Below are 53,242 nucleotides of genomic sequence, written 5' to 3'. Positions count from 1 at the left end.
AAAGGCTGTACTAGTGGTTACAAACCACCGCATGGCAAACCCCGTCGCATCTCATCCCCGGCGGGAGCGAGCAGCAGAACAGCTCAAGTGCGTTAGTTATCTAAAGGGGTGCGTTTGTTTTGGCAGCAAAAAGACACGGGTGAACGTCACACGGCTGCCTGCTCTTGCCATGCATTCTGGCATGCTTCCCAAGCCCCAGCTCCTCAAGTCACGTAAGGCAGCATCTTAATCTGCACGTTTAAAAGATGACTTTGTGGCCTTTAACAGCCTGAGAGAACCTCCCCAGCCTGACATGCAAAAGGCTGAAAAGCCAGCAGCCAGCAAACCCTGCACAGGGCCCATCTCCCCCTTCTCCTCCAAAATCTCAGTGTTTCAGAGCCTGTCGCCGGATGCTCAGAGCTTGCAGCAGTGACGTGACAGCGTGTTCTCCACCTGCAGCTTAAAATTGTGTTTTTAGTGCAGGCAGAGGCGCATTTGGTATTGTGAGAGACCCCTCAGCACAGGTACCTCAGTGCAGGGACACTCCCAGCACAGACAAAAGCATAAGGAGTTTCTCTCTTGACAAACAGAGTGACGATCAATGTAATCAGCCTCCGAAGCAGGCTGTAGTCTCTGTTATCTACACAAGGTAGGCTGCTCTTCCCTTAGTTATCTCAAGTTTAGCCATCTTAATTTCAAAAAGCGAGCCACTTCTGGACTTATGTCATAGCTTCTGCCTCTCGAGGGAAGAGGTAGAATCCCCCGTTTGCGGGGACAGGACACAAATAAAAGCAAGTACGCAGAACGGGAAAGGACAAAAAAGTCTGAATGTCTTCTTAAATGCTTCCAGCCCTTACCTAGGTATAGCACCATGCAGTTGCTGACACCCACAAGGCATTGGAAACCTCCTCGTCAGACTTACAAGGGGCACAGCAGGATGCAAAACCTCTTCAGGGAAAGGAAACTCTGCTGCATCCAGACACCGTGGGTTTCTTCTTGCTGCAGGAGGCACGCTGCAGTACCTCACAGGCATCGCTTTTAGCACATGGGTGGGATGACAGTCTGTGGGAGCTGCAGAGAGGTGTGCCAACGTAGGGAGGGGAGAGAACTGGCAGAAGAAAGCAAAGAGCTGTCTTTCATGCCCTCCTGCTTGCCTGGGAGGAGGCAAAAGCCTCCCACTCTGATCTCCAGCAAACTTTACAATTAGAGCACTGTCCCCTGGCCTTTCTTCAATCTTAGATCCCTTCCAAACCAAGCCAATACAGAAGGGTGGCCAGGAGGATCCCACAGAGGAAATTAGTGTGTAATGCTTTGAGCAACGGGAAAGGGAAAATACGATTCTTGGGCTCTGGTCTTGCCCCAGAATTGCTCCGCTTTTGTGTCCAGCACATAATGCTGGTACGCAGAAGAGGACTCATCACTAAGCTGTATCAAGATGCTGGTGTGAGCCAGCCAGCCCAGAAAAGGAAACGGAGGCAGAGAGGGTGGAAGCACACGGAGGTCGGCACCAAAGGCGCGCAGCCAGGGAGGGCAGGCTGCCTACAGCTGCCTCAGCCACGCGCGGGTAAACTGCCGGAACGCCTGCTAGAAAATCGCCGGCAGACAGGTGATTCTGTGACCGAGCGCGAACCCCATTCCCTGGAGCCCGTGGGTGCAATCTGGGCTGCATGAAAGGCACCGGCCGTTTTGCCCACGTGATTCAGTCGCAGCAGCAGAGGTGCACCTGGCCTGTTCTACAGAGCCGCAAAACACAGGCTTCCCATTCCGTACCGCAGAACTGGCGGTCAAAATGCACTCCTATACAACACCTATTACAACAAAGTTTATGTAGAAGTTTGTGGTTTTTCCTTCCGCTGTAACAAAGTGGACTTTTCTTTTTTTACGGTCTATAAATGTTATATCTGTGTCTCTTAATGAAAGTTTTCAGGCCTAGACAATGCCTCCATTCATCTCCTCACCAGGGGAAGCATGCCAGCAGCTGCTACAGGAGAGCTACTGGAACACCTCTGGTACCTTAAACTGCAAGGGAACCGAGAAGACTTCTGGCCCGAAGGATGTCACAGCAGCCAGAGATCAAAGAGTCAGCCCATTTCCAGATTTAGCAGTTGGGAATAGGTCTGTTAGCTCCCAGTACTCGCTCTTTCCTGAGTATGTATTCAATATACACTGATAAAGTAGTCGTCTTAATGGGAAGTCTGCCACTGAAAACCACCATGCTCCCGGGGAAGCCTGTCTCAGTTTTGTCCTCTTCTAGCTCAGCACCAGATGCAGGTGTTGGCAGCCCTGGAAGCACCCACAGATGGGATCCCCTCGTTTCCCACCTGGCAGTGCCCTCACTTGTACAGCCATCCCCAGGGCTGCTGGTGACCCACGGGTGGGGAATCCCAGAGCTGGATTTAAAAAAACCCCACAACTGCTGTTCCTGTACAGTTAATTTAACTTGGATTAGTTCCCTGATCATGCTGTGTGGACACACATACAGCTTAGCAACCCACCCAGCTAAAGGGAAAGCAGTGGGATGGGGGTGAACAGTGGGGGGGCTGCGGTGCCAGCAGCTACTTGAGCCTGGGCTGCTGCTGCTGAAAGAAACACACATGTACGTGTGTGAAAAAAAAAACACCACATTTCCCTGAAAAAGCTGCTCTCTGTCTGGCGTACATAATCCACCCTGGTCAAATCATAGTAACTAAAGTCAATATCCCTATAAGGGCATAATTCAAAGCAGGATTAAATCCTTCAGAAACCTAAAGGATGTCACATCTCTATTCTGCATTACACAGGAAAGAAACCTCTGCCTGTGTTTGTCAGCAAATGTTATTTGATATAAAATAGACTAAAATATTCATCATGTAAATGTAATATGGAGTGATTCCCTTTTGATGCCACCTGTGGCGTCTTCTAAATCTGCACAGAATCTGCAGAGTAATTCAACCCTCCCCAAGTCTTTTATTAAAAACCTAAAATAATGCTGTCCATGCTTTCTGGATCACCACTCACCTGTGCCCTTTCTCCACCACCATGCCCTCTCGTTACACTGCTAATCGAGAATGCTGTACAAGGCTCATCTTTCTGACAGCTGTCTGCAGAGTACAGGCCATGATTTCGGGAACAAACGACCTAGAAGCTTTATTAATGAAAGCACCCTGATTGCTGCATGTGTAAAAGCACAAAGGTACAAATGCTTTAGGACTAAAACTTTCAAAAATGGCTGCTGACAATCAAAGCACTATTCTTTCATACAAAGTCACTTTTCATAGGAGACAGTCCTGTAAAGCAAAAAGAGGACAAAACCCTTTTAAAGCTCCTTGGTGACAGTCAGGTACGGCCTGTTGTAGCGTCCAGGCACGGGTTTGGTGCGAGACCTCTCCAGCTGGGAAACTGTTCTGGCTCCGCACGGGAGCACAGAGCCATTAGCAAGTGGGTGGGAAAGGTGGTGACACCAGCGTCCGAAGGTGGTGACACCAGCGTCCGTCTCTGCCCTGGCTGAGCTGCAGGGGCTCTCCAGGTACGTTTAACTGCCATCTGAAAAAGAAAGATGTTTTCGCAGCAGCGGCAGCAGGCACAGCAGGAGGTCGCAGCAAAGCACTGCCACCAGAGCAGTGGTGGCCAAGGGAAGAGATAAGTTTTGTTTACTTTGAGTCTCACACCATGCCAGATCCCCCGTTCACCAAAGCGGACAGCTGCTGGAGAACACCCACCTCCGCACCAGTAACTGGAGGGAGCAAACTCCATCACCGCATCAGCCCAGATGTTGTATCAGAAATAACCCAGATGTGGGACTCTGCCCCATGCAGGGCGACAACTTCCCAAAGCCAAGTCATTTTGCCCACGTAAGGGGGATGCAAACCCCGCTCCGCTCTCCCCTTTGCTGCCCATGTTTTGAGCTCGACGGCCACCAGCCATCGCCCCCCGGGCCGGGCACGGCGGGGCTGTGGTGTCCCGGCCGCCGCCGAGGCCTCTGGGCTGGGCCAGGCAGGGGACAACCCCGGCGGACACCCCACCAGCAAGCCGGGGGTGCGGGGCCCGGCGGGGTGCCCGGACCTCCGCGCCCACCTTCCCCGCGGGGCCGTGCCACCCCCCTCCCAACCCCCGCCCCCGCCGAGCCCCCTCCACGGCTATAAAGGGCGGCGGGGCGGCCCGGGCCCCCTCCTGGCCCGCTGCCATGGCCGCGCTGCGCTTCGGGGAGCCTCCGGCGGAGCCGTCCGCTTTCCCCGCAGGACGGTGGGCGGGGGGCGGCGGGCCCGGCGCGGCCTCCCCCGGCCTCAGGGCGCTTCCCGCGGCGGGACGGGCGGCGGAGCCGTCGGAGGGGGCGCCGGCGGCGGCCTCACAGCGTCGGAAGCGGACCAGCTTCACGGCGGCGCAGCTGGAGACGCTGGAACTGGTCTTCCAGGACACCATGTACCCCGACATCTACCTGCGGGAGAAGCTGGCCGACGCCACACAGATCCCCGAGTCCCGCATCCAGGTGAGGGGCGCCGGCCGCGCCGCGCCGCCCGGGGCCGCCCCCGCCCGCCCTCACCGCCGCCCTCTCTCCCCAGGTCTGGTTCCAGAACCGCCGCGCCAAGTCCCGCCGCCAGCGGGGACCGCTCCGCACCGGCCCCGCCGTCCCGCCGCCGCCCCCGGGCTACCCGCCGCCGCCCCGCTTCGCCGCCCTGCGCCCTCCGGAGCGGCCGCGCTGCGCCCTCTCCGGCCCGGCCCCTACCGTCCCCATCAAGGAGGAGGGCTCGGCCCCCGGCGAGTGGCCGCCGGCCGCCGCCTTCCCCCCTGGCCCCGGCTTCGAGGGCTTCCCGGCCGGCCGGCCCGGCGGGACCGAAGCTGCCTCCCTGTCGGGGCCGCCCCCCTTCCCGCCGGCCCGCGCCTTCTGCGGGCGGTACTCGCCCGTCTCGGACGCCGAGGACACCAGCGGCTACTCGGAGTCGGGCTCGGAGTGGGAGGAGAACGCCCTGGGCGCCTTCCGAGCCCTCTGAGCGCCGGCAGGACCCGCCCCGGCCCCGGGGGGCTCCCCCGGCAAACCCCCGCCCGTCCCGGGGCTCCGCGGCTCAGGGGAGCCGTCCCGTACCGCTCTACCTCACCCGGCTCCGCCGCTGTTGCACTTTATCCGGTAGTAACTGATTTTACCTATTTATTTACGAAAGATACGGGTCAGCGCCACCAGCTGAGGGCATCTTTTCACACTGTATTTAAAGATTTCCGTTAGCATGTTTTGTATTTCTATTTAACCTTCTTTAGCCAAAAAGCTAACCAAATCCACTGTGTGTCTTGGGAACGGGGGCTGGTCGTAAAAAAGTAGAAGAGTGGGACTGGTCTGTCAGGATTTTTTGACAGAGGGGAAAAAAATAATAAATAAAAGTTTACATTCTTGCTGTACTTTGTGTGTGTGCCTGGGGCAGGGACAGGGTTTCTTACCTTGGCAGAGGTGGGGTAGAGAACAGCGGTGGTAGATAGCCCAGCTGCAGGTTCCTCTTCCCAGGGCCTGGAGAGCCACGGCCAAGGCTCAGGTGTGAGTAAGAGACATACGGGGCCTGAAGGACGGGTTAAAAAAACTGCCTTAAACTATCGCCGTCAGTATTTGCTTTAGATCTGCTCTAAACAACCACCCCCATCCCTGAATGAAAATGCCAATTTATGGCCGAAGTAATAAAAACCCAAACCCTCAAATCATCATCTTGCTCAAAAGCCTCAACCTTGCCACTTAAGCCAAGGTTAATGTTAAACTACAGAAAAGCAGTAGTATTTTGTGAACACTGTAAAGACACATAAGCTTTGAATTTGAATACCGTAGACTATACATAAGCTGTTTATGTGATTGGGAGTGGGCTGAATGGCTCTGCACCGAGAACCCTTCTGAGAACACCAAAATTAATAGTAACAGAAGCCTCTTCTGTAATTCCATTTATTAAGGAAGGATATATTACTATATATGCATTTTGAGGATAAGGCCAGTTCTTCCTGCCTACAAAGCTGCACTTCAGAGCCTTACAGAGCAAGTTCTAAGACTCAGTTATGGAAGAGCACCTGAATGCCGTGAGGCTCTGACAGTTTGGCAGCACAGAAAAGGTGACCCATGTACTGATGGCAGAAATACCCTATATGGGGAATCACGCCCAACAGAATACGGCTACCAATGCACAAAATCTCTCAGTGTCACCCCATAACGCACCTGTCCTTGCAAGGTCTGGAACAGATGAACTGTGGTTGAACTGCAAGCTTGGAAGGCAAAGTGGCATTGCAGGATTGTTGATTGATATCCTCCCTCTAAAAAAATAGAGCTGTTCTTGGAGACAACAAAAAAACAAAAACAAACAAACAAAAAAGAGGCATGAAGCAAAAACCAACCAACATCAGATGCGTGCACCTAAGTGGACTTCGGTGCCTAAGGAGCTGTTACCTTAGGGGTCAGGAAGGCCCCAGAAGAGAAGTACTCCAGAAGAGAAGTACTTCTAGCAGGAAACAGAAAATGAGACAATAATTTCTTGGTGGTGCAGTGTGAATTCAAGTTTACCTCCTCTAAGAGACCAAACTAACTTGTTCTGCTCCTGCAGACTCAAGTTACAGTAGTTGTATGAGCTCTGCATTAACTCTGACCCAACATACCACTAATCAAGGGGAAATGCAGCCTCCCGAAGAGGGGCAGCATGTATGTTCCCATTACCTATGTGTGTTGGCCAAATGACACGTGAAAGTACATGGATACTTTTATCACAAATTCTGTATCTTCCTATTATTTTACATTACCCTGCAATGATTTAAAAACCTACCTCAAACAAAGCATGTTGGAAAGACACGTTTAAGAATCCACACGTAAAAAACATCATACCTACAGCACCAGAGTTAAGATTGGAGCGTGGTGGTTATTACAACGTATTCTGGTATCCAGTAAGAAATGAGTTTGTCATGAAATGCAGGTTCCCAAATCCTCTTTGCTGAACACCATTCTTGGTAGTGGTATCTACCAGTATCTACAACTTCTCTCTCCCTGAGTTTGGGGTGCTTTTATCAACAGCAAGCTGCTGCTGGAAAAGGTTGTCCTTGCTGTTTACTGGCAGCAAACTTGACACAAAAAGTGAACTTCAGCAGCAGAGCTCCCCAAAACGGCACACCAGCGTGTTTTATGAGCAGCAGATGACAAGGACGGGCGTGAAAGTAAACAGCAAGGGGATGGTTCCTTTTTCATGAGTTACCCGTAGATCGTGTTAGTTACTGTCAGACTAAACCTCTGTGCCTTAAGTCAGGCTTTGGCACCTTCCCCTGATTAAATAAAAAGGGTGGTGGGAGAGGACCTTTCTATCTTCTTTACCGAACAGATGGTAACACCACAAAATAATGAGTAACGTAATTACAAAAGCAATTGCAGGGACCGCTAAAATGTTCTATTGTGTTATGAGATGTAAATTTCCATGGATCACTCAGCAAAGTTAGTGTTTAGCATTATTTTGTAATATCCCAGGTAAAGTTTCTAAATACATTTTAAAACAGCTACTCACCTTGTCCTCGTAACATTTCACTTTCAGCAATTAAATAAAATTCTCTTAAAAAAAAAAAATGACCTGAGACCATATGCAAAAAAGTTTGCGTTTTTGTGAAATATATCAACTCTCATAGGTCAATTTATTCAGAGTTACAAATTTTGTTGAGAATAAAAGATTTATGCATTTCTCTTAATTAACAGAACAAGTTTAGCTAAATATAAACTCTGCACTAAAGTTTTGCAGTGGCACAATACCAACACAGAATACAGAAGCATCTTTAAACTATACAAAATTTTAAAATTGAAAATAATCCTGTTTACATATTCTTTATACATTAACATATAAAAGACCTCATTTAATGAGGCATCTAAAAGAATCAAAAACATCTCTACAGCTATCTCTGAAAATTCATATCTGGAAACAATTCATTACACAGAAGCTTTACAAGACTATTTAAACAAACCAATACACACTTTTTACAAGATCAACATTCCCAAAGGTACTCATAGGCAGGTTGTCACTTTTCATTTTTGCTCTTTACCTCACTGGTTATCTTTAATTATAAAAATCTTCATATTTATATACGTTGGGTATTGTTGGATAACCAGTAATCTAATTTAAAAGTTGTGCAAAACAAACAAAAATTTGGAAAAACAATATGTTTAACCAGTTATTTATATAAAATACCAAGTAAAGCACTTCTTTTGCCCCGTGTGAAGGGAAAAAGCCATAACCAATCTCTTTCTGGAAAGTCACCAGTTACGTTTTTATATTCCTTCATTAGACTCCTTCTATAAGTTATGATAAATTAAAAGTTCCAACAAGACATCGACCGATCGATAGACCTGCCCAACATCCTCAAGTTTACAGCTTCTGTTTGCTGCCCGTGTCCTGCTGCTTCTTTAGATGAGGAACACTCAGCCTGCGTTGTCACCACCACCACCACCACCACGCTGCCTGAAGGCTGAAATGGCATCTCTCCATACCTACCCAGTAGCGCAGCTTAACATTACAAAGACCTGCCATGGGGCTACTGGTTTGAGCCATTTCCTCTTCATCACTTCTAACATACCCAGAGCCAACAGCAAGAGGTGCGCAGAATTCATCTGAACTTTTAAAAACTAAGTTCGAATTATATGAAACTATGTTTTCAAGTTAATTATAATAAATGCAATTACTAAGAGATTACCAGTTAGCAAAACTACTGTATGTGAATAACAAATGGAGAAATCTAATGTAACGCTGGCCAGTAATGCTGGTTTTCTTAAGAAGCAGATATAATATATTTAAAAGGGTCCTTTCTGAGAGGTTTTCTTTTCCCTTATCTTCTGGCAGTTAGGATATTTGGTGAAGCCTATATAAAGGAAGAGGATTTTCCAGAACTACTTGCTGTACACTTGAAAGAAAATTTTCAGTCTCTGTTGGTGTTATTAGCTGCAAAAGCATGTAAATTCCCCATCTGGCTCAGACCACTCTGAATATGTGCAACATGGATCTCGACGTTATTCTGAAAACAACTGCAGGAAGAAAAGAACAAAAAGAAAAAAAAAGTGTTAAACCCCATATTTAAGAGTTGTGTCTGAATATTTCTACAGTGAAAGTCAAGGTACGAACACAGCCAATACCAAAATTCAGATGAATCAGAGAGTAGTATACACTAACGCAACTTGATAGAGACATATGTGAAAACAGCATTTGCATAAACAGCTGCATGAAATCAAGAGTTATGGACTCTGGTACTTTAAAGAAGACTTTAACACGACCAGAGTTAATGAAATAAAAATATTGCAAAGACATGTTAAAAAGCCCAAAATAAGTACAGTGAAATTGAAACATCATCACCTTCTTTGCAGTGTACGTCAACCTTTAGTTGAATCCATTCCAACATGCCGTTTGCAGTGTTGATTACAGAGAAGTTTCACTAATGTTTGGGGTTTATTTTTGTTTCTACTAATGAAAAATAATTACTTTAAAATAAAATTTTTTAATAATTACTTTTAAATCAAAAGGCCATCCTATTATCTTTACCAAAAAAAAAAAACCCATGTGCAGCCTCCCATTATTATGTACCAATACAAGTATGGAGGGTATAAGGAAATACTAAGCATTTTGGTATATTTTCTAAATTATGTAATTTAGCAGCATTATGATTATAAAAAAAGTCATGGTCACAAATTGCTGGAGGCTGCGGGGTATTCCAGACAAGTATCACTGCATTCTTGCTATTTTTATAATGCTTCCTCGGGCACCTGCTTGTGACAACTGTTGAAAAACGGCCCATCTAGACTAGATGGGCCTTTGATCTGGTACAATATGGCTGTTCTTCTGTTTCTGGGTTTAAAATACTGCTAATGGAAGCTGGTCAGAAGCTATAATTGTTTCATATGCCAACTTTTTATATTTACAGACCAGAGCTTGAGTAACTATGCAAAAAAAAAATACTGGAATTGTACCGGTTTAAAGAACTTATAATACATTTACTGGTGGGATTTCAAAGTCTGAAAATATTCTAAAATAACTTATTAGTTGTTGTAAATAACTGAAGAGCAAGAAAGTCTAGTTGTTGCTGCCTCAATTTAACACTTTTTTCTTTCTTTAAAAAAATAAATCAGGTGACTTCACTGAGAGGTTCAAACAGAAAACTGCTAATTTCACACTCCCTTTAAGAAGCCCCCTTGTTAAATGGGACCATTCCTATTAGTAAAAGTTACCAGATTAAAACCCTTAATTATAATCAATGTTCACCTCTAAAATACCATAAGAATTGCCTGCTGGCACAAAATGTGTAATTAAGAATTAAATATTCAAGAAGTAATACCTGATATTTGAGGAGTCTATTGAATTCTTAATGTCATTTAATGAATCTGTTAGTGATTTAAATTCAAAGGAATTCAGGTCACCTCCTTCTGCTAGACACTGTAGGAGAAGAAAACAAAAAATGTTCTCACAGTTTGGCACAAAGAAACTGACAGAGCCTTAACACTATGTATTTTAAGAGAGAAGCTTTATTTTTGCGAACATTTTACCTTAATCTGCAGTAATATTGCTGTAAGTCTAGCGATAAGATCAGTTAAATTTTCACTTTCAACACAAAGCTGTCCTGTTGTTGAGGAATTTGCTTGCCTGACGATCTCCTGAGCCTCCTCTTCACACCTCCGCCTCAGATCTGTCGGCTGGTCTGCAGGCTGGAGGCCTTGGTCAGGAGCAAGCTGCATAGATATAACGAAGAGAAATGAAGAACAAAGATCTCCTTTGCATTTGGTGTATGTGTGAAATGACAAATGATTTCAAAGAGAGTATATTTTTTTCTTCCTTTATGTACATGCATGTCTATTTCAAAACTGGACACTGGCATCACCAGAAGTGTCTGCAGTCTGGGAAAAGAAACACAGACAGACAGAGGCAGGGACAGAGAGAAGGAATCTTACCTCATAACAATACTGTTGAACTTTATGCAAAACTTTATTTAAGTCTTTGTTTAGCTGTTCTAGATCTAGAACAATAGTTGCGTATCTCCTCTGGAACTCAATGCCTATTGGCATAGAATAGGATTTCTGTGGAAAAGACAAAGCCTGTTAAAGTTAATGCAATACTGGACTTATATATCTTTTGAACTCATCAAAAGGAATTTTCACTTGAAAATAATACTGAGATATTTGAAATCCCAGTGTTTAATAGAAAAAGTCAACATACAAAATATCAAAACCTAGTATTGCTATTTAAAGCTGACAGCTGTGTAGTAACTACCATGCTTTTATTCCCTTCATAAAGTGCCATGATAATCAGTGTTGGTAAATGCTATCGAAGACAACTGTGGTCCGACCTCCTTATTTCTCCAGTAGTTGGGTATGGCTCCTCCCTACTGTATGAACAGAAAACTATCCTGTCAGTTGGAGAACAGTATAGGACAATACAGCCACGACGACCTCTGCTGCAAGATGGGAGGCACAGTCATCTAGTAAGTTAGTGGTCACCTGAGGATGACTCAGTGCTACGTACCTTCTGTTACACCTAACAGTTCTGCCAAAAACTAAAGGTGCTAAAGCTTATATTTGGTAATATAAATATTTAGGGTAAGCACAGTTTTCCATAAAAAATAAATACCAGAGTACAGTATGTTTTTCTGTTTTCAGAATGTGTCTTGGCACTGTTTGGGTGGTATTTATGAAATTGAAACAAAACATACAATATATTGTAAAATATAAAAAATTGTAAATATAAAAAAAGGGGGCTCAGGGGAGACCTTACTGCTCTCTACAACTACCTGAAAGGAGGTTGTAGCGAGGTGAGGGTTGGTCTCTTTCCCTAAGTAATAGGCAATAGGACAAGAGGAAATGGCTTCAAGTTGTGCCAGGGGAGCTTTAGATTGAATATTAGGAACAATTTCTTCACAGAAAGTGTTGTCAAGCATTGGAACAGGCTGCCCAGGGAACTGGATGAGTTGCCATCCCTGGAGGTATTTAAAAGACTGGTAGACATAGTGCCGAGGGACATGGTTTAGTGGTGACTTGGCAATGCCAGGTTAACGGTTGGGCTTGATGATCTTAAGGGTCTCTTCTAACCAAAATAATTCTATGATTCTAAGTGGGCTCTTGCAAGATAAGCAAGATATATTTCCACTGCTTCTCAGCCACAAGTTTGAGATACAGGTACCTCATACAATCAAACCTGTAGCCATAGATGTCACACCAGAAGATGAAGCAAATTGCAGAGTCAAGAGCCTTCATCAGGAGGATCCAGGTCAAAATCTCAAAACTGAGGTTTCAGTTATCAGTTCAGTTGTAAGTTCCCCATTAAACTTAATCACTGAAATGATTTCTAGGGATTTGCAAGCCTGAATACCAAATTAATAGGGCTTTTAACTAACACCATAACTTCAGCATTCACTTAAAAGCAAACTAGAAACCAGCATATATTTGACATACTTCCTGCGGCTCTGGAACATAAGGAAAAAGTTGTAACTTTCAGACCTTCTGCAGTGCCCAGCCCACCTAGGGCAGACTGGACTACTCCAGTTGTGAAAGCCGCAGACAATTATGAATTCCCCATCAGATAGGAAAGGCTAAGGGCGTTCTATGTTAGTGACGATGAAATAAATATTTCTCAGCACCAGCACTATTTCTGATCCAGGAGCTACCCGAGATCTGGAGGCACTGCACAAACAGCTGAACTGTCAGACAAAAGATGGATGTTTTTAGTAGACGGAAGCAGATAACATCTCTGTCACTGAACATCTACATGCTTCCCTGGAACAACCAGCATCACCTTTACCTTGTCTTTATCACAGGTCAACTGGAAAAAATGAACTAGCCACCCTTTTTATTTAGATGTGTTTATCCAAATGGGTATCAGAAAAGTGTTTACTGTTTTATGTACATGATAACTTGTTTATAGCCTGTAACCAAGATTAGCAGTGATGTCAAGATGCTTAACTATTAATAAGCTGTCCTTTCAGAAAAATGAAATAGAAAATGTACAGTTGTATGTATTAATAGCTCCTCTGAAGGAATCCCCTGCCTCATATAAATTTATTATTATTGCCAGAAAATAATGGACTATATTCAGTACCAGTTCTGATTTTGGTCAGTTCCATTTATTTCTACATTGGATCAGCCACTACAAGAAAGTCTCCGTAAAAGGATTGCTTTAAACCAAACAGCGGTGTTACTCTAACTATTATCAAATCACAATTGTATGAATTATCATCAAAGTCTGACAACTAAGCTATACCTGAATGAACTCAAAAGATTCTATTTTATTCGTGTTCAGATATGTTACTGATATTCAAGTGGACTGGTGCTGGAAAAAGATTCTTGTTCGAAGAAAAGACATTTTAAAGGAGAAACAATATATACTCAGCAGCACAAACATAGACGGGATTGCCAAGGGACAAAGAGGATTAGCAGACAGGCTAAGAATATGGCCCAATAGAAAGGTATCGCTTCCTCTATTTTTATCAGGCCAGCCTTGAATAGTAACAGAGGTTGCTTTATGATTGCTGGTTTGCAAAGGAAACCACGCAAGGGAAGAATTTCAAAAGTATCTAAAAGTCCTTATCTAGGCTACAACTGAGCTAAAATATATCAAACTTAACATTTATTTCTACATCCTCTTCTTCCCTGTTGCTTTTTTGCTCTTTCAATTTTGTTATTTTCCTTGATATTCTACAATAGAGTTAATTTATGGCTTAGTAGCTAGTGACATGTTAATACCTGGATTCTTGTCAGAGGAAGGCTACTGTCATTCCTAAGGATGTCCTTATCTGTGCAAAAGTACTAATATCTCAGTAAAAACAAAAAGGTTTTTAGTTTAAGAAGAGTTGTTAGTTTTTCAGTATCAGAGTTACAGGTTGCAATGGTATGTTTTAATCTTCCTTCTTTTTGCATCTATTTTAATTTTTAATATGCAAAATTAAAAGACAAAACATTTGATGCACAGGAAAAAATAATGCAGTAACTGAAATGATAACAAGGTTTTGAAAAACAGCATCACAGCACAAAAGAAGAAAATTACAGAGATGTAGGGATAGGGCAGTAGGAACAGAATAACAACATGCATGTGCACATGATCACTGAAGGGACAAAGAGGGAAATCTTACCACAATAAATCAAATGCTTCAACATTCAAATATTTTACATGAAAAAAATAGCACTTTTAGTTTCAAGAAATAAAAAGGACTCCTCTTTCTCTCCACAAACCTTTAGCTTTCTGTCTGTATGTTGTAGAGACAACTGTCTGAATGGACGTTAGCAGAAGGTTGAGACTGATAGCTTTCCACTTTCAAGTTGATTGATAGCCATGGGTGGTAGAGGAGACATTCTTATCATTTTGATTTACTGACTGATGATTAGATAAAGCCTAGCAAGAAAAACTATTCCGCTGCTGCTAATTATGCTGTAGCTGCTCTGGTATTGCAATTTTAAATGCTGGTCAAGGGCACTCAGAGCTTTATATAGAAAATCTCTGAACTGAGTTATTGCTTTAGACAGAAAGCTAAATAAATAAGTACCTACCATCCACAAAATAAAATTATGACGAACGTCTTACCATACAAACTTGTACCCCAGATTCACAAAATACATAGTACTTCCTTACTTTACGTGTCAACTGACATACGCTATTCCGATGTTAACGTTAATCAGTTTCCAAAGCATAATGCTTTCAAAGGAGAATCACATTTGAAACAACTGACCTGTCTGACTTGTCTTAAAAAAAAAAAAAAAAAAAAAAAAAACAACATAAAAAAGTTTCACATTGTGGAAAGCGATAAAAATATAGATTTTTATCTAGACTCTAGTTTTAATTGTGTCTATTTGCATTAGCTGTTAAAGCATATCCTGTTTTAAGAACTGAAAAGAGAACATTCTCACCAGCTTTTCTGCTTCTGTATTCATCTCTCTCAATTGTTTGATGTGTTCCTTCTTGATCATAAGGATTTTCGATAACCTGGTCTAAAACAAAGGAACTATTTTTAGAATGAATAGGTCCTTAAGCAGTTTTGAAATGCCATAGAAATTCAAGATAATAAAATGTGTTTCTTTCATCATTTTAAAATACATTTCTCAGTTGTTCATCAAGTTAAGATGCAGAAATTAAAATTAATTAAAATTAAATGATGGATTTTCCAGAGATTTTTAAAGCATTTTCAAGTGCCCTGGATTGGAGAATGCTGAAATCCATCAGCTGAAATTCCCTACAGGAAGACTAATATAATTTATGGCCAGCTACAGCCTGAAGAATCAAGAATCTTCTTTTTTTGCAGCCTGAAGGAAAACAAAGGGTATCATCATGTTCTACAATTAATATCCCTCACCTTACAATACCTTTTTTCACACAGTTCTCATCCTGTTCTCAGCTGTGCCCTCGACCGAGCACCAGCCCTTAGTGCACACTCCCTACAGTAAAACCTGGTATAGAGATTGGATCTATTTTATACGGAACACCTCTGGGCTTTCCATTTCCTTCTTTCATAATGGGAACACCCTGTTTCTGCTGCTCTTGGGACCTAGCAGGTTGAAGTGGAAATCACTGGGAGTGCTCTCAACACACGCATCGCTCCTAAAACTATTCATGCTCTCTAGGGCCCCGAGAGAAACACTAGCTCTGATACAACCAGCAACAGCTTTATTACCGAGGTAAACAGAGACAAGATTTCAGGTTTTATAGATTGCGAAGGGCTTAACTGCGTCCTAGTAGTAGAACATGGGACTGGGAGAAATCCTAGTTCAACATACATCTGCTTATATACAATACCCATTGTTGATTTTCAAGTTCAGTCTTAACGCAGCCAGCTTTCTTGCCCTCACAAATCCTAATGGTAAATTGTTCCAGGACCTCTTTCAGCTAATTATTAATCTTCTTGGAATTTCCATGTTAAATGTGTTCTCATTCACTTCATAGTAATTTGTTCTGCCAAAGCTGTTTTTCAGCTAAGTATAGGCTCTCCCTTACATTTATCCCTGTTTATTCAGAGACAGTAAAAGCATCTCTTCTCCACTGTTCTTTCACTAGACCAACCACAACCCAAGCCTTTCCAGTCCCCTCTCCCATAAAAGGCTCTTGACCTCCTACACTTTTGTGGCCCTTTCTGTATCTTTTTTCCATTCACTGTCATCTTTCCTGAATGTGAGCAACAGGAAGCCTGTACCGGTATTCCAAATGACAGACTTATGAACTAGACCTGTAAACTGGCACCAATACTTCTCTCTTTCTTCCACAAATACTTTGCCAGATGCATCTTACGAGTGGATGGCAAGCCACGGTCAGACCCACAGGGGCAATACTGCATTGTATAGGTTATCACTCTTCCAATTCTAGCTGCTCATTTCTGTCCTTGTGCTGTCCCCCAATACCCATGCTGAGCCAGTACTTGCATTTTTTCAGCTACATGAAGTACCCAATCAGGGAACCAATAATAAGAAAACAATAAGTTCGGAAAAGGCAAGAAAAAAAGTTTTAGAATTGTTACTTGTGAGCTGGGTTGTCTCTCTGATAGTTTCTAACACACCACACAATTGCTCGTGTTGGCAAAAAAACACCTGGGGGGGAAGAAAACACTGTACACCATCCGCCACCGTGCCAAAAAGTTACTTATCAAGCTCTGCTGTCATCACCATCCGGCAACTGCCTAACATAGAATGGTTTGGGTTGGAAGGGACCTTAAAGATCATCTAGTTCCAGCCCCCCTGCCATGGGGACACCTAGAGGGACACCTCTCACTAGACCAGGCTGCTCAAAGCCCCATCCAGCCTGGCCCCAGGGATGGGGCATGTCTAAGTCCTTCTCCTTTATGAAGCTGGGAAGGCCCCAACTTAATGCAGAATATATTATTTGTCCCCCAACCTCACAAGGTATTTGGTGCTTAACCTCCCCTTTGATGTTCAAACATATTCAAGGATGCAAGGCCCTAGTTCTCCAGTTTATGAGCTTGGATTTTATATTATATTCATTCTATTTCCAGATATAGTCCTGTGATCAACATGATCTGATTCTTTCTACGAGAAACTCTGACCTTTCACTGTATCTATGATGTCAACCAACTTTCACTCATTGGTACATTTTATTAAATAGACTTCCATTTTAATTTGCCAGTATCATCAGTGAATGCTTTAACTCAGTTCAGCCCTATTTTCCTTGAGAAATTCTTGCCTACCAGCTCTATTTTCAGCATAGCTCATCCTGTTTGTCATAATTTATAGTTCTCATTAAACTGGACAATGTAGTACAATGCTTTTCCACATTAAAAGAGATGAAGGAACAACCCAAACAGTATGTTTAGATTTGTACTTTACATTTCATTTTTTAGTCAATATTTATAAGAACACAAGCGTTTCAAAGTAAAGTGTGAAATCACTTATTACGGAATATTTTCAAAATTTTCATAAGCAGAAAATAGTCAAAAAAACAGTATCCATTTTCAGATTTTTTCCTCCTGCATTTAAGCTGAGCAGCTCATTCCTTTTTGCACGGCAATGAGGAAGACACCAGTTCACCTTTCAGAACGTGCTGCGTTAACATGCTCCCTCTACTGGACACCCAGCAACCCTGCAAGCAAGCTGGTTCGTCCTAGGTTGTTTCCTTCCCAATCCAATTTTTTTTCCCCAAAACAAAACAAGAAGAGGGGCGGTGGGAGCTGTAGCTGAGCACTTGGAAAAACGTCCTCCAAATTTTAATCCTTACTAGAATGTAATCTATCCATTCTGACATGCAGTATAAGTTATGAAATATTTAAGGATACATTACATATCGCATGAAAGACTATTTTTTTAAAATTTATGACTTGTTTATTGTTTACTTATTTCTTAATATCATAATGATAGGTTTTGAGCTATTCTTTTCCTAATATGCATGTTTTTCCACAGTGAAAACCAGAAAGAATAGCAGTCTCCGATGCCAAAATGTAAACATGTAGAAATTAATTTAAATAAAAATTTAGAAAAACTAAAGACTCACCAGTGTAGAACTATGATTAAAATAGTTGTTACAAGTCACAATGTTTGCTTAAAACTGCAAGTTATACATAAATAGAATATCCCTAACATTTAGTTGTTGGTGTCTGCACGTAATTTTGGCTACACTTCCTTTTGCTACAAATTAATTTCAGAACCCATAAAAGAGAACTAAGGGGTGGGACTGAAACCTTATTCAAGGCGTACTGCATTTTTTCCTGTTTTTTCCAAAATGAAGTTTTCTCCTGAAATTGTTTATTCATGGCATCATAAATAATTGCCTGGCAATAGCTCTCCAGAAAGTTTTCTTTGAATCAAACATTTTCTGATCATTTACTTCCTGAATCACCATTAAATCAGAATGAGGGGGTTGACCTTTTCATCGTACCAGCGTATAAGAAAGGCTAGAACATCTTTAATGGTCACCTTTAACATAAAAATACATCTGGACTGGTGAACACAGTGCAATCAATAATCAGTATTCACCAGCCTCACCTATTTCACAACACCAAATTTCAGTACCACCCTTAAACTTCTAATAAAGAAGTTGATGCTTAAAACCCTTAAGATTCTAGGCTTAAAAATAATGCATAGTAGTCCTTCAGTAAAGAATTGTGAGGCTTAAAAAACCATTTATCAAAACCTGGATAAAGTATTAAGTTGCTCACATAAACAAATGCCAAAAATCTGTGGCTTGATTTTGTTCAGAATCTTTTGTCAATCTTCAAGCAAAAATACATATTAATGCGGTACCTTTGTAAAATGCCACCCTTTGTAATACAAGCAAGAGGCCTATATTTTTAAAACACAGATTTCCTTACAACAAGTAATAATATAACGCCAAACGTGACTGAGAAATCACACATTTTCAGGTTTAAAATTCAGAAACAACATCATAAACACATCGATTTGATGCACTGAATAGCTGCAGAGCTCAATACACCATAGGTACCCAGTTTCATTGATCACACTCGGTGACTCAAGTATGAGGATAACTGCAGATACAGTTTAGCAGCATAAACAAAGACCATATATTGTGTGTATTTCAATTTTTAACATAATTAACCTTACAGCAACTAACATCTATTTTAAATTTTTTTAGCTAAGCTAGATGCCAAACCACCTTTTTCAAAACTAGCTTCATACAGGTTTCTCCTAAAAAGCTGAACAGATCATTCTGTCAAATAATAAGTTTTATTTATATTAATATTTATACATATACAATTATATATAATAAATAAATATAATTTTATATATTAAATATTTATTTATATTAATAAATTTATTATGTTGAGTGGCCAAAATATTAGTGTCTCATGTGAACAACAGACACAATTTGATTCTTTTGACCAATTACACATACTTCAAAATATGAGAATCGTTTAGCAATATTATTTCTCAGTTCTTAGTATTTTAAACACAGATCATTCCAATCTCCTTTAGCATGTTCAAAACAGCTTGCTTTGTTAAAGAATTCAATCACAGATCTTAAGGTAAACCAATATGAGCAACTGCATTCTTCCATCACCCTGAAGAGTAACTTGCTTCAACGAGTTTTGATATTCAACGAATCTCAGATTCCTAACATTACTTGTCTGTGTTCTTCTGAACTGGTGTACAAAAATCGCTGAGGAATTACTTCATGAAGATGAAGATAAAAATAGTTTCCTTATCTATAACGTGCACGTTTGCTCTCAGGGAAAAGAGTGCTTTTTTTTCTTCTGCAAGAGGGTAGGACACTACATAACATAAAGTACAACATTATACAATATATGATAATGCACATAGACAAATATTATTTGCATAATGCAAGTATATTTTAAATAAAAAAAGTTTTAACACAATAAAAAGTTTGCAGGTAGAAATAATTTTGGTTTTTTGGAACAACTGGTAGAGTTGGGAAATATAAGACACACTTTTGGAGACATAAGTCCCTCCTGCCGTATGAAGAGCAGCATATTTCAAACCTTATGAACAAGTGAGAATATTACGAAGGGGCGGGGGGGGGCATAAAACCAAATATTATTAAGATATTTTCAAAAGTTATTTTGGGTATCACCATATCTGTCATAAATCAACAGAAGGTCATTTAACTGCAGAAGACTTGGCAGAATAAGCACAAAAGGACAATATACAACAAAATTAAGAGTTGCAGTTAACGCTTACCACTTGAATGAGGAATTCTACCGGAAAGCCTCCTAGTGTTTCAGTATCTGTGCCTGAAATTTTGTTTTTCCACGAAGATTGTCCTAATAAAGGGTCACTGTCCTATACAGGAAAGAATATTTAATTTAATAGCTTAGTTTTAGAGGGATTTGCTAAAATTTTTATCTCTCTGAATAACCTCAGAAAATTAATCTCAAAAACTGTTTAAGGTAACAGCTTCAACATGTATCAGAAAATATTTCAATGATTAATATTACATGGAAAAAGTAACCTACTGTAATTGGAGACTGGAGGGAAGGTGTGTACTGCAATCGGGGAGGGGTCATAAAGAACCTTGACGGCCGCTGTTTCTGTCCAAAGGCAGCAATTGGCATGGTTTCATGAGGCTCGTTACTCTGTAAGACAGGAAAAGGAAGGATATACTGAGCTTTCAGATTAATTTTACACACTTTTTGGAGTACATTGTTTATTTCTGGAATCTGGACTAACCATGCTTATCCACGCCCCAACCCAACAACATTAAAAGATTAATGTTTTGCTCTTGGGCTAGCAGGAACTTCAAAATCATATTCCACCGCTGGAGTTTTCAAAGTGTTATGGCATCACGTGAAATAAAGCCTGCAAGAATATTTCCGAAACGGCTCCAAACTCAGATCACGACAGAGAGTAGACAGATTACGGGCCCTTAATAGATTCAACACTATGCAAGATAAAAAAGAACGTGAGGTCCTCTAAAAAGCGTGCAGTCTAGGTCAGACTGTTTGGCAGGAACAATTCCTGGAGCTCATAAATTGATACAAAAGCCTATGAGCTAGGAAATAATTCCAAATTGTTTGACCAAAGCAACATCCCCGCAGGTAGCTTCATTACCATAAGAAGTTTCAAAATGAGGTTAAATCAACTCATAATACTTGCTTGCAACTACTGCAGGCCTTTCCAGACTCTGGCAAATTACAAAGGGCCAGGTTTTCTTGAACATTTTCTGCAAATCCTGCCAGGATCCCGTAGCAGAATTTTCTTTGGGATCTTACATTACTTGTTATATTTCTTCATATTAATCTCAGGCTATTATAATAACCTGTAATAGTAGGTCTAGTAAATTATTCCAGCCTGAGCCATTATGTTTTTACATAGAGGGTTATCCTGTTCTATAAAACCATAAACAGTAGAAGCTAATTCCCCTGGAATTTCTCATACGTCTATTATGCTTGTTTCTGTTTTATGACAATACCACCGGATGTAGTATTTTGAATTTTCTTTTTTTTGATTAAAGCATACAATTGTAGATTTTTAAAATTTAATTTTATTTTTTGTTACAGCTATTTTAAGAATGCGTCATTAATACTTACAAGAACTTCATAATCTGGGACTGTGTGTGTTCCAAGACCTGCCCTGTCAAAAGTCACTCTGTATGTAGCATTAAGAGTGTCTACAGCGTCTATTTGTCCAGTGAATAATCCATCATGGACACCTCGTAAACGTGCTTTAAATAAAACAAAACAAAAGCAAAAAAAGAACAACAAACCAAACGTTATAATGTTCTGATACCATTAAGAAAAATAGACTTAATACATCTTTTGCAAGTAACCCTTTATATGTGTATTTAAAACCCGCAGATTAAATGGAAAAAAAAAAAGTAAACCCACAAAAAAAATTGTATGCAATAGAAACACGACCCAAGTTTTTGTCAAATTTATCTTTAAGTCAAGTGTTACCTGAATCTAATCCTTAGCACTACACTTATGTCTAAAAAACCCACTATTTAATACCCAATACCTTCTGACTGACAGATTTTGCAGGCAAAAGTCAATTTCTGGATGATTTTGCATACCATTTCTCTTTGATCACTTCTACTGATGCATATTTAGCAAAAGACAATGATGGGAGCAGCTTGAAGGACACATCTCTAGGAGAGCAAGGAGAGGCAGTGTTGTGCACTCCTGCTCTTCAGCAAGAATTAAGGGCAGTGTTGCTGAAGAACGCAAAAAGCAATGGACAGTAGTGGCTTGAGTGGGAGATAACATGCTTACGTGAAAAGCACCTGGATCACTAACAGACAGGACGGAGGAATTCAAGGTTTTTTAAAATTAGACAAAACTTGTGGAATGTTTTTAACAATATTCCTTCCTCAGTTATGCATAAGTTTTTTCAGTCAGGTAATGTCATGTTTAGTATACATGTCCAACTCCACTGCAATATCAATTGTATCTCTCTTTCAAAACAGATATTTTTATATTTATGGAAAAATAAAGCTCAAGTTTTATATTAGGTTAGATTTTAAACTTTCAGACAGCACTCCACTCTTTACATTTAAGCATCTCTCTTTCTCCAAGATTTATTACTAGACATTAAAAAATTAAAAAAAGTCTACAATTTTAACAGCAGAAATAATAAAACATATCACTGTTTTAAACAGTGTTTTAAACAGTTTAAAACCATATCACTGTTTTAAAAATGCTAGCTAATCCTCACAAGCACCTTCTCAATAAGTTAAAAATAAAAACATACCGTTTTTGATGTTTTACATTTGTTTTAACTATGTGCACTAAATATATTATGGTTTACTAAAATTTCTGCAAAACACTTGGCTGTTTTTTTGTTTGTTTGCTTTTAAGAATTTACCTGTAACTTTTGTTCCTATTACAAGCGGTAATGGAATTTCTTCTGGAAGATCTTTGAACTGTGAAATATCTGCAACTTTCCGCTGCTGCAAAAGTCTTATTTTCTGACGTTTCTGTTTTAACGCTGATCTCTCTTCCTCGAAGAATGCAGAGGAACACCTATAATACAGTTATGTAAAACTATACTTAAATTCAGCACTGAAAACGTATGTACGTGAAGACATATCAAATAAATAGGCATAGTTTACACATCAGCAAGGGAAAATGAAAAAACCTGGGGTGAGGTGTTAAAGAGAAAAGGATTTTGTTGAACAGATTTAGACAGTCTTACTCCCCAGAATTATCACTCCTAAAATAACAGTTTATTTAAAAGTAAGACTCAGGAATGCTAGCTGTTGCATTAGTACCTCAGAAGAGTATGGCTTTTTAGGACTTTTTCTGCTTACAGGGATCCACCTGGTGTCACAACAAAGCTAAAGCAGGTCCCACATCCAGTCTATTCTGAATACCAGTTCAATGCATGTAAGATGTAAGGAGGATTTACTGTGAGGTCCCTGGCTGCCATCACTTACTGATACATAGTAGATCCCTTTCACGTGTGCTCATTAGCTCAATTAAACTAACTTAGTATGAAAGGGCACCAGACTCAGAATATTGGGCATTTCTCTGTCTCATCTCCTTGTATCTGTGCAGAGTACAACTTAGTCACAAAATCTCTATTATGCACATGAATTGTTCTGAGATTCATCACAGTAAAAGTACAAATTTGTTTGAACTTGGGCTATTGTGTAAAATCAGATAATCTCTAGCAGTCCCCTCCCCCATTTTGGGGGTGTCTTAACATGTAATGTAAAAGATGGAAGACTTACTCCCAAGGCTGTTACTTGGTTTTACTCATTTTCACTTTTAACCTACTGAATAGGCGCGATGCATGAGGGAGGTACTAAAAGCATAAAGACATTAAGGACTCAATCCTGTCTCCCATTTCTTATTAAAAAAACACTTTGATCATTCTTGTGTCAATGAAAGAAGTCATTTAAAAAAGGCGCACAGATATTGTAGGTCTGCTTAACTGCAGAAGCAGTTATTTATCAAATAATTTACTACCTTTGTTAATTGCTTTACTGCAGTCAAATGCAATTTAAACATTTTCTATGGAACTCATACAGTTATATATTGATCAGTGATCAACAAGAAGTCCTATTTTGTGAGGTTATTTTAGAAGACACTGACAACTCCTCTGTTGGTTACCTCTCCTACACTGCAAATTATTTTCTATTTAAAATCTTTCAAGATCTTCCTCAGTACTGAGCAGTCAGCTCCTATTTCCAAGTCTGCTTCTACTATTCTCTTATTATATGCCAAAATAAACATTCTTATGTTTTCTTCTGTATACCTCTCACCTGGAGAGTTCCACAAAGTCATTTCGCTATTCTCCAAAATTTCCCTTCCTTGCAACGTGTATGAGAAGATCATAAGAACTAAGCAGTCAGGATGCTGAGACCACCTTCTTTTATACTGACCATCAGTTTCACATTCATTTGTCTGTATGCATATATCATTTGCCTTTTATCTTATACATGGTTTCTAAGTTAATACGGGGCATAGACCATCTATTTTGTCCAGTGTGTACAGTGTTAACACAATGAGATCTTAGTCCTAAGCAAGACATTAAAAACGCACAACAATGAATGGGAATGAACTGAAGCTGTGATGTACTTCTGTCAGGCACGTGCAGTAATGTGCTGCACTGAAGGTTCCTTTAGGCTTCCAAATCCCTGTCACTGCAAAAGTTGTCACTGGACAAAAGTCTTTGTATGGTCTAGAAACTCTGTTGTAGATTAAGCAACTGTAGGTGTGGGCCCCACTCACCAGTTTACCACTGAAGAGCAGAATGTGTTTACCTGGAATTATGTATTGCCTAATGATCCTCATTAGGAATTCAAAATACCTGGAAAGGCACATGGCAAAGAGAGAGTGATGGTGGTTGGGAGAGTTATGCAAAGCTTATTTGGATAGTCTCATTTAAAGATGCTATTCGCTTCACACTTACTACTGGGGAGGAACAAGTGTGAAATAATGCCTGCCATGGGCTGTGAATGTGAAGAAGTAAAATGCAGGTCAGAGTTTTTCCATTCCATAGAGGAAAACAGTGTGACAAGACAAAAAAAACCCCAACAACAACAACAAAAAAACAGCAAAAGGCAATACAGACTTCAATATTAGTCCTTCTAATCATGTACAGGGTCTTGCATCAGGAACATCAGATATTGTCTGATGTTCTTTGACCTGTGCTCTTAGAAATACTAATCACTGACCTTGGAGGGCCCTACAACAGCAACTACTGTTCTACGGCTAGCTCAGATGTTCTTACAAAGTCTTTGTTCCTAATGCTGTAGGTAATGGATGTAGAAAGTATTTGAAACATATTTCTAGCTTATGTTAATCTCCAAGCCCATCACCCCAAATATATTTAATACAGGTTATCTCATCTTTGTGTTATTCCTATGAAAAAAATGAAGATTAAAACCATGGTACAGATCACATCGCAACCTCTTTAGTTTTCTATGGAGATGTTTTAAGAGGTTAAACATTATTCTCAGTTTCTACCTCGGTCATAAGAATTTGAACTAACAGAGTAATCATTACCATCATACAGTGGCAGGAGAAGCATATCTCAGCTTAATTCATATCCATTGCTATTTCACAACCCCAATTAAGTTTATACAGAGTACACAAGACTAACTATTACCTCTTCCTTTTCTTGGAGCATATCTTTCCCCACAGTCTACTGGAATCTTACAAGCTTTGCAGGCTCCCATGAAGAATACTGTTGTCCCAATCAACCACACTGTTGATGGTGTGATAGGACATTTAAAGTAGCAGCAGACATTAGAAAATATTACAATATATTTAAAACAAAATTAAAAAAAAAAAAAAGACAACCATGTGCACAGCTATCACACAGAGACACTATTATCCTCTGCCATCAACACTGTGGATGCAAAATGTCTTTTTTTCTTCACTCATGGGGAGATATCAGTAGTAACACGGTATTTAGCTTACTTGCACATCATGAGTACAGACAGAAGAAATTTCTAACAGAATAGTAATGTAAAAAAACCTTTGCTCTAGAGGTAGATGAAAATTATCTTGAAAAAGCATTCAAATGATTTAGAATACTTCAAAATCTTGTAGAACTAAGGACAAAGACCACTCTGGACATCTTAAGAAAGACTACCTATAAATAATTTTTTAAAAATTATTAAAGAAATGAAGAGCAAACAGGAACGCTTATTTTATGTTGGTAAAAAACAAGAAGTCGTAAAGTTTTGGTTAACAAACAAAACAAGACTCTATATCCTGTCAAATAGTTGTACTTCAGAATTCGGAGAAAACAACTTCCTGCCCATTTAGACCTGTGGTTCCTTAAGCATGAGTCTCTCTTTTTAAAAAGCTAACTGTATGATATCTCAAAAACAACAACAAAAAACCCAAACAAAAACCAACAACACTCCCTTCTTCCCTCCCCCCCTCCAAAAAAAAGGAAGGAAGTTTTATCAGTGATCCAACAGACTGTTGACTGAGGCAAGTTGATCTTTTATAGTAGTAGCCCCTTTTGCAAAAAAGTCAAATGTGTAAGTGACATGTAAGATGAAGTGGTGTCCAAAGACACCATTTCCCTCTCAGCGGGAAGCATGACGATAGAGGAATGAAAAGCTATCTCAGTTAAGCTCAAATTATATGAAAGCCTTTTCAAAAGGAACTATTTTTAAGATGGCTCTGCTGCCTTCCCTTGACTGGCAATTTTTAGTTATGTAAAGTTGTTTATAGGTACAGGAGATGAAATAGCCTCCATCAGACAAAATATAATCTAACTCAGTACAGCGATCTATGAAATGGATTCAGTGCTTTAGTGTTTGCATTTTCATAAATAAACCACGCTTTTATTTCTGCAACACTACTTGTATATTTTTCTCCTGACCTTATAAAATGACAGGATGGCGGAGTTTGGGAGAGACTTCTGGAGGTCATCTGCTCCAACCCCTCCAGCAGGGTCACCTACAGGAGGCTGCCTAGGACCATGTCCAGATGGCCTTTGAGTATTTCTAAGGATGGAGATTCTCCCACCTCTCTGGGCAACCTGTGCCAGTGCTCAGTCACCCTCCCAGTAAAAAGAAGTCTTTCTTTATATTAAAACTGAACCTCCTGTGTTTCAGCTTGTGCCCATTGCCTCTTGTCCTCTTTCTAGACAACACTGAAAAAAGCCTGGCCTCATCTTCTCTATGCCGACTCTTCAGATATTTATACACAGAGATGAGATCCTCCCTGAGCCTTCTCTTCTCTAGGCTAAATCGTACAGCTTCTGTGAAAAGACTGAACCGAATCAGTGGGTTTAAGAATTAAGAATTCTAAATTAGAGAAAAAAAAACCTACGGCCTTAGTTAAATTCTGGCTTCTTCTCCAAGAGGTACAATATTTTATGGGTAACTTTATCCTCTCCCTGTTTTGGCAGCCAAGCCAGGAAAAGTTGAGGATCTATAAAATGGTTTAAAAATAATAAAATAAATGAGATGAAAATGTGCACTTGTTTTCCCCATGAAGAGCTAGTTATAACCAGAAAAAAATACTTAGTGAAAAATAGGCCTGTCTTCCACACCAGGCAGCACTGCAGCATAGAAGATACAATAATAGTTTCAACATATCCTAGCTTGGATACTCAGTTATCCAGATTGGGAAGAGCACATTTCAAGTATAGGCTTATGAGGACTACATGGACTGGACACAAGTATATAAGGAATAAGGTGTGTGTGGGAGCAGGGTGTGTGCTCAGAGAACACCTTTTCAATAAGATGTTTTTCTACTCTCAGCTGTTATTTTGCTTTACTATCTACACACAAAATTATTTTAGAAGGAACAATACCAGTAACATCAAAACTACATGTAGTTATTAGTTGAAAAGAAAGAAAGAAAGAAAAAAGAAATTACCTCCGTGGTTTTCCCATTAATCGTCTGATTTTCCCCCACTCTACTCTTGTCAATTTTCTGGTTTTCAAATTTGGAAAAGATTCTTTCAGGCATACACAGAAGTCATTATCTCCTTCAAACAGTGGTCTGTTGAAACACAATTGGTCCTCTGTTAACTACACTTAGTAAACTTTTGTCAAAGGATTCCAAAAAACATCCATCGTAAGAAATATATTGAAAACAAAAAGTATAAACTAGTCATATAAACAAGACACTCCTATTCAAAGGACAAATTTAACCTGAAATAAATTCAACTGAAAACAAAGACAGAAAGTTTCCAGGACTGTTGTTCTATTTGAGCCTTACTATCAGTGATGTTCAAAAATGTTCCTCTCTTGTTACTAGAGGGAAACATATGTATTCATCCTGCTTTGTAATGTATATAAAGGCACCAAATGAAATTTCAGTAAAGCCAATGCAGCATCATGAGGATACTGCAACACACTGAAGGAAACCATAAAGAGATGGTGAGGTATTGAGAATAATGGAAGGGACTATGTGACATTGAGAAAGACAGTACCGTTTTCATAAATTCATTCAATCATAACCCAGATACTCATCAGAGTGTTCCAAAATATAGGAAATTGAGCCAACTTGTCATTCTCTACAGCTATACAGGTGAGACTTATTGTATCATACCACGACTCCATGATGAAGCAGAGGATCAGTATTATAGAAGTGACAGTTCAGAGAACCTACCTACACAGCTTATGAATTTCTCTTTGATGCTATGACCTGTCTGTATCTCTATGTTTTATGACTGCCTTTTACTTTGTAGTACCACATCCTTCTTGGGCTGAAGTGACAAGGGAGCAGCAATGGATATGCCGTTCTAATAGCAGGTTAATCATTAAAGACTATGTGCAACCGAAATAGATCTCGCCTGGTGAGAACAAAAAAATAACTGCATCCAAGATAAAGCCGCTTTTCTCCACTCTCTGCAGGGCACTGGGGCTTAGAGGGGGATATCCCCAAGTACAGAATAAAGAGGATCTTGGAAGCAACACCACTTTCAAGTGAGTGTGCAGGGTGGTGGGAGAGAGGAAAGGTGCATGGAGATAAGGAGACTTAGGCAAGAATGGAAGAGAATATTTTTGCAGTAGAAGGATCTGCAGCTGTGGCATGAAGTGAAAAGGAAACCACAAAGAACGATCAATAAGGCTCAGGAAACAGACAAGGAAGCGTATAAGAGTTTTATTTTCTCCAGATTTACTGTCACTAAGGCAAGGTATCTGTGTAAAGAACAACTGTTTTGGGGTTGGTTTTTTTTGGAGAAAGAGAATCTGTATTTGATTGTTTTTACTATCACTTGTCCCTAAGCAGGCAAACTGTAAAACCACAGCATCCACAAGATTGGAAGCTCTGGGAAATGGTGTAAGCAAGCTACGACTGCATCTGGTTCTGAGGGCCTATGATCACTGTAGTAGTAAGCAGCTCTTTAGAAGTCTCTGTGTGTCAGAAGTCAGTGGGATTTTACACAAAACTGTCCTCTGCAGCAGCATAGAGAGAATCCAACTGAAACGGCTTCAATAATCTAATAACCACAGATGATAGTTGTGGAGATTAAAGTATTTCAAAAACTTAATAGTAGACATGCCATTTAAATTGATGATTTCCATCTCAGATGAGACAATTTGATTAAAATATTTTGAGACTTGTACAGTGAGCCATATTTTGTCAGTTGACAGTTAGCTCTATGCTTTAAACTTTTTAAAGCTTCTCATTAAACCTCGATCATATTACTCAAAACAACATACATCAAAGGTTTTCTTCCACAGATATGTAGTTTCTTAGTAAACTATGTTATAATATCTTAACATGATTATATCTTACTCGCATTACAAGCTTACATTGGTAACTATCAAAGAGGTTTTCAGAACTACCTGCTAAACCCAAATTCTAGTCTACTGATAGATGTAAAGTTCCACAGACAATTATTTGAGAATAAACTAAAAGCTCTTAGACTGCTGTATAAATCGTAATTATAAATGTCACATATTAAAATTACTACTAGGAATAAGTAGGGTTTGGGTTCTTTGTTCTGGGTTTTTTGTTTTTTTTTTCAAATAAGGGGAAAAAAAAGCACATAAAGACCACTTCTTTCAAAGGAATTAAATCTAACTAAAACAGACATGTAATTTTTCTACTTCTGATGAACATATCCTAAAATGTTTTTCTGTTGCTATGACTGCCTTTTCAGTTAGGGAAAACAGCCACAGCAATCGTGATTAAAACAGGAAGGAAAAACGGTAATTATTTTGTTATGAATAGATTCTAGGAAAGAATGCTTGTTAACTCTGAAGCCATTCTTTAGAATATTAAATGCTAGTGTTTCATCTGTGAGTCAATAGTGTAGATTTTAAGATTCCATTCATCAATAATGATTTTTACATTTTAGAATTTTTAGTTTTTCATCATTAGGGACTAAATTATAATGGTTCTTTTAAACAATTCACACCACCTTGCTAGTGGCGTTAAGAGAACAAGCGCCAAAGACTCTGAGGCACAAATTGCAGAAACGATCTCGGAGACAGGAGATCTAAGAAGGACGCTGCTATCTAGACAACAGCCGAACAGTTACAACCTGGAGCTCTGTTAATGATCACAATAAAAATGGGATGATGGGGAAGAACTATCTGAAATCAACTTTTACACCTTTTAGAGAAGCAGCACCTTATGAAGCAGCAGATTCCTTCCCATCCCCCGTGAGCAACACAGATGCAAGGGTTCAAAAAAGTCTTAGTGTTCTGATAACTTCATGCTTAAGATACTAAAACATTATGAATAAGAGCTTGTATCTTTTATAATAAAGTCTTATTATATTATCTTAGTATCTTAAGAAAAGATGCCTCTTGATAGAGGCAGAGGTGATAAAAAGAAAATTATTTTCATGAAGGAAGGCTTTCCATAGAAGACTACCCAAGGAACTACTCAAGTAGTTGCTCATTATAAAAAAATAGAAAAAAAACCACAACAAAAACAAACCAATGAAATAATTTTCAATAACTAATAATTTAAGAATAAACTTTGGAGTATCTAATCAATATATGGAAATTTCCAGATCAATTTCAGAAAATGACTTGTTTCTATACTAATATGAGATAATTATATAAACCAAACATACTTATCTATATTTGAATAGAACCATTCGTATATGCACCACTTGTGAGCTTTGGGAAGTTTCAGCAGGTTACGAAGCCGTAAACCAATCTTCTGCGATACCTTCTTGTCTGGTGTTGGCATTGTTGTGTTAAACTTCTATGCAGTAAAATAAAGGAATCAGTTAAATACAGTCTAACGATTCTTCGATATTCAAATAATTAAATTAGATTTTCTTGATGAAATGTTGCACATTAATAAATGGTACATTTTAATCACATATACTGTTTCATGACAATTTTTTTTGTTGCAGATCTATAATAATCCTTACTGTGCTATATCAGCAATGCAATCAAACATAAGAGATGGCAAACTTTAGCACGATCAATACAAGAAGTTATCTTTATACAAAACTCGTCTAACAGAAACATTTTTCAACATGGAAACTACATTATTGGTAACAATAGCATGGCACTAAAGTACACACAGACTTCAAAAGTTTGAGGCACGGCTGAACATTGTCTCAAGTGAGCATACGTGACATTGTGGCTCGGATGCCAGCAACACCCACTGCCTCATTTGCACTAGTGCTTTGACTCTTAATAACTCTTCTTAAACTGAGGATGAAGCTAGCACAGGAACGTAATACAGACAAACATTTGAGCAGAGTGCTTGCTTTTTAGAAAACTGCAAGAGAAACTAGCATGGACATAAGCAATTAAGTTTTAACTACATTTGAAAGCTATTTTATAAATTCCAGAAAAGACAGTGTCTTAGATTGCATGCATGATACATAGACCTGCATTTAAACAAGACCGCAGAAAAATAATTCCATAATTTTGTTCCAGTGATGGCTGTCTTAACTGACAGAAAGAAAAACTTATTTGCAAAAAATAACAGCTTTTTGAGAGTATTAGTTTAACTGGGTCCCCATGCCATGATCAATTGTTATCCTTCCCCAAACGCTCAAAAGTAGTTTGACCTTTAGTAGCAGCAGTAATAGGATAAAGCATAAAGTAGACACCTTGCTGGCTCCTGCCGCGCTTAACCACTACCTTCGAGATACAGGTCGCCTTTCTCCCACTGTAACTCCATGAAACAAAGCCTAGCAGGACAGTAAGATCTGTGAGCTACAGCAGCTGCAGTCCCTCACAAATATTTATCTAGCAATCACCGGACCTCCTGAACCAGACATTTAAGTACAAACCAACCGGGCTTAGAACATTATCCAGGCATTTTTACTGTTAAGAAATCATAGTTATGAATAGAGAGAAATGTCATGGTCCTCATCTCTGACACAACGGACACAACAAAATGGCAACTGCTAAGTCCTCCCCATTTGACACTGCAGTTCAGAAGGCAAATAAGACCAGCATTCAAATAGTACTTTTTCAGTGTGGCAAATTCAGGCTCGTAAGGTGATGATACAGAGAAGTGATTTGGATGACAAAGGTACTAGAGAGCCAATTCTTTAAGAGATGTTGCCCTGTCAAACACAGCAAATAAAGGCCAAGGGAAATTACAGCTGCTCTTTCATGCTATATCAAGGAGTAGACAGTCAAGTGGAGGAGTAGAAAAAAGAAGCTGTTTGAATTGGAAGACATTATCGTTATAGGATCAAGACGGTATAGATGGCCATGAATACATTTAGGCTACAAATCTAGAGCAAGTTCTAACTGTTGGAATACATTAAGTTCTATAGCAACTTTCTAAATGATGTAGTGAATGCAAGAAACCTAGTCAGTTTTTAGCTGAAGCTGCATAAATTTATGCAGACTACAAGATATGACTGTTTGCAGGAACAAGATGGGCAGTTAGTCTGGAATCCCTTCTAGCTCTGTATGCTTATGTCCAGGATCAAAAAGAAAAGGTATTCCCATAAACAAACTGAGGAACCCAGTTGTGAGGAAGAAAAATATAAAACTGTTTTGAATTGTGGTTTACTCCTAGCAACAGCTTTCCTCACAAGAATATTCATAAACTGATAATGCAACTTGAAAAGCAAATGTATTCTAGTTTTCAGCTAACACAGATAGGACTTGTTCCCCTTTTTGGTAAAAATATCTGCATACATGTAGGTACCTGTGGAACCATCGCAACCTTCTGATTTCTTTTGGGTGACCTTGTGTTTATTTGTCTGTCATCTTCTTCACAGAAGAGTCGACTCCGTTTTGAATTTCTGAAGGGCTGCATGTATCAAAATTAAGAATGAATTACAAGAAAAAAAAATATCTGATTTCTCTGTTCATGCACAGAATTCACAGTGAGAGAAATGGAATGCATTTTCTCTTGCCACCTATTGGTTTTAAGGCACATGGTACACAATAAATAGTGCCTCCTAGGAGCTAGAGATCTAAGAGCCGAGAGAAGAGAAGAAGGAATTTAAGATTCCAGGCTTTCCAATGCTAACTATAACCCATTACTATACTGCTGGCCCAGTTCCACAGAAGTATTTAGAACCTAACTCCCACTTGTTTCCAGAGGAGTTAGGTGTCTAAACACTTGTGTATCTAAGCTTAAAATAGTCCTTGCCTTGGTTATAAGCACATCTTTTAAACAGTTTGTTCTGAATTTTGGGTCAAAAAAAAGTTTATTCAAACAGTGTATTTGTTTTGGTATGTTCTCAGTAATAACGTTAGCTGTATATAATTTTTTTGCAATGATTTCTTATAAGTCTAATAAAGTGTTGTGGGTTTGTTTTTTTTTTTTAACTCATTGAAAGTGCCTACACTGCAAAATGCTAAGAAGCTGAAGTCTGAAGAAACTAAAGCTTGAATAAGTTATGTGAAAATATCAGAAAAGAGAAGAATTTAGAATTTATGCTAGTTAAAATTTACTTGGGTGCTAAGATCTTATAGCTCAAAGAGAATTAGAAGGCTGATTGAAAACAAGAAACCATATTGCAAATGCGTGTCATGAAAAAAATCACTTCATTTAGTTATTCCTCAACATTTTACCCTATAACAAAAAACTCATGCTTTTAATGAGGACAAGAGTAACCTATGACTGGCTGTTAGTACTGAGAGCTTTTCCTCTATGAAGACTTTGTGGCCCAACAGAGGAGCCAGACGCACTGAAATGTGTCTCCTCTGCAGAACCCCAAGACTGCACTCTGTAGCATTCCTTGTAATTCAAGCTATTTACAAAGGTGATGAGTAAAGGCAGAACAAATGCAGATGTCACTTCTTCCAGTACAGATGGTGAAAGTGCTACAAATTAATATGGGTATGGAATCTATAACACCCACAATGTGAAGAATACTGATGACAAAGATAAGCCCTTGAGTCAGAAACAAACAAACAAAAAAAAATCAAAGTGAAATAAAACTTCACTAATAAGCATTTACACTTAAGACAGACACGTAACAAGTTTGTGACTGATTAAAGTATCTGTTTGAAAAGAGATATTCTCTATTAAATTAATCAGTAGTAGCAAAAAATCTGTCTGTTCCATGCGATGAGAACAGCTGTAGCTTTCCCAGGAAATGTGCTTTTCTTACTCTAAATTATATGTATATATTAAAAATATAGCTACACAAGTATATTTAAGTAACAGTAGCACCCTGTACGTGCTAGACAACCAAGCCCATTCAGCACACAGAAGAAAACATCCATTCCTTGTTGATGTGACAAACCAGGAAAGTGACACACACTGAACAGAGGAACTACAAGGTAACCAAGTGGTTAACATAGCAATTAGTTTATCATATTAATTGTTATGGATGTTGTTTTTCTCTCTTCGCCTAAATACATCAAGTTCTTTACTTCACATCTTCCAATTCACTAAACCTTAAGAACAATGTTAAATTTCAATTCCAATGTCTTTATGTTCTTTTATAACATCTCTGCCATCCTTGACAAACCATCACCCTAAAAGAGAAAGGTTGGAACTATTCTAATTTTTGAGCAAGAAAACAAATCCACAATCCTGTTCCAACAATAAAAACTCATACATTGCAGAACTCCAGGACTTTTTAATTACAGCATTCTGCCCACAGGATGAAGAGCGAGGTTCCTATTGAATATTTGCAATTATATTTCAGTCTTGACATTTGAGATGCTAGTTCCAGAACAACATTTTTCTCCCAAATGTCTATATAGCTCTTTGTGATTTTATGACACTGTACCAGATGAAAAGCACGTGCCAACACAGGAACACAAATGCTAAAACAATCTAGACAAAACTTAAGAGTTCCTTCAACCTTATGCTAAGGCTACGATCCAGATCAAGAGAACTGCTTTACAACCCTCAATAGAGGCAGACAAATTCTACTCCAAGGAACTATCCAAAATGATAAGAGTGTTTCATCAGTCTGGATTGACGGTGTCTCACACAAGATTAAAACAACAAGTGTCACAAAGAGGTATCATCCACGTTAGCTAAATACGTCAGGCATGTTTGGAAAGATTTTTCCACTAAGAGTACAACACATCTGCGAAAATTCCAGTGTTCAAGGAACTCAAGCTAGTACAGAAGACAACATCACCTCCCAGCAACATGGGCCACTGCTAACACATCAGACTATCCACTGATCTTTCTCTCAGCTTTCTACAGAGTACTGAGCTACATTAAAAGTTTGACTCTTATTTTTAATACCTACAGTCAGCATACCTAAAGATTGATAAGGTTTTCGTACAAATTTTATGGTTAGTGACTTCAGTTCTTTAGCACACGCGATCTTTTAAGTTACCAGTAAGGCTTGTTTCTGTGAGAATATAAGCATTCCTGGGGAAGAGCTGAAAACTGTGACGTGAACTCCTGCAGGAATTAAGGGCCATCACAAAGTTCTGGTCACTGTCTGGAACTGCATTTTGTAGACCTTATGTTCTCTAGCATAAACATATAGCAACATGTATGTGTATATATATATATATGCATGAATCCTACCAAAATAAATACCTTCTCTGCATAAGTTTCTCTCTCCAGAGAGATGACAGAACAAGCTATATACGGACAGATGTTAGTCACATTGCTTCATGCACTACTGGATGCTGCTCAGATATTTTGATTACGTGCAGAGCAGGCAAGTGTGATAGTTTTCAAACATAATGTTTCCCTTCCAATAAACAGGCAGTTCACAAAAAATAATGATTTGAATTAAAAAAAAAACCAAAAAACAGGTGATAGTTGGCAAGTTGGTTGCCGTTACGGTAAAAGGCGGCGGCACCAGAAGGGTATGGGAGCAAGATGTGCCCAGCAATGGCGACAGTGTTTCATATACTCTCCAGGGTGCAGTAAAAAGAGCGCACAGTAGTAGACAAATAAGGCACTGGGTGCAATATAGCTGGTGGCAAAACCAAACCCAAATCACGTAATTCAGTAAGGTAGAGAAGGTTGAGAACAGTCAAGAAAAGCTTGAATGTGATACAACGGGGAAAGAAATAATAATGGAATATTTCAAAAAGAGAGAGGGAAATGGTCAACCCAAACACATGCCCTTGGAGGCTTGCAGGCTCTTTACTTTTCATTTCCCCACCCCAAGGTTGTTCTTTAACAAAAGAACTATGAGACCTCTCAGAATACCGCACCACATTTCACTGACATTCCTTTATTTTTATTAAAATCTGCCCCTAGAAGGCACAATGATGGAAGTGCATTATGACATTTTCCCTTCCTTTTCTTTATGCATCAGTTCTCAGCAATAATTAGAAGTGAGGTATTTCATGAGATAAAACAAATGCCTGATCAGAAATGGTGATTCCTAAGTTCAAGGTGGTAGATACAGTACAAACACGTCGCAGCACTTGCTTTACAAAAAAGAGAGAAAATTATTATGAGCTATCTTGAACAAGGTCGGCAATTTAATTTGTTTGATTATTCATTTACGAAATGTGTTTTCACCTCATATTCAAACTGTGTAGACCCCTTGTGAGGGACACAGTTTAACATTCGGAAATTATGAAACTATAAATCTCAGCCAAATTTTTTGATCCTTAAATTTCACTCACTTTATGGTATTTTACTAATCCTGAAGTTGTCTTTTTATTGCTTCTTACCATTTCCACTGCAGAACCAGCATTCTTGCTTTTCCAAATGGGTGTTTTCTGCAGAGAATTATACTTTTCATTCCATGAACTGGATAAGCTTCCCTCTGTTGTGAGGAAATCATGTCATTAATATACATACACATATGCTTTAACATAACTACTATCCAAAAGCTAGCATAACATCATCAACTACTAATATAATTTTGTTACTTGCAACATCTTCTTTGGATTAAATTACAAAAGGATTTTAGATTTCAATATTCTTATTAAATTGTTCTGAACACTAATTAAAAAAATATTGAAATATATTTTCAGTACATGGAGAAACATGAACAAAATATTTTTTACTCCCGAAAACATTTAGATTTCTTGAAACCTCCTTTGCTGGAATCAGCTACTTCCACTGCCAGGTTGACCCACATCTAGATAGCTGTACCGTGGCTGTAACTGAAACCTGGAGAAGGTAAAGTTCTACAAGACCTGGCTTCCTTCAGGTTCTAAAAAATTAAGTGGGTGCAGATCAACAAGTAAATCAAATTTTATTGAAACAAACCTATATTAGTTACAATATTCAACAGACCATGTCTTCTTCCTTGTGTAATAGAAGCCTTGCAATACATAAAGAAACTTTTATTGTTGGGCAGATTATAAGTATTCAAAATCTGTATGAATGTTCATAAAGACAATTTCAAAGAAAAAGACATAAGAAACAGATTTTTGATGTAGCCCACAACTTGCTGACAGAAAACACAATGAGATTGTGAAACTCCTTCCTAATGTAAATTTTGTCACGTGTGCAGGTCTTGCTAAGAATCCTTCTCCTATCTCATCCTCAAGAGATGAAAGATTACCTCAATTTTCTCATCAAACCTGACACCTAGGCAGTACTTAGGAAGAAAAAACACATTTCAAGAATTCCACCCAGAAGAGCAGTGTCCAAATACACCACAACATATGTAGTTTCAACCACCAAGGATTACTAGTCTATAGACTAGTAATAGACTAATAGTCTATAGACTACTAGTCTAACAAATATCCACAATAAACCCAAGCATATTTCAACAAAAAAACCCACCCCCTCTTCAGTGTTATTTTCTTGAACTTTTTGAAGCCAGAAACTAATACCTGAAAGTCAGATTGGGTACAAGTAAATAACACATTAATTTCTCACCTTTCAAGCTCACAAGTGCTTTTGCTGAAGAACCTGCAATGTATCAAAAAGTACACATAAATCATAAGTTATTTCAGACCATACAACCTATGCACAGTCTATTCATTCTTAATTAATTCTTAGGCAGAAAGTGGAATTTAATATTAAATCTTTCACAGCTGAATGAGTGAACCCAGTGCGCCCTCCATAGCACAAAGTATAGCATTATATGTTTATTACCCAATAAATCTTGAAAGCATATTCATGTTTTGGTTTTTTTTCCTTTAGTTTCACATCTACAAAACAGCTTCAGATGCTAGCACTTTTGTTTAACACAGCAAATTCTGACCAAGCTTTATGTCCAAACTACATACTTCCATGTGGCTGCTTGTTTGATGCAGTTGCAAATATATTATACAACTGACAAGGAAACTGTAACGAATACTACTTTTTTTTTTTTTTAATTATTTCTACAAATTCAGAATTCTTCAATGCCAAAAATTTCCACGAAAACAGTAGCTTATGCTCTCTAAACTTGGTTCTCAAGTAGGGAGATGGATAGTTAGTTGCCCCCTGGTGGAACCTCCTTATTCAGAAAGGCAGCAGATGCGGATACTATAAATGCAGACGGAACCTTTAGTTTGGTTGAACTGTTCAAACTGTGCAACACATCCATCAAAATTTCACTGTTCCCCTTCCACTGCATCTGTAGGACCTCTGCAGTGCTTCTGGGCCAGGAAGGACAAAACTGGGTCTGGACAGGCCAAACAGGACAAAACTGACTACGGCCTTCATACTCTGGAGTTTTCAAGCGTCTCTCTAAGAATCCGTTGTTTGAAGCCACCACATTAGCAGAGGGGAAAGATATTTCTGCATGACAATGCTTCCACAGATTCATGCTTTTCTCTCAAATCAACTTTATCTTTCCAGTTACGTTCCAGTGTTGCAGCCACTCCATCTTGCATTGCATCCTCTTTTTCTCCTCGCTTTCCCCACTCCCTCCTTCAGCTTCTCTTTGGCATTGCTGTTCCAAGAACACTTCTGACTCCAAAGGTCTGGAAATTCCTACAGGCTGCCCTGTATCTGGGTCCTAACCACACAAACTTCACAGTGCCAGAGATCCTTGCCTCTATGCAGTTATGTTCCAGGGAATATCACAGAGACAAAAAATGAATTATTGTCCCTTCTCAGGGAACAGAGCATTTTGCTTTGGGGTAGACTGTTGAAGAGAATACAGGTGCAGCAATGGCAAACCAACCCCTACATTTCTTATTTTTTCATCATATTATTTTGTTTGCTGATATCTTATTATGCTAGATGTTAAAAAAAAATTCAATAAAAAAGTTTCTATTATTTTCAAAAAATTAAAAAACCCCACAAAACAGTTTAAGATGTGAAATGGAACTAGTTTTAACTCCCTGACGGTTTAGAGAGCCTCCCCTCCAGCATATCCCAAGTTGTTCAAATCCACAACAGCTAACACATATGGTTTTACATATCAAAAACAAGGTGATAAACCTGGGCTATACTGTTATCCTTCTCGCACATTTCTTTTCTGAGATATCACTTTTGTTGTGTTGGAAACCTAACAGTGACCGGTACAGGAACATGCTTCTATGATGATCTGATTCACAATGAACTCAGCTCTTGTAACTAAACTGTAAGCTTAAGGTATCACAGGATTAAAGCCTTTTCTTTTTTTTTTTCCCCTCGTACTAATAATCAGATACCGTACATCGTGCTTGCATAAATACATGGGTATCCTGCTATCAACTAAGAATGCAGTCCTGAACACTAAGAACAATGAAGAACTAGTGTCCCCCATAAATTAACACAAGGGACAGTGGGAAACGTGTGCAGGGATTAATAAGTACACACAGTTTAAGAACATGGGGAAAATAGATGTCATTGGCGATGGAGAGGCAAGAACCAGGGTCATCAGGACTGTCAAGTGGAGGAGATGCTGGCTTTTCAGAATGGATCACTATTGTGAAAGATCTGAGGCACTTCATCTGTAAGACTGAATATATAATCATTTCCCTCTTTTTTTTTTTGACCACCTTGCTCATATGAATGAAGTTCAGTCAATTCAGTCAAGGGTGAGTATGTCAACAATGGAAATGAAACAACTCAGCAAGAGGTTGCAAAGCTTTATATGGGGATTGGTGTGAATCTTATAGCTGAAAGTGCCCGAGATCCTTTGCTAACCATCAAACTCAGATGCTTCACCTGTGAGACTGATGATGGGTCAGTAGAGCAGGGCATTAGATGACCAGCCTCAGAAACAACAGGAACAGAAACAACTTCTCTAAGTGATGGATACCAGAGTGGTACTGCACTACCTTCTAGCTTTGTAAAGATGACCACTCCAAAACAGCATTAGTCACCAAGGACTTTTCCACATGGGATAGTTAATTTTTAACAGACGCATACTAGAATAAGGCTGCTCATTTGTTTTCACTTAGCCTGCAACTAAAGTAACGTAACTGGAAAAGGGCATCTTTATTTAGGAATACAAGTGTTCAAATAAGAAAATCCTGATCTAGGCAAGTTCAAAGTTAAACTAAAGTATTTTAATGTAACAAGTTGCAGATTATTAACACCACCACTTCTGTAGCCTAAAGCATTAGAATACATGTAGGATATCAAAATGACAATGGAGATGTCCTTAAAAAAACCTTAATTTTACCTTAAGGGCAACAATATGATACATGGGTTTTCCTCTCAAGTTCTTATGCATTGATTTTAGGGGCTACCTGCAACACCACCAAATTTAAAGGAATACAGTACACCTCCCTGCTTTTTCCATTTAGTTTGGCAGTATTGTACATACTACCAAGGACACAAAACCAGAAACTAGGATGGTCTTCTAAGCAATAATGTGTTACAATAAAAATCAACCAGCATTTAATAAGATAAAAGCATTTCAGAAACTATAAAAGCTGCAAAGTTTTTAAAACTATCAAAAACTTCAGTTAAAATAAGGATTAGATTTATAATATCCCAGCCTCACATTAAATGCCAGTAATTTTGTATGCTCCTGTTCTGCATAACAAATATATAATTATAGGCAGTCTTTTTAACCAGCATTTTAATTATAAATATACGAGATTAAAGTAGAATATACACACATGCTTGAGCATAAATACCTATTATGACAATGACACAGATTTCACTTCTACAAACATCAAACACTATAAAAAAACAGGTGGAAAGGAAGAAATAAGGCCTAGGCATCATTTAGAGTATTCCAACCAAAATCAGGGAGGTGACTTTCTTAGTATTAAGAGTGAAAAAAGACCTCGACCTAGGAAGGAAATACAGACAGCTCACCACAGCAGCAGCTCAGGAATTAGAAGACCTGCTTTTGGTAGCCTACGCTGGCATACTATTCCGGTGCAAACCGCACGATTAGCTTAGTCTTGTCTTAGTATCCTATTGAGTATTGCTTTGCATGTGTTGTTAGTAAATTAATTACTTGAACACACTGTTCACACTTGGCTAAGTTTGAAAATCGGGAAAAGATTCAGAACAGAACTAGGAGAAAGATTAGAAGATCTAAAAAACATGCCTTATTGCGAGAAAGTCAAGACACTCCAATCTTGTTCTTCCCAAAGAAGGTCAAGATCTGCACTGATCACAAGTATCTACAAAGGAAGATAATTTAGACAGTAAATAGCTCTGCAGCCTTTTTTTACAAGGCAAGGCATAACTAGATTTGTTAGAAAATGACCCTGGATTAGTTCAGGATAGCAATGAATACAAAGTTTAACGGATTTTATGTAACTACACTAAGAAAGGGCATGCCGAGCTCTCTATCCTTCAAAATCTTTAAACAAAGTTTGCATCTATTTTTAAAGAGAAAACTATAGCTAAAAAGGAAGCATGGAACTGATGCACAGAAACTCCAAACACAAGTATCCTAGCATGCTTAATGAAGAATGTAAGACGATTATAATGGCATTTTCTGGCCTTAAAAAAAAAAAAATATCAGTAAAATATGTGCACCACAGATGTGCACTAAAAATAACTGTGTGCTAGAGGATGAGGCATTTAATAGTAAGATAACAGGAAGCTCATTAGTAATGAAGAGTCAGGAATAGGTGTATTTATGTGTTTTATAACACTTGCAAGAAGTGATTTTCAGGAAGTCCATGTAAAACCAAATTAAAGAAAAATCAATCAAGATTAGAATAACCTCAAGTCCACCAAGTATAGCACGATAAGGACCCTGATGTTTTCACGCTAGGCTAGCAATGAACCCCATCGGCTTCAGCAGCTGACGGTGGGGCCCCGGTGGGTGGATAGCTCCCCGAGCCAGCGGCCACCAGGAATCCTTCCTCTAGCCCCAAACTCCTTCTCCCAGCACAAGGGAGCATGTACAGGGGATTGCCATGAAGAGAACCTAAAAAGCCTCCTCTAACTGCTCTGCCAGTAGGAACAGACTTAAGGAACTCTGATGGTTTGCCCTCCAAAAAGTATTTCTGATGTGGAGATAGGCTTTGAGGTATGGGAAAAAAGCACCAAAACTTTTCTCCTTTTCAAAAGTCAAAGTTGGGTTTAAGTTTACAAACAAGCATCGATCCTCCTCTCCCCATTTGAAAATACCATAACTGAACAAAAGAGGTGGAGTCTGACTGCAATTCAACACGGGCAGCTGTGGATGCCCTGATGTATATTTTCAGTGCTAACATGAAGCAAAGCAGTTTAAATACAGCTTTTCAACAGCTGATCTTAAAACAGAAACACAGACAAGCACACTACATATGTGAAAGTGTTTTCAAATTTTTTTAACGAATTTTTAACAGCTGATTACAATTTTGAAAAAGAAAAAATGTTACAAGTAACCAAAGGGACGTTCCATAGCACCGATTTTACTAATGTGTGGGCACAAAGGGACACATGTAAATCAATATAGAAAATTCTAGGGTTCAGATAAGCGATTACATAACGTAAAACATTTCCTCTCCAGATCTTCAAACTATTTTGTCTAAATTCTGCACAGGTGAGCAGTTATTTTAACATCAGTTGCATGACTACCTCAAAAACCTATGTAATTAAACTACATCGCTGGCACTAAAAATGTGTGACAAAGGAAATTCATGGAGAAGAAGGGAAAAAAACAAGCCTTTATGATAGATTGAGTCATTAGCCCTCTGAGAGATCATTCATCTACACAACTATGGCACAAGTTGTTTCAGCAGAGGAAGCATCTCAAGTGATGGCCACTAAAAGGATAGCTTATTCAGGAAAGCTTAGAAAGTATAAAAAGCATGCATCAGAGGAAAAAGTCACTTCGGGTAGCTTTGAAGCTCCCTCAAAACTTTGGGCTTGTTGAAGAGGTAAATAAATAAATAAATGAACAATAATTTCTAGCTTCAAGTATGAACCAGTATTTCCCTCACCTTATGAGCCCACTAACAAACTGACATTTGTGTATTTCAGAATCCTAATTTAACTACTGGATGGAAGTCAGTTTTTCAGCCATATGAACCCTTTTACAGGACTCGTGCAGACGACAACCACAATACCAAAGCCCTCCTTTTGAAACACTGCATTCTCATGATGGACAATATGCTGATACCATGGTAACATACAATTTTAAAGGTATGCAGCACAAACAATCACAAAATTATTAGTTGTGGGTACTGTTTAGCAGCCACTGGACTAATCTTGAGCCTTCTCTCAAATGCTGTATTCTCATATAGTTCTGCTGATTTTTTTGCCTCAAATGTCCACAGCACAGTGGTGCTTGGCCTTGTGGCCCCTTGGGACTGGAAAATGGGAGTGGCAGAGGTGTGCCACATCCCTCCTCCAGCCATCCAGGAAGGCACCAGAGCAGAGCAACTGGCTGTGCAGGGGCAGGGTGCCTGTGAACCACAGCCTAAGGTTGTGCTGGGGGTAAAGACAATGATTTCTGCATGAAGTGCCGCCCTTATGCTGCAGCCTCCACCCATGCGATAAATGGCCTTGCAGAAAGATCCTTGTCCCTCTTCGCTGCTTCTCCCTGTTCTAAAACTCAAGCCCCTAGATGCAGTATAGACATTGCGATGTCTAGCAATATGTGATATTCAGCAATATACTACTGTTTTTAGTATTTGTGCTGTAAAAGGTTAACATTTTGACATCCATCACTACTACAGTCTGGCTTCTTTCTCTGATTCACCTGCCACTTGTTGGTGTTTGTCTACATACAACACACAAACACCGCACTCTGCGGTACCTCAGCAGTTTACTCCTGGCAGCGTCCCCGTGCTGATGATCATTTAGTTAGCTAAGCATGCTTTCACTTCTGTCAAAAATGGCATCTCACTCTCACTTTTACAGAGCTGATCCTAGCCATCCTCCTCATGCAGACTTGCTTGGGCAAAAGAATGCACCAAGAGGCAGCTTTGCCCATTCTGCTGCCTGCAGAGCTCTGCCTCTACCAGGACTAGCAGAGTCTTCTAGTCACATTTGCATGTGTTGTCTGCATTATCGAAGTCTCGCCTCAGCTTTACTGTGTGTACTTCATAACCGAGTAATCCACAAATAAGATTGCTATGACGAGTAGCAAGACTCAGGACAGCATTATGCACACTCCAATGCAATCAACTCTTTCCCTCTGCTGAGGCAGACAGAGATAGCCATCTGGTTTGCAGCAGGAAAACTGCCCACCACTTACCTCCACTGCAAAATTACCAGGAGATAAGCGGAGGGGAAATGTATTGACTAAAATTACTCACTCATCGGGCACCAACCCAACAGTCTGCAGAATCGAATTTTGTCTCCAGAATATAAATCCAATGATTAGTATTGGAAGTACTTCTGCAATGGGGACTTCTGCAATTCTGGCATCTTTCAGCTACAGGATTTGCCACGGAATTGTTCTTTCTTCACAGAACTTTTCTCCATCCCAGGTTACTATATCCTTCTCCCCTGGCAACATTAGTAAGAAAACGCCTCAGATACAAGAAACACATGTAAACTTACGGACTGCCATCTCCTTCATTTTTTAGGTTGTCACTGTGAACTCTCTTACCCATTTCAAAAGGACAGAATGTCAGCCTTAAAGAATGGAACAATAATAACTTTAGCAGATAAAATAAGCACATATTATGAGAGTCAACTATGTGCATTACATTTATCTCCCTCCTGGGTTAAGGAATATTCACTCCCCAGTTGCACTACAGAACTTGGCAGAGGGCAAATACATGCTATTAGAATACTCTGGGACAAATTCCACTTAAGCAGATTTCCAATTTGAAAGTGAAACTGCACAGTTCTTACCACACTGCGAAATTTCAGTTTTCTTGTCACCGAGTATGCTGCGTTTACTTACAATTCTTTTTATGTGAAAATTCAGTTATGGCCTACTACTTTACTATAAAATATGCTGGAGAAAATTCATAGGGATTATACATAAATCTGAAAGTCTGGTAGTCATGAACTATTCTAACTTTTTTAGGAACTTATTTTTATACTGCTATGGAAGAGACCAAAAACAATGTTGCAATGCTTGCTGTTATTATCCCTTATAAATTAAGTTGCAGACTGAAAGCCGCATGAAGTCAGTGTTAAATCAGTCAGCACTAAGTTTATACCTTCATTTTAAGTACGGGACTGGAAATGAAAGAACTATGTATGGCAATAGTTACAGTGTAATTTAAAAACGTCCAATTCACCAAAATTGGAAAGCATAGGAATGGAAGCACAAGGCAAACCCTCTTTGAAACTTTCACATTTCTAGCAGTTCATGAACGCTAGAGAAAAAATTAAGCTCCCCCTCTATTTGATGAAAAAAACCCCAAAACATCCCCTACCTGCACCAAACTGAGTTAAATACAAACCTTGGGAGCAAGGTCAGCACAGAGGAAGCATACTACACACTGTGTCTGCTTCACCTGCCGAGCAGGTACTATAACAATGACACTGCTGGCAAGGGTCTGAACAGTCCTGAGTGAAACTGAGTCACGCGCTACTCTAGTATTGGTTATGGGTGAAGCAACGCACCTGTCAAATCTTCCTGATGTCACTGTAGGCAATATAAAGGTATCAGAGAGACAAAAAAATTATTTTTCATACTTTATGTTAACTTCTTGAAACACATGAAATGCTTCTCTGGAAAATGGGTAAGGCAAAAGCAAGAACAGTAACTTAAACACCGTCCATTCTAGTGAAGAGGGAATGTAAACCCAATAAGCAATAAAACATTGCTAATTATTAATTACAGTTGTCTCAGTTCATCCATGACTTACGTTAATCAGATTCTAATATGGTACAGTGTACATGACTGAGCTGTACCAAACAGAGTGTCAGTTATGATGATCCTTTATAAATCTGTTTGGTTAAAACAATGACACATACCATGTAGGGATATTAACCATTTTTTCTCCTGACAGTTGTCAGAGTTGTAACAGAGACCCACCCACCATAGTCTGAAGCCATATTTTAGCTTTGAGTCACTTCTCTCTGAGAATCTTCTGGTACAGAATAGTCGGTATGTTCGTGAACTTGGATGGTGATGCACAAAACTGTCATCAAAAATATAAGTCTACCCTCTTGTATGTACATTTATTGAAACTACTAAATGCCCAGTTTTGGCTTGGCACATATTTACATTTTCATTTGAAGTTTTACAATGCTTTATATAAGCTCAGTTCTGCTAGAGCTGTATACAGAACAACAACAGATAGTAAGTGACAGACTCTGAAATAAATTTAAAGCTTCCTGGATGTCCGAGAAGCAAGTGGATTTGGTTTTGGTTTTTTTTTTGGTCTTTTTTAAAGCAATAGTCATAAAACAATAGAATAATTTTGAGAAAGAAATGGTTATTAGTCTATGTATTTTCCTAAATTGCTCAATAATTCAGTGATTACTGAGTAATTTTCTATAAGGACTTAAAACCACTAAACTGAAACCATTATCAAAATTCAACTACGTCATGACTACTGTCAATATAATCTACAAGGCTACACGGTCAAGCCATTGAGGAGAAGCCCCCTTCCCCAGTAAATCCCCTCTGCATTCTAATCAAGTAAACGCCAATGGATTCCACACATAGACTGATAGAACAAAATCTCAATGGAAAAATAAGAAAATTATTTTTCTCCTCAAAAGAGTAGAGCCTATAGTATCTACCGACAGTAGAGGGGCATTTCTCTACCAGGTCTCCATAAATCACTTCCAACAACAGACATCTCTCTCCAGAGAGCTCTTGTGAATTTACAGATGCGTATTCACACATCACCTTTTCCTTGCTGAAATAGCTCTCTAAATAACCACAGTGAATGCGCAGAACCAACAGTTACATACAAGCAGCATCTGCAAGTATCCATATGCATGACTTAGGCCTGTATGTAATTGCACATATATGATCTATCTAAGCAATACCTTCACATTGGCTTTTTTCCACCTTGTTCATTATTTCTACCTTGTGCACCATCTCTGTGACAAAAGCTGTCTCAGCCTTCCAAATTGCCCCACACAAAATCCACCCTTTCCTCTGTCATCCTTTAGATCTCCTTTACTTAGATGCTGTCTTCAGTTGTAAGTGACAGAACTGAAAATCCAGCAGTGATTATGAGAGCATACGATAGATATCAGTTGTTGATTTCATGCTGTTCTCTGTCTTGTGGCTTTTCAGACGGAAGATCACTACTGCAGCTTAGTGTAACACTAGAAGCAAAAGGGTAATAGGGTAAAGGAAAGACAGCAATACAGAAAGGGCTAAACCCATTACTTTTTTTTTTTTAGGTATATCCTCCTGTTCAGCTTAGAGCTCTATTAGGTGCTGATGGTTATCAAGGAATCCTTGCCTTTTTCTTTCAGCAAGCAGCTTAGTGTCTTGTGGCACATGGACACAATTAATCTAGAAGCCGCAGCACACAGAAACTGTCCCACCAATTACTTCCAACGCTGCTGAAGAACACCAAGAAAGCACATGAGAACATGACCGATTTCTCCTTTACGTGCCCCTATTTATTGCCCTTCACATTTTCACTTTCTGGCATACCAGGCACCTTCAATTATCCACTTGAAAAACTTGGTCTTCCTAAATTCTATTGCATTCTTTGTAAGAAGACATATCAAGGTAGCATGTAGACACATTTTATATTAAATAACGTCCTCTTCTATAGCACTCAAGTACCTTGTGCATGAATCGATATATACAGCAACACATGTATCCTTCCCATGTACACTCATGTTTGCACTTAATCCTCATGTGCATCGAAAACAACGTTCACACAAACCCTATGCAGGTGTATAAGTCTGTATGCACACAAGCAAGCATCTATTTTCATACTGTCTTGCTATACAGCTAGCTTTCACCTACTGACAGACAATGCAGGGTCTTTGAGCTCTTCCCTCTGCATTTATCAGTGCCCCCTAGATGCAATGTGCATGCCCTAGCCCCCCTAGTCCTTCAGAGGTGCTCACACTGTACACAGCACACCCTGCGCACACAGAAGTCTTCCTCCCCCCCTAGGACGACAGGAGGGACGGGAGCACAGGGCTGCTCACCCCTTCCCCGGGGCAGGACGCTCCCTCCCCCGCACCGCCCTCGCCCCCACAGGCAGGGCAGGCTGTCAGGTGTGCCCCGCACACTCACTCACGCCCTGCCCTCCCCTCCCCGCCCGCCTCCCGGTTCCTGCACCCCCGCCCCGCACCCCGCCCGCCCGGCAGGTGACGCCCGGTCAGCCCCGCCACCTCACCCGGGCGGGGCGGGGGGGCCCGGCCCCGGCAACCCCCCAGGGCAACGGGGGTCGCACCCTCGGGAGGAAGCTCTCCTCGCCCGCCGCCCTCCCCACCCCACCGGCTGGGCCAGGGCCTCGCCCGGGAGGGGCTGCGGCGACGGGGCGACGGCGGCGGGGGGGGTAAAGGGGGGAAGAGCCGGGCCGGCCCGGTTGCCAGGGAGGAGGCTCGGGCTCCGGCCCCGCACAGCGCCCACGACGAGAGGGAGGGAGGCGGGCCGGCGGCGGGGCGCAGCGGCGGGTGTCCCGCTGTGGGGAGGGAGGCGGGGGCAAGGGGTGGCGGCAGTGCCGGGCGGGCGGGCGGCGGCGGCACGGGTGGCTACTCACTCTCGTCAGGCAGCTGATCGAGCTCCGCCATCTTGAACGAGCCGCGCCGCTTTTTCAAAGGCTGCCTAGCGCGGTGCATTCTGGGGGAGGAGACGGGGCCTTGCGCGAGGCGGCGCTGCCGCGCGGGGGGACGGCGCTGGCGGGCCGGGCGCGTGCGCGGGGCGTTAACGGGCGCCCGCCGCCCTGAGGAACCGCCGGCCGAGGGGAAGGGGAGGGTGGCGGGCGCGCACCCCGCGCTGCTCGGGGCGTGTGGGGACGGGCGAAAATAGGCTGGTTATAGCCCCGATCCGCTGCGGTGCGAGGGGAAGAGGGGGACAGTGCCCGCGGCAGAAGGGGTACGCTGCCCCCGCGGGCCTCTCCAGTCCCGGCAGGATGAGGGAGAATGGGCGACTGGCGGTTTGGTGGCGGTGGACTGTCACTTGTCCAACGGGTCACCCCAAAGCAGCCGTGCTAGCTTACTGTCTTTGAACAATCCCTATATTGTGTCCATCTTCCCTCATTAAATAATATTTTTTTTGCTAAACTGTACTTCTTTTCTTCCTTGTCTCTGCTTTTCACTGTCCCATGCTTAACCAAAATGATTGCAAAGGCGAGACTTCAGGAGGACTAAGTAGGTGATAAGAATAAAAAAAACATAATCAGTGCTGGCGCTGTAGTTACTCTCTGCGGCCCTCTCCCTGAAGAGGTGACTGAAATGCTCGCCAAGGCCAAGGCCTGAAGGTCAAGGTCTCGCTACTTCCCACCCAGCGCCAGGGGAGAGCCAACAAACCACTGGCAGGGGATGGCTGTTGCCTATCAAACTCCTTGTCTTGGTCTGCCCTCTAATGCAGTCCCCTGCCATCGCAGCGGAAAGCTTTCAGCCAGCAGCAGAGGTGGTTTCCTTGAGTAGTCCCCTTCAGTCTCCACGCCACAATGAATTTTACAGCTTCTGCATCAAGAAATCAAAGCATGGAGATACTACACTACACTACAAGCACCTTAAATGCTTATGGACCAGACTCTTTACGTGTATTGGGCTTTGACAACAGTACCTACTGCTACTTACACCACCCACAATGCCTTTTTTAATGTACGAAAATGCAAAGTGAAGTTCAAAATAAATTAACAGTATCTCTTAGTCAAGCCTAAATCAGTGTCACGTCTTAAACATATTGCCAACAGCACCACGGTATAATGCAAAATGGACAGCATGCCTGTTTGTTTCTACCTCTTTAAAAGCACCTGCGTGAAACCAAGGATTCTGCAAAACACAGTAAACTTATCTTGGGACATGGAATACAGTTGTTAATTGGTGGTGTTAATTTGCTCATGAACTCAGATGACTAGGCACTCTAGCAGGTTGAAAGGGGCAGGATATAGGTCATGTTATTAAGCAATTTTAAAAAAAATAAAAGATCAACACTACCTTTGTGCTTAAGAGGAAGAAAGTGAGTTTCTAAGAGAAGAAACGAACTGAGGAGTAAAATCCTTTAGAAGTTCCCCCAGGCCTTTCTATGTACATTGCAGCAGAGTTGTGTTTTTTTTAAAAAAAAAAAAAAAAAAAAGTGAAAAGACAAAGCCTAGCAAGCATTTCCACCCCGTTTTTCAGGTCACCGAGAGGCTGTTCAAACAGCCTGCCTTCCCCTTAGCCCCCAAAGGGACTACGATGCTTCAGCGAGAGCCTTCTGCACTGCGCAGCTGAAACAAAGCAACCGTGGCAGGCAGATGCAAAGCGGCGTAGGCATTAACACTAAAACTATTAACAAAAAGCAACAAAACAGTAACCTGTGCTATTTCAAAGGCAAAACCCCACATGACATTAAACCCTCTACTATTTTCCCCTTTAATAAAACTTCTCCACCACCCAAAAGGCCTGACATGGACGAGACCTTCCAGGCTCCGGTAAACAATAACATGTTAATAACACTAATACTTTTCCTGTGTCTCAGCTGGGCTCCCCTTGCTCCAAGGGTTGTGTGTTAATGCTCAACCAAGAGTGGTGACACCAAGACTTCTGCAGTTGACAGGAGACACCGATCACTGGCGAGATTTTTACTGCTCTGCTTTGCAAACCTTGTCATCGGGTCTCACTGTGCTGAAAGCGGCAGTTGCCCAGCACCACCCCGATGCCAGAGCTTTCACCCAGGAAAAGGATTTTTTTTCAGGGAAGGGAAGGGAAGGACAGTTTTCTACAACATGGTCACATTTCGCAACACTCCTCAGGGCCTTAATTTCTAGATGGGAAAGTGGAAAAAAGAAACCAAAAAAGCCTTTTAGGGTTTCTTTGTATATTATGATAAAACTAGAAAACAGATTAAAAAGCTGAGAGATCGCCCCTCGCCCACCCCCAACACCTCCTGCCGTTCATCTTAAAAATTGCCAGGTCAGAAGGCAGAATTCATCTCCCAATGGCATGACGCTGGATATTCCTGCATTTCTTTCCAACAGTTGCATTTTGAAAACGTTTAGCAGAAGCTATTACCATTCACTGTGCTGAAAGGGTAACAGTCAACACCGTATTACAAGGATTCCTGCTATGAGAGTTTTTACATCTTGGCCTTTCATGAATGCTGCAGTATCTCTAAATTCTGGTTTTTCATTTCTCCTGCGCCTGCTGTCTCCAAGTCACACAGACGCGCCCCAGCCGTAGCCAGTGCCATTTGTCAGCATCGTGGACAAATAACACAAGGTTTTCAGCGCGTCCTTTCATCATCCCGGCAAACGTGCAGTTTGCACTTGGGTGACAGGGAGATGACACGACTGTTCTGACGGACAGGCACGGTGACCAGGAACATTTGCCATCAGGTACTGCCAACTCACCCGCCTTCCACTGATGGAGGGAGATCTTTCAACTGGCTCCACTCACACCCTTCGCTCTCCCAGAGGGTCATGTTAGGCAACTGCTCTTAATGGTGCACGCCGAAACGCTGTAGAAAGCGCTGCCGCCCTCCCATGTCTCCTTAATTACTGCAGATGATATTAAGACACGGGTTTACACCACCTACTAATGAAGGCATTCAGAGTCTTGTCAGCACAGTGCAGGTGGAGCTATGTTCCAGGGACAGGAGACGGCTAGGGTGTTATTTTCTCACCTCCCCTAGGCAGGCACTGGTAGCAGGAAGAAAAGCACGGACAGCTGGCAGGAGAGCGTGCTCTCCAGTCACTGAAGCATGTTCTTGTGAAGTCCGAGTCCTGCTACTGCATTAATCACGTTATGACATTCGAATTTGTAACAAGAGGGTGGGGGGAAGCAGTGGTTTCCCCTTTCAATGCTGGGAAGCCATTTCTCCTTCTCCCCTTCAGACTACACCTGTGGATCTCGCTTTCTGTGAAATGCCCACTGGCCCACATGCTGCCTTCATACTGTAATGAACGAAAACCAGCAAGGCATCTTGGCTGGCATCTACATCTGCATTTCTTCTCACAGGTGCCACTGCATCTCCAAAATGATCATTTCTGGAGAAGTCGCCTGGCATTTATTTGAAAGTATAAAAGGCCACACAAGCTCTTGGTCACATGAATGTACTCCACAACAGTGGAAAGTATTTTTTTTATGGGCATAACATAGGAGTGTGAGTATAATGGACCAAGTTAGGCACCTCACCACATATATAAAAGGAATTTAAGCAAAATTTTAAGTGGGATATAAACTGGCCACAAAAAAACCACTTCAGCAGAACATTACGTCCCCAGAACTCATAGAGGGAGGTCTGGAACAGTCTTCCACAAAGCAAACGGAAGCAAAGGCCTCAGTAGTTACAAACACCGCACAACTCATTAAAGAACATGAGTACAAATCTTTATGGTACTGAGAAAGTTTGATGTGCCCAGAGGTCTTTTTCACATGTAAATTATTTGGGGCTTTTTTTGCCCCCACTTTCCTCTAATTAGAAACAGAAGGGTAGGGTGGATTTCATTAAAGGCCGTACCAACTGATTTAAAGATTGTTTTATGGCGGAAGTACAGGGTTGGGTGACCTGTGCTGTCTTTTTTTCTCAGCCACTTCTTTTCTGCATGAACTTGGGCAAATCACAAACAATTTACGCTGACTGCCAATCAGTCAGCCTAGGCTGCTTTCCTTCAGTTTACCCAATCCATATAAACTGCGCGGACTATCTTAACATTTGCAGGCCATTGTACAACAGAGCCTCCAGCCATGCTAAATAAAGATAAAATGGTTAAATATTTATACATTGCAGCTTCTTCTAGTTTAGCATTTAGATCAGAAGTCATTCCTCAACCTCCCTCCTCTGAAA

At 40.4% G+C, this 53,242-nt stretch overlaps 2 protein-coding genes across 3 annotated transcripts; one reads left to right on the top strand and one right to left on the bottom strand.

Annotated features, from left to right (window-relative positions):
- Positions 1–3,895: 3,895 nt before the first annotated feature.
- Positions 3,896–4,968, top strand: MIXL1 (Mix paired-like homeobox). The gene is made up of 2 exons (XM_063330958.1): positions 3,896–4,444; positions 4,518–4,968. The coding sequence occupies exons 1-2, from the start codon at positions 4,142–4,144 to the stop codon at positions 4,944–4,946; spliced, it is 732 nt and encodes a 243-aa protein (XP_063187028.1). The 5' UTR covers positions 3,896–4,141; the 3' UTR covers positions 4,947–4,968.
- A 2,600-nt stretch (positions 4,969–7,568) lies between these two features.
- On the bottom strand, positions 7,569–49,086 carry LIN9 (lin-9 DREAM MuvB core complex component). 2 transcript variants are annotated; one of them, XM_063330956.1, is made up of 15 exons: positions 49,008–49,086; positions 37,969–38,001; positions 36,807–36,901; positions 32,893–32,997; positions 30,836–30,969; positions 27,673–27,798; positions 22,685–22,842; positions 21,412–21,545; positions 20,338–20,457; positions 20,063–20,164; positions 14,819–14,899; positions 10,877–11,002; positions 10,475–10,657; positions 10,267–10,364; positions 7,569–8,965 (listed from the first exon to the last, which is right to left on the bottom strand). In XM_063330956.1, exons 1-15 carry the CDS (start codon positions 49,084–49,086, stop codon positions 8,860–8,862), a joined length of 1,680 nt encoding a protein of 559 aa, XP_063187026.1. In that variant the 3' UTR covers positions 7,569–8,859. The 2 variants fall into 2 exon arrangements, with proteins under 2 accessions (XP_063187026.1, XP_063187027.1); XM_063330957.1 differs by lacking the exon at positions 32,893–32,997.
- Positions 49,087–53,242: the final 4,156 nt, after the last annotated feature.

Source organism: Chroicocephalus ridibundus, chromosome 3 (genome assembly GCF_963924245.1).
Source record: "Chroicocephalus ridibundus chromosome 3, bChrRid1.1, whole genome shotgun sequence".
Classification (NCBI taxonomy): Eukaryota; Metazoa; Chordata; class Aves; order Charadriiformes; family Laridae; genus Chroicocephalus; species Chroicocephalus ridibundus.
Note: the sequence above shows the minus strand (reverse complement) of the source record. Positions and strands in the feature narration are given on the sequence as shown.

Excerpts from the sequence above, each read along its gene's own strand:
- LIN9 (XM_063330956.1), bottom strand. The coding sequence starts at position 49,086 with ATGCACCGCGCTAGGCAGCCTTTGAAAAAGCGGCGCGGCTCGTTCAAG. Across the intron at positions 30,970-32,892 it reads AGGTTGCGATGGTTCCACAG|AAGTTTAACACAACAATGCC; the intron begins GTACCTACATGT and ends TTTACTGCATAG. Across the intron at positions 10,658-10,876 it reads TTCAACAGTATTGTTATGAG|CTTGCTCCTGACCAAGGCCT; the intron begins GTAAGATTCCTT and ends ATATCTATGCAG.
- MIXL1 (XM_063330958.1), top strand. The coding sequence starts at position 4,142 with ATGGCCGCGCTGCGCTTCGGGGAGCCTCCGGCGGAGCCGTCCGCTTTC. Across the intron at positions 4,445-4,517 it reads TCCCCGAGTCCCGCATCCAG|GTCTGGTTCCAGAACCGCCG; the intron begins GTGAGGGGCGCC and ends CTCTCTCCCCAG.